Source organism: Syngnathus typhle, linkage group LG1 (assembly GCF_033458585.1).
Source record: "Syngnathus typhle isolate RoL2023-S1 ecotype Sweden linkage group LG1, RoL_Styp_1.0, whole genome shotgun sequence".
NCBI lineage: Eukaryota > Metazoa > Chordata > Actinopteri > Syngnathiformes > Syngnathidae > Syngnathus > Syngnathus typhle.
Window position 1 is genome coordinate 202,942 of NC_083738.1, and position 70,380 is coordinate 273,321.

At 42.4% G+C, this 70,380-nt stretch overlaps 3 protein-coding genes across 4 annotated transcripts; 2 read left to right on the plus strand and 1 right to left on the minus strand.

Moving 5' to 3' along the window:
- Nucleotides 1-22,454: 22,454 nt before the first annotated feature.
- Nucleotides 22,455-26,092, minus strand: LOC133153000 (RUN domain-containing protein 3B-like). The gene is made up of 11 exons (XM_061277015.1): nt 25,945-26,092; nt 25,281-25,396; nt 25,085-25,218; nt 24,544-24,629; nt 24,372-24,461; nt 24,216-24,293; nt 23,967-24,141; nt 23,671-23,828; nt 23,446-23,592; nt 23,268-23,371; nt 22,455-23,042 (listed from the first exon to the last, which is right to left on the minus strand). Exons 1-11 carry the CDS (start codon nt 26,037-26,039, stop codon nt 22,897-22,899), a joined length of 1,329 nt encoding a protein of 442 aa, XP_061132999.1. The 5' UTR covers nt 26,040-26,092; the 3' UTR covers nt 22,455-22,896.
- Nucleotides 26,093-26,793: 701 nt separating this feature from the next.
- Nucleotides 26,794-35,270, plus strand: LOC133152987 (ATP-dependent translocase ABCB1-like). 2 transcript variants are annotated; one of them, XM_061276995.1, is made up of 28 exons: nt 26,794-27,272; nt 27,356-27,414; nt 27,478-27,553; nt 27,626-27,788; nt 27,857-27,899; nt 27,972-28,163; nt 28,511-28,682; nt 28,760-28,884; nt 28,950-29,121; nt 29,193-29,306; nt 29,650-29,760; nt 29,829-29,954; nt 30,016-30,219; nt 30,283-30,453; nt 30,572-30,733; nt 30,817-30,990; nt 31,059-31,205; nt 31,274-31,378; nt 31,453-31,530; nt 31,681-31,764; nt 31,841-32,044; nt 32,532-32,632; nt 32,708-32,848; nt 33,125-33,281; nt 33,392-33,589; nt 33,893-34,099; nt 34,178-34,324; nt 34,388-35,270. In XM_061276995.1, the coding sequence occupies exons 2-28, from the start codon at nt 27,365-27,367 to the stop codon at nt 34,592-34,594; spliced, it is 3,831 nt and encodes a 1,276-aa protein (XP_061132979.1). In that variant the 5' UTR covers nt 26,794-27,272; nt 27,356-27,364; the 3' UTR covers nt 34,595-35,270. The 2 variants fall into 2 exon arrangements, with proteins under 2 accessions (XP_061132979.1, XP_061132987.1); XM_061277003.1 differs by lacking the exons at nt 32,532-32,632; nt 32,708-32,848; nt 33,125-33,281; ... (2 more) ...; nt 34,178-34,324; nt 34,388-35,270 and having other exon boundaries at nt 31,453-31,526; nt 31,841-32,037.
- A 26-nt stretch (nt 35,271-35,296) lies between these two features.
- Nucleotides 35,297-42,692, plus strand: LOC133152976 (ATP-dependent translocase ABCB1-like). The gene is given in 27 exon segments (XM_061276983.1): nt 35,297-35,426; nt 36,163-36,263; nt 36,356-36,431; nt 36,511-36,773; nt 36,843-37,034; nt 37,113-37,284; nt 37,344-37,468; nt 37,533-37,704; nt 37,784-37,897; nt 37,972-38,082; nt 38,158-38,283; nt 38,352-38,555; nt 38,619-38,789; nt 38,854-39,015; nt 39,078-39,266; nt 39,339-39,485; nt 39,609-39,713; nt 39,786-39,863; nt 39,992-40,075; nt 40,166-40,369; nt 40,428-40,528; nt 40,877-41,017; nt 41,125-41,281; nt 41,362-41,559; nt 41,686-41,892; nt 41,971-42,117; nt 42,181-42,692. Coding segments are annotated over 26 exon segments (3,915 nt in total). The 5' UTR covers nt 35,297-35,426; nt 36,163-36,201; the 3' UTR covers nt 42,388-42,692.
- The last annotated feature ends 27,688 nt before the right edge of the window (nt 42,693-70,380 follow it).

Consider the following 70,380-nt stretch of genomic DNA (forward strand, 5'->3'; position numbering starts at 1 on the left):
TATTGCTTAAATCGCATTTTCTCGGCGAGCTGAGCACTTTTTCTGAATTGTGCCGCTCCCGTCACTCTGGTTAGGTTGGCATGGAAAAAAACGCTCTCGGGTGCTTTAGAGTGCCGAGTTTATCACTGTGCATGAAGAAATGACCACCTCCAACGTTTGGTTTATGTTTTATAAGCATTTTTAATTTTATTGCTTATATCGCATTTTCTCGGCGAGCTGAGCACTTTTTCTGAATTGTGCCGCTCCCGTCACTCTGGTTAGGTTGGCATGGAAAAAAACGCTCTCGGGTGCTTTAGAGTGCCGAGTTTATTACTGCGTAATAAGAAATGACCATCTACAACGTTTGGTTTATGTTTTATAAGCATTTTTAATTTTATTGCTTAAATCGCATTTTCTCGGCGAGCTGAGCACTTTTTCTGAATTGTGCCGCTCCCGTCACTCTGTTTAGGTTGGCATGGAAAAAAACGCTCTCGGGTGCTTTAGAGTGCCGAGTTTATCACTGCGCATGAAGAAAAGACCACCTCCAACGTTTGGTTTATGTTTTATAAGCATTTTTAATTTTATTGCTTAAATCGCATTTTCTCGGCGAGCTGAGCACTTTTTCTGAATTGTGCCGCTCCTGTCACTCTGGTTAGGTTGGCATGGAAAAAAACGCTCTCGGGTGCTTTAGAGTGCCGAGTTTATCACTGCGCATGAAGAAATGACCACCTCCAACGTTTGGTTTATGTTTTATAAGCATTTTTAATTTTATTGCTTAAATCGCATTTTCTCGGCGAGCTGAGCACTTTTTCTGAATTGTGCCGCTCCCGTCACTCTGGTTAGGTTGGCATGGAAAAAAACGCTCTCGGGTGCTTTAGAGTGCCGAGTTTATCACTGTGCATGAAGAAATGACCACCTCCAACGTTTGGTTTATGTTTTATAAGCATTTTTAATTTTATTGCTTAAATCGCATTTTCTCGGCGAGCTGAGCACTTTTTCTGAATTGTGCCGCTCCCGTCACTCTGGTTAGGTTGGCATGGAAAAAAACGCTCTCGGGTTTTAGAGTGCCGAGTTTATTACTGCGTAATAAGAAATGACCATCTACAACGTTTGGTTTATGTTTTATAAGCATTTTTAATTTTATTGCTTAAATCGCATTTTCTCGGCGAGCTGAGCACTTTTTCTGAATTGTGCCGCTCCCGTCACTCTGTTTAGGTTGGCATGGAAAAAAACGCTCTCGGGTGCTTTAGAGTGCCGAGTTTATCACTGCGCATGAAGAAAAGACCACCTCCAACGTTTGGTTTATGTTTTATAAGCATTTTTAATTTTATTGCTTAAATCGCATTTTCTCGGCGAGCTGAGCACTTTTTCTGAATTGTGCCGCTCCTGTCACTCTGGTTAGGTTGGCATGGAAAAAAACGCTCTCGGGTGCTTTAGAGTGCCGAGTTTATCACTGCGCATGAAGAAATGACCACCTCCAACGTTTGGTTTATGTTTTATAAGCATTTTTAATTTTATTGCTTAAATCGCATTTTCTCGGCGAGCTGAGCACTTTTTCTGAATTGTGCCGCTCCCGTCACTCTGGTTAGGCATGGAAAAAAACGCTCTCGGGTGCTTTAGAGTGCCGAGTTTATCACTGCGCATGAAGAAATGGCCACCTCCAACGTTTGGTTTATGTTTTATAAGCATTTTTAATTTTATTGCTTAAATCGCATTTTCTTGGCGAGCTGAGCACTTTTTCTGAATTGTGCCGCTCCCGTCACTCTGGTTAGGTTGGCATCGAAAAAAACGCTCTCGGGTGCTTTAGAGTGCCGAGTTTATCACTGCGCATGAAGAAATGGCCACCTCCAACGTTTGGTTTATGTTTTATAAGCATTTTTAATTTTATTGCTTAAATCGCATTTTCTCGGCGAGCTGAGCACTTTTTCTGAATTGTGCCGCTCCCGTCACTCTGGTTAGGTTGGCATGGAAAAAAACGCTCTCGGGTGCTTTAGAGTGCCGAGTTTATCACTGCGCATGAAGAAATGACCACCTCCAACGTTTGGTTTATGTTTTATAAGCATTTTTAATTTTATTGCTTAAATCGCATTTTCTCGGCGAGCTGAGCACTTTTTCTGAATTGTGCCGCTCCCGTCACTCTGGTTAGGTTGGCATGGAAAAAAACGCTCTCGGGTGCTTTAGAGTGCCGAGTTTATCACTGCGCATGAAGAAATGGCCACCTCCAACGTTTGGTTTATGTTTTATAAGCATTTTTAATTTTATTGCTTAAATCGCATTTTCTCGGCGAGCTGAGCACTTTTTCTGAATTGTGCCGCTCCCGTCACTCTGGTTAGGTTGGCATCGAAAAAAACGCTCTCGGGTGCTTTAGAGTGCCGAGTTTATCACTGCGCATGAAGAAATGACCACCTCCAACGTTTGGTTTATGTTTTATAAGCATTTTTAATTTTATTGCTTAAATCGCATTTTCTCGGCGAGCTGAGCACTTTTTCTGAATTGTGCCGCTCCCGTCACTCTGGTTAGGTTGGCATGGAAAAAATCGCTCTCGGGTGCTTTAGAGTGCCGAGTTTATTACTGCGTAATAAGAAATGACCATCTACAACGTTTGGTTTATGTTTTATAAGCATTTTTAATTTTATTGCTTAAATCGCATTTTCTCGGCGAGCTGAGCACTTTTTCTGAATTGTGCCGCTCCCGTCACTCTGTTTAGGTTGGCATGGAAAAAAACGCTCTCGGGTGCTTTAGAGTGCCGAGTTTATCACTGCGCATGAAGAAATGACCACCTCCAACGTTTGGTTTATGTTTTATAAGCATTTTTAATTTTATTGCTTAAATCGCATTTTCTCGGCGAGCTGAGCGCTTTTTCTGAATTGTGCCGCTCCCGTCACTCTGGTTAGGTTGGCATCGAAAAAAACGCTCTCGGGTGCTTTAGAGTGCCGAGTTTATCACTGCGTAATAAGAAATGACCATCTACAACGTTTGGTTTATGTTTTATAAGCATTTTTAATTTTATTGCTTAAATCGCATTTTCTCGGCGAGCTGAGCACTTTTTCTGAATTGTGCCGCTCCCGTCACTCTGGTTAGGTTGGCATGGAAAAAAACGCTCTCGGGTGCTTTAGAGTGCCGAGTTTATCACTGCGCATGAAGAAATGACCACCTCCAACGTTTGGTTTATGTTTTATAAGCATTTTTAATTTTATTGCTTAAATCGCATTTTCTCGGCGAGCTGAGCGCTTTTTCTGTATTGTGCCGCTCCCGTCACTCTGGTTAGGTTGGCATCGAAAAAAACGCTCTCGGGTGCTTTAGAGTGCCGAGTTTATTACTGCGTAATAAGAAATGACCATTTACAACGTTTGGTTTATGTTTTGTAAGCATTTTTAATTTTATTGCTTAAATCGCATTTTCTCGGCGAGCTGAGCACTTTTTCTGAATTGTGCCGCTCCCGTCACTCTGGTTAGGTTGGCATCGAAAAAAACGCTCTCGGGTGCTTTAGAGTGCCGAGTTTATCACTGCGCATGAAGAAATGACCACCTCCAACGTTTGGTTTATGTTTTATAAGCATTTTTAATTTTATTGCTTAAATCGCATTTTCTCGGCGAGCTGAGCACTTTTTCTGAATTGTGCCGCTCCCGTCACTCTGGTTAGGTTGGCATCGAAAAAAACGCTCTCGGGTGCTTTAGAGTGCCGAGTTTATCACTGCGCATGAAGAAATGACCACCTCCAACGTTTGGTTTATGTTTTATAAGCATTTTTAATTTTATTGCTTAAATCGCATTTTCTCGGCGAGCTGAGCGCTTTTTCTGAATTGTGCCGCTCCCGTCACTCTGGTTAGCTTGGCATCGACAAAAAACGCTCTCGGGTGCTTTAGAGTGCCGAGTTTATCACTGCGCATGAAGAAATGACCACCTCCAACGTTTGGTTTATGTTTTATAAGCATTTTTAATTTTATTGCTTAAATCGCATTTTCTCGGCGAGCTGAGCGCTTTTTCTGAATTGTGCCGCTCCCGTCACTCTGGTTAGGTTGGCATCGAAAAAAACGCTCTCGGGTGCTTTAGAGTGCCGAGTTTATCACTGCGCATGAAGAAATGACCACCTCCAACGTTTGGTTTATGTTTTATAAGCATTTTTAATTTTATTGCTTAAATCGCATTTTCTCGGCGAGCTGAGCACTTTTTCTGAATTGTTTACGCTCCCGTCACTCTGGTTAGGTTGGCATCGAAAAAAACGCTCTCGGGTGCTTTAGAGTGCCGAGTTTATCACTGTGCATGAAGAAATGACCACCTCCAACGTTTGGTTTATGTTTTATAAGCATTTTTAATTTTATTGCTTAAATCGCATTTTCTCGGCGAGCTGAACGCTTTTTCTGAATTGTGCCGCTCCCGTCACTCTGGTTAGGTTGGCATCGAAAAAAACGCTCTCGGGTGCTTTAGAGTGCCGAGTTTATTACTGCGTAATAAGAAATGACCATCTACAACGTTTGGTTTATGTTTTATAAGCATTTTTAATTTTATTGCTTAAATCGCATTTTCTCGGCGAGCTGAGCACTTTTTCTGAATTGTGCCGCTCCCGTCACTCTGGTTAGGTTGGCATGGAAAAAAACGCTCTCGGGTGCTTTAGAGTGCCGAGTTTATCACTGCGCATGAAGAAATGACCACCTCCAACGTTTGGTTTATGTTTTATAAGCATTTTTAATTTTATTGCTTAAATCGCATTTTCTCGGCTAGCTGAGCACTTTTTCTGAATTGTGCCGCTCCCGTCACTCTGGTTAGGTTGGCATGGAAAAAAACGCTCTCGGGTGCTTTAGAGTGCCGAGTTTATCACTGCGCATGAAGAAATGGCCACCTCCAACGTTTGGTTTATGTTTTATAAGCATTTTTAATTTTATTGCTTAAATCGCATTTTCTCGGCGAGCTGAGCACTTTTTCTGAATTGTGCCGCTCCCGTCACTCTGGTTAGGTTGGCATGGAAAAAAACGCTCTCGGGTGCTTTAGAGTGCCGAGTTTATCACTGCGCATGAAGAAATGACCACCTCCAACGTTTGGTTTATGTTTTATAAGCATTTTTAATTTTATTTCCTAAATCGCATTTTCTCGGCGAGCTGAGCACTTTTTCTGAATTGTGCCGCTCCCGTCACTCTGGTTAGGTTGGCATGGAAAAAAACGCTCTCGGGTGCTTTAGAGTGCCGAGTTTATTACTGCGTAATAAGAAATGACCATCTACAACGTTTGGTTTATGTTTTATAAGCATTTTTAATTTTATTGCTTAAATCGCATTTTCTCGGCGAGCTGAGCGCTTTTTCTGAATTGTGCCGCTCCCGTCACTCTGGTTAGGTTGGCATCGAATAAAACGCTCTCGGGTGCTTTAGAGTGCCGAGTTTATCACTGCGCATGAAGAAATGACCACCTCCAACGTTTGGTTTATGTTTTATAAGCATTTTTAATTTTATTGCTTAAATCGCATTTTCTCGGCGAGCTGAGCACTTTTTTCTGAATTGTGCCGCTCCCGTCACTCTGGTTAGGTTGGCATGGAAAAAACGCTCTCGGGTGCTTTAGAGTGCCGAGTTTATTACTGCGTAATAAGAAATGACCATCTACAACGTTTGGTTTATGTTTTATAAGCATTTTTAATTTTATTGCTTAAATCGCATTTTCTCGGCGAGCTGAGCACTTTTTCTGAATTGTGCCGCTCCCGTCACTCTGGTTAGGTTGGCATGGAAAAAAACGCTCTCGGGTGCTTTAGAGTGCCGAGTTTATCACTGCGCATGAAGAAAAGACCACCTCCAACGTTTGGTTTATGTTTTATAAGCATTTTTAATTTTATTGCTTAAATCGCATTTTCTCGGCGAGCTGAGCACTTTTTCTGAATTGTGCCGCTCCCGTCACTCTGGTTAGGTTGGCATGGAAAAAAACGCTCTCGGGTGCTTTAGAGTGCCGAGTTTATCACTGCGCATGAAGAAATGACCACCTCCAACGTTTGGTTTATGTTTTATAAGCATTTTTAATTTTATTGCTTAAATCGCATTTTCTCGGCGAGCTGAGCACTTTTTCTGAATTGTGCCGCTCCCGTCACTCTGGTTAGGTTGGCATGGAAAAAAACGCTCTCGGGTGCTTTAGAGTGCCGAGTTTATCACTGCGCATGAAGAAATGACCATCTACAACGTTTGGTTTATGTTTTATAAGCATTTTTAATTTTATTGCTTAAATCGCATTTTCTCGGCGAGCTGAGCACTTTTTCTGAATTGTGCCGCTCCCGTCACTCTGGTTAGGTTGGCATGGAAAAAAACGCTCTCGGGTGCTTTAGAGTGCCGAGTTTATTACTGCGTAATAAGAAATGACCATCTACAACGTTTGGTTTATGTTTTATAAGCATTTTTAATTTTATTGCTTAAATCGCATTTTCTCGGCGAGCTGAGCACTTTTTCTGAATTGTGCCGCTCCCGTCGCTCTGTTTAGGTTGGCATGGAAAAAAACGCTCTCGGGTGCTTTAGAGTGCCGAGTTTATCACTGCGCATGAAGAAATGACCACCTCCAACGTTTGGTTTATGTTTTATAAGCATTTTTAATTTTATTGCTTAAATCGCATTTTCTCGGCGAGCTGAGCACTTTTTCTGAATTGTGCCGCTCCCGTCACTCTGGTTAGGTTGGCATGGAAAAAAACGCTCTCGGGTGCTTTAGAGTGCCGAGTTTATCACTGCGCATGAAGAAATGACCACCTCCAACGTTTGGTTTATGTTTTATAAGCATTTTTAATTTTATTGCTTGAATCGCATTTTCTCGGCGAGCTGAGCACTTTTTCTGAATTGTGCCGCTCCCGTCACTCTGGTTAGGTTGGCATGGAAAAAAACGCTCTCGGGTGCTTTAGAGTGCCGAGTTTATCACTGCGCATGAAGAAATGGCCACCTCCAACGTTTGGTTTATGTTTTATAAGCATTTTTAATTTTATTGCTTAAATCGCATTTTCTCGGCGAGCTGAGCACTTTTTCTGAATTGTGCCGCTCCCGTCACTCTGGTTAGGTTGGCATGGAAAAAAACGCTCTCGGGTGCTTTAGAGTGCCGAGTTTATCACTGCGCATGAAGAAATGGCCACCTCCAACGTTTGGTTTATGTTTTATAAGCATTTTTAATTTTATTGCTTAAATCGCATTTTCTCGGCGAGCTGAGCACTTTTTCTGAATTGTGCCGCTCCCGTCACTCTGGTTAGGTTGGCATGGAAAAAAACGCTCTCGGGTGCTTTAGAGTGCCGAGTTTATCACTGCGCATGAAGAAATGACCACCTCCAACGTTTGGTTTATGTTTTATAAGCATTTTTAATTTTATTGCTTAAATCGCATTTTCTCGGCGAGCTGAGCACTTTTTCTGAATTGTGCCGCTCCCGTCACTCTGGTTAGGTTGGCATCGAAAAAAACGCTCTCGGGTGCTTTAGAGTGCCGAGTTTATCACTGCGCATGAAGAAATGACCACCTCCAACGTTTGGTTTATGTTTTATAAGCATTTTTAATTTTATTGCTTAAATCGCATTTTCTCGGCGAGCTGAGCACTTTTTCTGAATTGTGCCGCTCCCGTCACTCTGGTTAGGTTGGCATGAAAAAAAACGCTCTCGGGTGCTTTAGAGTGCCGAGTTTATCACTGTGCATGAAGAAATGACCACCTCCAACGTTTGGTTTATGTTTTATAAGCATTTTTAATTTTATTGCTTAAATCGCATTTTCTCGGCGAGCTGAGCGCTTTTTCTGAATTGTGCCGCTCCCGTCACTCTGGTTAGGTTGGCATCGAAAAAAACGCTCTCGGGTGCTTTAGAGTGCCGAGTTTATTACTGCGTAATAAGAAATGACAATTTACAACGTTTGGTTTATGTTTTATAAGCATTTTTAATTTTATTGATTAAATCGCATTTTCTCGGCGAGCTGAGCACTTTTTCTGAATTGTGCCGCTCCCGTCACTCTGGTTAGGTTGGCATCGAAAAAAACGCTCTCGGGTGCTTTAGAGTGCCGAGTTTATTACTGCGTAATAAGAAATGACCATCTACAACGTTTGGTTTATGTTTTATAAGCATTTTTAATTTTATTGCTTAAATCGCATTTTCTCGGCGAGCTGAGCACTTTTTCTGAATTGTGCCGCTCCCGTCACTCTGGTTAGGTTGGCATCGAAAAAAACGCTCTCGGGTGCTTTAGAGTGCCGAGTTTATCACTGTGCATGAAGAAATGACCACCTCCAACGTTTGGTTTATGTTTTATAAGCATTTTTAATTTTATTGCTTAAATCGCATTTTCTCGGCGAGCTGAGCGCTTTTTCTGAATTGTGCCGCTCCCGTCACTCTGGTTAGGTTGGCATCGAAAAAAACGCTCTTGGGTTCTTTAGAGTGCCGAGTTTATCACTGCGCATGAAGAAATGACCACCTCCAACGTTTGGTTTATGTTTTATAAGCATTTTTAATTTTATTGCTTAAATCGCATTTTCTCGGCGAGCTGAGCACTTTTTCTGAATTGTGCCGCTCCCGTCACTCTGGTTAGGTTGGCATCGAAAAAAACGCTCTCGGGTGCTTTAGAGTGCCGAGTTTATCACTGCGCATGAAGAAATGACCAACTCCAACGTTTGGTTTATGTTTTATAAGCATTTTTAATTTTATTGCTTAAATCGCATTTTCTCGGCGAGCTGAGCACTTTTTCTGAATTGTGCCGCTCCCGTCACTCTGGTTAGGTTGGCATCGAAAAAAACGCTCTCGGGTGCTTTAGAGTGCCGAGTTTATCACTGCGCATGAAGAAATGACCACCTCCAACGTTTGGTTTATGTTTTATAAGCATTTTTAATTTTATTGCTTAAATCGCATTTTCTCGGCGAGCTGAGCACTTTTTCTGAATTGTGCCGCTCCCGTCACTCTGGTTAGGTTGGCATCGAAAAAAACGCTCTCGGGTGCTTTAGAGTGCCGAATTTATCACTGCGCATGAAGAAATGACCACCTCCAACGTTTGGTTTATGTTTTATAAGCATTTTTAATTTTATTGCTTAAATCGCATTTTCTCGGCGAGCTGAGCGCTTTTTCTGAATTGTGCCGCTCCCGTCACTCTGGTTAGGTTGGCATCGAAAAAAACGCTCTCGGGTGCTTTAGAGTGCCGAGTTTATCACTGCGCATGAAGAAATGACCACCTCCAACGTTTGGTTTATGTTTTATAAGCATTTTTAATTTTATTGCTTAAATCGCATTTTCTCGGCGAGCTGAGCGCTTTTTCTGAATTGTGCCGCTCCCGTCACTCTGGTTAGGTTGGCATGGAAAAAAACGCTCTCGGGTGCTTTAGAGTGCCGAGTTTATTACTGCGTAATAAGAAATGACCATCTACAACGTTTGGTTTATGTTTTATAAGCATTTTTAATTTTATTGCTTAAATCGCATTTTCTCGGCGAGCTGAGCACTTTTTCTGAATTGTGCCGCTCCCGTCACTCTGTTTAGGTTGGCATGGAAAAAAACGCTCTCGGGTGCTTTAGAGTGCCGAGTTTATCACTGCGCATGAAGAAAAGACCACCTCCAACGTTTGGTTTATGTTTTATAAGCATTTTTAATTTTATTGCTTAAATCGCATTTTCTCGGCGAGCTGAGCACTTTTTCTGAATTGTGCCGCTCCTGTCACTCTGGTTAGGTTGGCATGGAAAAAAACGCTCTCGGGTGCTTTAGAGTGCCGAGTTTATCACTGCGCATGAAGAAATGACCACCTCCAACGTTTGGTTTATGTTTTATAAGCATTTTTAATTTTATTGCTTAAATCGCATTTTCTCGGCGAGCTGAGCACTTTTTCTGAATTGTGCCGCTCCCGTCACTCTGGTTAGGCATGGAAAAAAACGCTCTCGGGTGCTTTAGAGTGCCGAGTTTATCACTGCGCATGAAGAAATGGCCACCTCCAACGTTTGGTTTATGTTTTATAAGCATTTTTAATTTTATTGCTTAAATCGCATTTTCTCGGCGAGCTGAGCTTTTTTTCTGAATTGTGCCGCTCCCGTCACTCTGGTTAGGTTGGCATCGAAAAAAACGCTCTCGGGTGCTTTAGAGTGCCGAGTTTATCACTGTGCATGAAGAAATGACCACCTCCAACGTTTGGTTTATGTTTTATAAGCATTTTTAATTTTATTGCTTAAATCGCATTTTCTCGGCGAGCTGAGCGCTTTTTCTGAATTGTGCCGCTCCCGTCACTCTGGTTAGGTTGGCATCGAAAAAAACGCTCTCGGGTGCTTTAGAGTGCCGAGTTTATTACTGCGTAATAAGAAATGACCATCTACAACGTTTGGTTTATGTTTTATAAGCATTTTTAATTTTATTGCTTAAATCGCATTTTCTCGGCGAGCTGAGCACTTTTTCTGAATTGTGCCGCTCCCGTCACTCTGGTTAGGTTGGCATCGAAAAAAACGCTCTCGGGTGCTTTAGAGTGCCGAGTTTATCACTGTGCATGAAGAAATGACCACCTCCAACGTTTGGTTTATGTTTTATAAGCATTTTTAATTTTATTGCTTAAATCGCATTTTCTCGGCGAGCTGAGCGCTTTTTCTGAATTGTGCCGCTCCCGTCACTCTGGTTAGGTTGGCATCGAAAAAAACGCTCTTGGGTGCTTTAGAGTGCCGAGTTTATCACTGCGCATGAAGAAATGACCACCTCCAACGTTTGGTTTATGTTTTATAAGCATTTTTAATTTTATTGCTTAAATCGCATTTTCTCGGCGAGCTGAGCACTTTTTCTGAATTGTGCCGCTCCCGTCACTCTGGTTAGGTTGGCATCGAAAAAAACGCTCTCGGGTGCTTTAGAGTGCCGAGTTTATCACTGCGCATGAAGAAATGACCAACTCCAACGTTTGGTTTATGTTTTATAAGCATTTTTAATTTTATTGCTTAAATCGCATTTTCTCGGCGAGCTAGCACTTTTTCTGAATTGTGCCGCTCCCGTCACTCTGGTTAGGTTGGCATCGAAAAAAACGCTCTCGGGTGCTTTAGAGTGCCGAGTTTATCACTGCGCATGAAGAAATGACCACCTCCAACGTTTGGTTTATGTTTTATAAGCATTTTTAATTTTATTGCTTAAATCGCATTTTCTCGGCGAGCTGAGCACTTTTTCTGAATTGTGCCGCTCCCGTCACTCTGGTTAGGTTGGCATCGAATAAAACGCTCTCGGGTGCTTTAGAGTGCCGAGTTTATCACTGCGCATGAAGAAATGACCACCTCCAACGTTTGGTTTATGTTTTATAAGCATTTTTAATTTTATTGCTTAAATCGCATTTTCTCGGCGAGCTGAGCACTTTTTCTGAATTGTGCCGCTCCCGTCACTCTGGTTAGGTTGGCATCCAAAAAAACGCTCTCGGGTGCTTTAGAGTGCCGAGTTTATCACTGCGCATGAAGAAATGACCACCTCCAACGTTTGGTTTAGGTTTTATAAGCATTTTTAATTTTATTGCTTAAATCGCATTTTCTCGGCGAGCTGAGCACTTTTTCTGAATTTCGCCGCTCCCGTCACTCTGGTTAGGTTGGCATCGAAAAAAACGCTCTCGGGTGCTTTAGAGTGCCGAGTTTATCACTGTGCATGAAGAAATGACCACCTCCAACGTTTGGTTTATGTTTTATAAGCATTTTTAATTTTATTGCTTAAATCGCATTTTCTCGGCGAGCTGAGCACTTTTTCTGAATTGTGCCGCTCCCGTCACTCTGGTTAGGTTGGCATGGAAAAAAACGCTCTCGGGTGCTTTAGAGTGCCGAGTTTATCACTGCGCATGAAGAAATGACCACCTCCAACGTTTGGTTTATGTTTTATAAGCATTTTTAATTTTATTGCTTAAATCGCATTTTCTCGGCGAGCTGAGCACTTTTTCTGAATTGTGCCGCTCCCGTCACTCTGGTTAGGTTGGCATGGAAAAAAACGCTCTCGGGTGCTTTAGAGTGCCGAGTTTATCACTGTGCATGAAGAAATGACCACCTCCAACGTTTGGTTTATGTTTTATAAGCATTTTTAATTTTATTGCTTAAATCGCATTTTCTCGGCGAGCTGAGCACTTTTTCTGAATTGTGCCGCTCCCGTCACTCTGGTTAGGTTGGCATCGAAAAAAACGCTCTCGGGTGCTTTAGAGTGCCGAGTTTATCACTGCGCATGAAGAAATGACCACCTCCAACGTTTGGTTTATGTTTTATAAGCATTTTTAATTTTATTGCTTAAATCGCATTTTCTCGGCGAGCTGAGCACTTTTTCTGAATTGTGCCGCTCCCGTCACTCTGGTTAGGTTGGCATGGAAAAAAACGCTCTCGGGTGCTTTAGAGTGCCGAGTTTATTACTGCGTAATAAGAAATGACCATCTACAACGTTTGGTTTATGTTTTATAAGCATTTTTAATTTTATTGCTTAAATCGCATTTTCTCGGCGAGCTGAGCACTTTTTCTGAATTGTGCCGCTCCCGTCACTCTGTTTAGGTTGGCATGGAAAAAAACGCTCTCGGGTGCTTTAGAGTGCCGAGTTTATCACTGCACATGAAGAAAAGACCACCTCCAACGTTTGGTTTATGTTTTATAAGCATTTTTAATTTTATTGCTTAAATCGCATTTTCTCGGCGAGCTGAGCGCTTTTTCTGAATTGTGCCGCTCCCGTCACTCTGGTTAGGTTGGCATCGAAAAAAACGCTCTCGGGTGCTTGAGAGTGCCGAGTTTATTACTGCGTAATAAGAAATGACCATTTACAACGTTTGGTTTATGTTTTATAAGCATTTTTAATTTTATTGCTTAAATCGCATTTTCTCGGCGAGCTGAGCACTTTTTCTGAATTGTGCCGCTCCCGTCACTCTGGTTAGGTTGGCATCGAAAAAAACGCTCTCGGGTGCTTTAGAGTGCCGAGTTTATCACTGCGCATGAAGAAATGACCACCTCCAACGTTTGGTTTATGTTTTATAAGCATTTTTAATTTTATTGCTTAAATCGCATTTTCTCGGCGAGCTGAGCACTTTTTCTGAATTGTGCCGCTCCCGTCACTCTGGTTAGGTTGGCATCGAAAAAAACGCTCTCGGGTGCTTTAGAGTGCCGAGTTTATCACTGCGCATGAAGAAATGACCACCTCCAACGTTTGGTTTATGTTTTATAAGCATTTTTAATTTTATTGCTTAAATCGCATTTTCTCGGCGAGCTGAGCGCTTTTTCTGAATTGTGCCGCTCCCGTCACTCTGGTTAGGTTGGCATCGAAAAAAACGCTCTCGGGTGCTTTAGAGTGCCGAGTTTATCACTGCGCATGAAGAAATGACCACCTCCAACGTTTGGTTTATGTTTTATAAGCATTTTTAATTTTATTGCTTAAATCGCATTTTCTCGGCGAGCTGAGCACTTTTTCTGAATTGTGCCGCTCCCGTCACTCTGGTTAGGTTGGCATGGAAAAAAACGCTCTCGGGTGCTTTAGAGTGCCGAGTTTATTACTGCGTAATAAGAAATGACCATCTACAACGTTTGGTTTATGTTTTATAAGCATTTTTAATTTTATTGCTTAAATCGCATTTTCTCGGCGAGCTGAGCACTTTTTCTGAATTGTGCCGCTCCCGTCACTCTGTTTAGGTTGGCATGGAAAAAAACGCTCTCGGGTGCTTTAGAGTGCCGAGTTTATCACTGCACATGAAGAAAAGACCACCTCCAACGTTTGGTTTATGTTTTATAAGCATTTTTAATTTTATTGCTTAAATCGCATTTTCTCGGCGAGCTGAGCGCTTTTTCTGAATTGTGCCGCTCCCGTCACTCTGGTTAGGTTGGCATCGAAAAAAACGCTCTCGGGTGCTTTATAGTGCCGAGTTTATTACTGCGTAATAAGAAATGACCATTTACAACGTTTGGTTTATGTTTTATAAGCATTTTTAATTTTATTGCTTAAATCGCATTTTCTCGGCGAGCTGAGCACTTTTTCTGAATTGTGCCGCTCCCGTCACTCTGGTTAGGTTGGCATCGAAAAAAACGCTCTCGGGTGCTTTAGAGTGCCGAGTTTATCACTGTGCATGAAGAAATGACCACCTCCAACGTTTGGTTTATGTTTTATAAGCATTTTTAATTTTATTGCTTAAATCGCATTTTCTCGGCGAGCTGAGCGCTTTTTCTGAATTGTGCCGCTCCCGTCACTCTGGTTAGGTTGGCATCGAAAAAAACGCTCTCGGGTGCTTTAGAGTGCCGAGTTTATCACTGCGCATGAAGAAATGACCACCTCCAACGTTTGGTTTATGTTTTATAAGCATTTTTAATTTTATTGCTTAAATTGCATTTTCTCGGCGAGCTGAGCGCTTTTTCTGAATTGTGCCGCTCCCGTCACTCTGGTTAGGTTGGCATCGAAAAAAACGCTCTCGGGTGCTTTAGAGTGCCGAGTTTATCACTGCGCATGAAGAAATGACCACCTCCAACGTTTGGTTTATGTTTTATAAGCATTTTTAATTTTATTGCTTAAATCGCATTTTCTCGGCGAGCTGAGCACTTTTTCTGAATTGTGCCGCTCCCGTCACTCTGGTTAGGTTGGCATCGAATAAAACGCTCTCGGGTGCTTTAGAGTCCCGAGTTTATCACTGCGCATGAAGAAATGACCACCTCCAACGTTTGGTTTATGTTTTATAAGCATTTTTAATTTTATTGCTTAAATCGCATTTTCTCGGCGAGCTGAGCACTTTTTCTGAATTGTGCCGCTCCCGTCACTCTGGTTAGGTTAGCATCGAAAAAAACGCTCTCGGGTGCTTTAGAGTGCCGAGTTTATCACTGCGCATGAAGAAATGACCACCTCCAACGTTTGGTTTATGTTTTATAAGCATTTTTAATTTTATTGCTTAAATCGCATTTTCTCGGCGAGCTGAGCACTTTTTCTGAATTGTGCCGCTCCCGTCACTCTGGTTAGGTTGGCATCGAAAAAAACGCTCTCGGGTGCTTTAGAGTGCCGAGTTTATCACTGTGCATGAAGAAATGACCACCTCCAACGTTTGGTTTATGTTTTATAAGCATTTTTAATTTTATTGCTTAAATCGCATTTTCTCGGCGAGCTGAGCGCTTTTTCTGAATTGTGCCGCTCCCGTCACTCTGGTTAGGTTGGCATGGAAAAAAACGCTCTCGGGTGCTTTAGAGTGCCGAGTTTATCACTGCGCATGAAGAAATGACCACCTCCAACGTTTGGTTTATGTTTTATAAGCATTTTTAATTTTATTGCTTAAATCGCATTTTCTCGGCGAGCTGAGCGCTTTTTCTGAATTGTGCCGCTCCCGTCACTCTGGTTAGGTTGGCATCGAAAAAAACGCTCTCGGGTGCTTTAGAGTGCCGAGTTTATCACTGCGCATGAAGAAATGACCACCTCCAACGTTTGGTTTATGTTTTATAAGCATTTTTAATTTTATTGCTTAAATCGCATTTTCTCGGCGAGCTGAGCACTTTTTCTGAATTGTGCCGCTCCCGTCACTCTGGTTAGGTTGGCATCGAATAAAACGCTCTCGGGTGCTTTAGAGTCCCGAGTTTATCACTGCGCATGAAGAAATGACCACCTCCAACGTTTGGTTTATGTTTTATAAGCATTTTTAATTTTATTGCTTAAATCGCATTTTCTCGGCGAGCTGAGCACTTTTTCTGAATTGTGCCGCTCCCGTCACTCTGGTTAGGTTGGCATCGAAAAAAACGCTCTCGGGTGCTTTAGAGTGCCGAGTTTATCACTGCGCATGAAGAAATGACCACCTCCAACGTTTGGTTTATGTTTTATAAGCATTTTTAATTTTATTGCTTAAATCGCATTTTCTCGGCGAGCTGAGCACTTTTTCTGAATTGTGCCGCTCCCGTCACTCTGGTTAGGTTGGCATCGAAAAAAACGCTCTCGGGTGCTTTAGAGTGCCGAGTTTATCACTGTGCATGAAGAAATGACCACCTCCAACGTTTGGTTTATGTTTTATAAGCATTTTTAATTTTATTGCTTAAATCGCATTTTCTCGGCGAGCTGAGCGCTTTTTCTGAATTGTGCCGCTCCCGTCACTCTGGTTAGGTTGGCATGGAAAAAAACGCTCTCGGGTGCTTTAGAGTGCCGAGTTTATCACTGCGCATGAAGAAATGACCACCTCCAACGTTTGGTTTATGTTTTATAAGCATTTTTAATTTTATTGCTTAAATCGCATTTTCTCGGCGAGCTGAGCGCTTTTTCTGAATTGTGCCGCTCCCGTCACTCTGGTTAGGTTGGCATCGAAAAAAACGCTCTCGGGTGCTTTAGAGTGCCGAGTTTATCACTGCGCATGAAGAAATGACCACCTCCAACGTTTGGTTTATGTTTTATAAGCATTTTTAATTTTATTGCTTAAATCGCATTTACTCGGCGAGCTGAGCACTTTTTCTGAATTGTGCCGCTCCCGTCACTCTGGTTAGGTTGGCATCGAAAAAAACGCTCTCGGGTGCTTTAGAGTGCCGAGTTTATCACTGCGCATGAAGAAATGACCACCTCCAACGTTTGGTTTATGTTTTATAAGCATTTTTAATTTTATTGCTTAAATCGCATTTTCTCGGCGAGCTGAGCACTTTTTCTGAATTGTGCCGCTCCCGTCACTCTGGTTAGGTTGGCATGGAAAAAAACGCTCTCGGGTGCTTTAGAGTGCCGAGTTTATCACCGCGCATGAAGAAATGACCACCTCCAACGTTTGGTTTATGTTTTATAAGCATTTTTAATTTTATTGCTTAAATCGCATTTTCTCGGCGAGCTGAGCGCTTTTTCTGAATTGTGCCGCTCCCGTCACTCTGGTTAGGTTGGCATCGAATAAAACGCTCTCGGGTGCTTTAGAGTGCCGAGTTTATCACTGCGCATGAAGAAATGACCACCTCCAACGTTTGGTTTATGTTTTATAAGCATTTTTAATTTTATTGCTTAAATCGCATTTTCTCGGCGAGCTGAGCACTTTTTCTGAATTGTGCCGCTCCCGTCACTCTGGTTAGGTTGGCATCAAATAAAACGCTCTCGGGTGCTTTAGAGTGCCGAGTTTATCACTGCGCATGAAGAAATGACCACCTCCAACGTTTGGTTTATGTTTTATAAGCATTTTTAATTTTATTGCTTAAATCGCATTTTCTCGGCGAGCTGAGCACTTTTTCTGAATTGTGCCGCTCCCGTCACTCTGGTTAGGTTGGCATGGAAAAAAACGCTCTCGGGTGCTTTAGAGTGCCGAGTTTATCACTGCGCATGAAGAAATGACCACCTCCAACGTTTGGTTTATGTTTTATAAGCATTTTTAATTTTATTGCTTAAATCGCATTTTCTCGGCGAGCTGAGCACTTTTTCTGAATTGTGCCGCTCCCGTCACTCTGGTTAGGTTGGCATGGAAAAAAACGCTCTCGGGTGCTTTAGAGTGCCGAGTTTATTACTGCGTAATAAGAAATGACCATCTACAACGTTTGGTTTATGTTTTATAAGCATTTTAAATTTTATTGCTTAAATTGCATTTTCTCGGCGAGCTGAGCACTTTTTCTGAATTGTGCCGCTCCCGTCACTCTGGTTAGGTTGGCATCGAAAAAAACGCTCTCGGGTGCTTTAGAGTGCCGAGTTTATCACTGCGCATGAAGAAATGACCACCTCCAACGTTTGGTTTATGTTTTATAAGCATTTTTAATTTTATTGCTTAAATCGCATTTTCTCGGCGAGCTGAGCACTTTTTCTGAATTGTGCCGCTCCCGTCACTCTGGTTAGGTTGGTATCGAAAAAAACGCTCTCGGGTGCTTTAGAGTGCCGAGTTTATTACTGCGCATTAAGAAATGACCACCTCCAACGTTTGGTTTATGTTTTATAAGCATTTTTAATTTTATTGCTTAAATCGCATTTTCTCGGCGAGCTGAGCACTTTTTCTGAATTGTGCCGCTCCCGTCACTCTGGTTAGGTTGGCATGGAAAAAAACGCTCTCGGGTTCTTTAGAGTGCCGAGTTTATCACCGCGCATGAAGAAATGACCACCTCCAACGTTTGGTTTATGTTTTATAAGCATTTTTAATTTTATTGCTTAAATCGCATTTTCTCGGCGAGCTGAGCGCTTTTTCTGAATTGTGCCGCTCCCGTCACTCTGGTTAGGTTGGCATCGAATAAAACGCTCTCGGGTGCTTTAGAGTGCCGAGTTTATCACTGCGCATGAAGAAATGACCACCTCCAACGTTTGGTTTATGTTTTATAAGCATTTTTAATTTTATTGCTTAAATCGCATTTTCTCGGTGAGCTGAGCACTTTTTCTGAATTGTGCCGCTCCCGTCACTCTGGTTAGGTTGGCATGGAAAAAAACGCTCTCGGGTGCTTTAGAGTGCCGAGTTTATTACTGCGTAATAAGAAATGACCATCTACAACGTTTGGTTTATGTTTTATAAGCATTTTTAATTTTATTGCTTAAATCGCATTTTCTCGGCGAGCTGAGCACTTTTTCTGAATTGTGCCGCTCCCGTCACTCTGGTTAGGTTGGCATGGAAAAAAACGCTCTCGGGTGCTTTAGAGTGCCGAGTTTATCACTGCGCATGAAGAAATGACCACCTCCAACGTTTGGTTTATGTTTTATAAGCATTTTTAATTTTATTGCTTAAATCGCATTTTCTCGGCGAGCTGAGCACTTTTTCTGAATTGTGCCGCTCCCGTCACTCTGGTTAGGTTGGCATCGAATAAAACGCTCTCGGGTGCTTTAGAGTGCCGAGTTTATCACTGCGCATGAAGAAATGACCACCTCCAACGTTTGGTTTATGTTTTATAAGCATTTTTAATTTTATTGCTTAAATCGCATTTTCTCGGCGAGCTGAGCACTTTTTCTGAATTGTTTCGCTCCCGTCACTCTGGTTAGGTTGGCATGGAAAAAAACGCTCTCGGGTGCTTTAGAGTGCCGAGTTTATTACTGCGTAATAAGAAATGACCATCTACAACGTTTGGTTTATGTTTTATAAGCATTTTTAATTTTATTGCTTAAATCGCATTTTCTCGGCGAGCTGAGCACTTTTTCTGAATTGTGCCGCTCCCGTCACTCTGGTTAGGTTGGCATGGAAAAAAACGCTCTCGGGTGCTTTAGAGTGCCGAGTTTATCACTGCGCATGAAGAAATGACCACCTCCAACGTTTGGTTTATGTTTTATAAGCATTTTTAATTTTATTGCTTAAATCGCATTTTCTCGGCGAGCTGAGCACTTTTTCTGAATTGTGCCGCTCCCGTCACTCTGGTTAGGTTGGCATGGAAAAAAACGCTCTCGGGTGCTTTAGAGTGCCGAGTTTATCACTGCGCATGAAGAAATGACCACCTCCAACGTTTGGTTTATGTTTTATAAGCATTTTTAATTTTATTGCTTAAATCGCATTTTCTCGGCGAGCTGAGCACTTTTTCTGAATTGTGCCGCTCCCGTCACTCTGGTTAGGTTGGCATCGAAAAAAACGCTCTCGGGTGCTTTAGAGTGCCGAGTTTATCACTGCGCATGAAGAAATGACCACCTCCAACGTTTGGTTTATGTTTTATAAGCATTTTTAATTTTATTGCTTAAATCGCATTTTCTCGGCGAGCTGAGCACTTTTTCTGAATTGTGCCGCTCCCGTCACTCTGGTTAGGTTGGCATGGAAAAAAACGCTCTCGGGTGCTTTAGAGTGCCGAGTTTATCACTGTGCATGAAGAAATGACCACCTCCAACGTTTGGTTTATGTTTTATAAGCATTTTTAATTTTATTGCTTAAATCGCATTTTCTCGGCGAGCTGAGCACTTTTTCTGAATTGTGCCGCTCCCGTCACTCTGGTTAGGTTGGCATGGAAAAAAACGCTCTCGGGTGCTTTAGAGTGCCGAGTTTATTACTGCGTAATAAGAAATGACCATCTACAACGTTTGGTTTATGTTTTATAAGCATTTTTAATTTTATTGCTTAAATCGCATTTTCTCGGCGAGCTGAGCACTTTTTCTGAATTGTGCCGCTCCCGTCACTCTGTTTAGGTTGGCATGGAAAAAAACGCTCTCGGGTGCTTTAGAGTGCCGAGTTTATCACTGCGCATGAAGAAAAGACCACCTCCAACGTTTGGTTTATGTTTTATAAGCATTTTTAATTTTATTGCTTAAATCGCATTTTCTCGGCGAGCTGAGCACTTTTTCTGAATTGTGCCGCTCCTGTCACTCTGGTTAGGTTGGCATGGAAAAAAACGCTCTCGGGTGCTTTAGAGTGCCGAGTTTATCACTGCGCATGAAGAAATGACCACCTCCAACGTTTGGTTTATGTTTTATAAGCATTTTTAATTTTATTGCTTAAATCGCATTTTCTCGGCGAGCTGAGCACTTTTTCTGAATTGTGCCGCTCCCGTCACTCTGTTTAGGTTGGCATGGAAAAAAACGCTCTCGGGTGCTTTAGAGTGCCGAGTTTATCACTGCGCATGAAGAAATGACCACCTCCAACGTTTGGTTTATGTTTTATAAGCATTTTTAATTTTATTGCTTAAATCGCATTTTCTCGGCGAGCTGAGCGCTTTTTCTGAATTGTGCCGCTCCCGTCACTCTGGTTAGGTTGGCATCGAAAAAAACGCTCTCGGGTGCTTTAGAGTGCCGAGTTTATCACTGCGCATGAAGAAATGACCACCTCCAACGTTTGGTTTATGTTTTATAAGCATTTTTAATTTTATTGCTTAAATCGCATTTTCTCGGCGAGCTGAGCACTTTTTCTGAATTGTGCCGCTCCCGTCACTCTGGTTAGGTTGGCATCGAAAAAAACGCTCTCGGGTGCTTTAGAGTGCCGAGTTTATCACTGCGCATGAAGAAATGACCACCTCCAACGTTTGGTTTATGTTTTATAAGCATTTTTAATTTTATTGCTTAAATCGCATTTTCTCGGCGAGCTGAGCACTTTTTCTGAATTGTGCCGCTCCCGTCACTCTGGTTAGGTTGGCATCGAAAAAAACGCTCTCGGGTGCTTTAGAGTGCCGAGTTTATCACCGCGCATGAAGAAATGACCACCTCCAACGTTTGGTTTATGTTTTATAAGCATTTTTAATTTTATTGCTTAAATCGCATTTTCTCGGCGAGCTGAGCGCTTTTTCTGAATTGTGCCGCTCCCGTCACTCTGGTTAGGTTGGCATCGAAAAAAAACGCTCTTGGGTGCTTTAGAGTGCCGAGTTTATCACTGCGCATGAAGAAATGACCACCTCCAACGTTTGGTTTATGTTTTATAAGCATTTTTAATTTTATTGCTTAAATCGCATTTTCTCGGCGAGCTGAGCACTTTTTCTGAATTGTGCCGCTCCCGTCACTCTGGTTAGGTTGGCATGGAAAAAAACGCTCTCGGGTGCTTTAGAGTGCCGAGTTTATTACTGGGTAATAAGAAATGACCATCTACAACGTTTGGTTTATGTTTTATAAGCATTTTTAATTTTATTGCTTAAATCGCATTTTCTCGGCGAGCTGAGCACTTTTTCTGAATTGTGCCGCTCCCGTCACTCTGGTTAGGTTGGCATCGAAAAAAACGCTCTCGGGTGCTTTAGAGTGCCGAGTTTATCACTGCGCATGAAGAAATGACCACCTCCAACGTTTGGTTTATGTTTTATAAGCATTTTTAATTTTATTGCTTAAATCGCATTTTCTCGGCGAGCTGAGCGCTTTTTCTGAATTGTGCCGCTCCCGTCACTCTGGTTAGGTTGGCATCGAAAAAAACGCTCTCGGGTGCTTTAGAGTGCCGAGTTTATCACTGCGCATGAAGAAATGACCACCTCCAACGTTTGGTTTATGTTTTATAAGCATTTTTAATTTTATTGCTTAAATCGCATTTTCTCGGCGAGCTGAGCACTTTTTCTGAATTGTGCCGCTCCCGTCACTCTGGTTAGGTTGGCATCGAAAAAAACGCTCTCGGGTGCTTTAGAGTGCCGAGTTTATCACTGCGCATGAAGAAATGACCACCTCCAACGTTTGGTTTATGTTTTATAAGCATTTTTAATTTTATTGCTTAAATCGCATTTTCTCGGCGAGCTGAGCGCTTTTTCTGAATTGTGCCGCTCCCGTCACTCTGGTTAGGTTGGCATCGAAAAAAACGCTCTCGGGTGCTTTAGAGTGCCGAGTTTATCACTGCGCATGAAGAAATGACCACCTCCAACGTTTGGTTTATGTTTTATAAGCATTTTTAATTTTATTGCTTAAATCGCATTTTCTCGGCGAGCTGAGCGCTTTTTCTGAATTGTGCCGCTCCCGTCACTCTGGTTAGGTTGGCATCGAAAAAAACGCTCTCGGGTGCTTTAGAGTGCCGAGTTTATCACTGCGCATGAAGAAATGACCACCTCCAACGTTTGGTTTATGTTTTATAAGCATTTTTAATTTTATTGCTTAAATCGCATTTTCTCGGCGAGCTGAGCACTTTTTCTGAATTGTGCCGCTCCCGTCACTCTGGTTAGGTTGGCATCGAATAAAACGCTCTCGGGTGCTTTAGAGTCCCGAGTTTATCACTGCGCATGAAGAAATGACCACCTCCAACGTTTGGTTTATGTTTTATAAGCATTTTTAATTTTATTGCTTAAATCGCATTTTCTCGGCGAGCTGAGCACTTTTTCTGAATTGTGCCGCTCCCGTCACTCTGGTTAGGTTGGCATCGAAAAAAACGCTCTCGGGTGCTTTAGAGTGCCGAGTTTATCACTGCGCATTGGAGGTGACCTGAGAACAAAAAAAACAGCATTGAAAACAAAGGCACAAAAATTAATTTGGTAATAAATGAGAAAAGTGCACATATGATCCTCCAGAAACAACGACAATGAAGAGTCCAACTCTTTTTTTTTTTCTATGTTGGCACATGAAATAGGTCTTCCAATGTAAATTGAAAGTTCTATAACGTCCGAGAATGTTTCACCTGAGTGAGCTCGTTCCAACAGCATGCTAAAACATGTCGGTGCAAGCACACGAAAAATGTACATCTCAACAAAAAGCAACGTAATAGCACGCTGAGAAAAATGGCTGGTTGAGTAAGTGGCGTGGGCTTTATGTGGGGGTAAAGCCCGGGCTGTTAACCTCGGCGGCGGGACTGGCCAGACACTCGTTGGACCTTAGACTGGCCAGAGACCTGAAACTGTTGACGGAGGTGAGAGAGCCGCACAGTCCTCGGAGGGATGGCGTCTGCTCTTTTCCTGCATGGCAAAACGATTAAAAACTACTTAAAATATTTATTAAAAAATAATAAAAATATTTATAAAAAAAAAAAAAATACAAAAGCACAATTTAACCACATCATTGAGGCAGATTAGATTGACATGGCAACAGAAAAATGCTTAAACCTTATTGGACAAAAAACAAAAAAAATCCCGGTACTTCTGGTAATGTTAGATCTTTCTAGCGAGGGTCGCGATGTGTACCTTGGCGAGGCCAGTGTGGTTTGGCATCCAGCGTCAGCGTGTGCGACGGTTCGAGAGACATCTGTGATAGGCTCATGTCCGTCGGCAGATTGCAGAGACTCTTGCTGCACAACAAACAAACGCCAAACTCAGCCGTGGCGCTATTATAATGTAGTCATATAAAATCCCTTTTACATACTCCTCCCACTGTCCGGGGCTTTTCCTGTAGAGCAGCGTGTCCAAGGCAACGGCGTTGGCATCCAAAGCGTCGGGAGAAGGCCACTGATTGGTCAGATGGGCTGTCAGCTCCTGTCGCGAGCGCAAGTCATTGTTCTTCAACACTGTCCTGCACACGAGACACAAATCATTTGTGTTCTCCTCACTTGCGATTTCAAGTCACTGTGTACAAAAGAATACAACTCACAGTTGGTCCTGCAGTTCCAAAATGATAAACTCCAGCTGCTCCTTCTCCAGCGTGTGCGACAAGTGGATGTCCACCAGGCTCTGCTCGAGAGCTTTGTGGTGCGACGACGCCTCGGCGAGCTGCGCCTCGCGCAGACGCACCAGCTCCTCCAGGTAAGCCTGCCATGAAAATGAGAATTAGGATTGACTTGTCTAGTAACTTGAGGATTTGCATTTAGACAAAACGAGTGCTTTGCCGCCAATTCCTTTCCATTTTGAGGGGGAAAAACAGACTGCATACATCTTATCTGTGCTCACCTTCTGCTCCAGCGCCATGCGATACTTCTGCTCAAAGCGTTTGCACTTGCTGACCAAGTTGCTCTGCTCGGTGAAGATGGAGGCGGCCGTGGCCATCTTGTCCGGGGTGCTGTGCTCGCTACCGCTGCTGCCGAGGGTCCGCATCTCCTCCTCGTCGCTGCTGATGCTGTCGCCGCTGCAATGAGTGGGGGGGGGGGGATAACCGCCGCTAGGTTAGCACGCGTCTGACAACACAATCTGCTGACGTACCTTTGCGTGAACTTCAAGTATGGCGTGTAGTCGATGATGGAGGGGCCTGTGTCTAGACCTTCACCTTTCAGACAGAAGCTAGGTAGGTGAGACAGGATGGAATGGATTAGGGCAGTGTAGCATGAGTAAAGAAACAAAGCGGAAAAGCATCAGTACCTGAAATCGATGGTGTTGAGACCAATTAGCGTGTCCGCCAGAAGCCCCGCCTCCTCTCCCAGCATGATTGCCCCGTCCTCATAAAACCTCCTGCAGTCAGCAGGCATGTTTGCGAACATCATTTCGGCTCATTTCTTACAATACAAACTGATCTAAAGTTCATCAATCAAACCTGATAGTTCGAAGGTCCCTCAGAGCGGATGAGATGTATTCCGACAGTCTCTTCTCCATCAGAACTACTCGGATCCAAGCCCGGCCCTAAAAAACAAATGACAGAAGATGATGGCTTCATTCTAGGTCATTGTTTCTGAACATTTGCTTAGCTAATTATTATTATTAATTAATATGAATCACATAATATTAATCATATTATTATTACTGAACAAAGCTAACTTTTGATCAGTATTATTTTATCAGTATTTATATAAGACAATTAAAAAAATACTTTTCATAGGAAGAAATGAGACAATTTCATCTACAGGTAGACCTGCAAATATAATTAATGAATTTTATTAAGTATTATTTCAAATTAGGATGCGTTACAGCAAAGCTAGCACATATCTGACCAAAAAGGTTTAAAATGAGCGAGAGCAAGCAGTGTTGCGGCTATTGTTTGTTTTATCGAGTGGAACAGGGTCGTGTTCTTAGCTGAGAATTTCTGGCTGATAATTTCTAGGTGGATAATGCAAAGTAGGTTCAAAATGGAGTCTCACCTTAGCTTTGGATGACCGTACATTCTCCATACTCTCAATACTTTGAATGCAGTTATGAGGGACTTTACTGCTAGCGGCTTTGACAAAATCCCAGAAACTCCGAGAACTCTCGTAGCCAAACCACGTTGTTTGACCTGAGAGAAGAAGACACGCATGTATTACCGTCTCGTCATGTCCGTGTTGTTGCGGTTTCTACCTTTTAGTCTATGATTGAGGATATGCTCCAAGATAGACACAAAGTTGACCAACTCTGCAGAGGTGTCGTCCATGCTTTCGAAACACGAGTGGTCCAAGAGAGTCTTGACTGAAAACCTGAAGAAAATTGAGAAGAGAAAATATGACATTTTATTTAGTCATGCAAAACTTTCTTGTGAATGAGATTTGGAAAATAGATGAAATGTGCTGATGTCTGTCTTTGCCAGTTGCAATAAACCCACTCTGTCTAATCAGATTGCACCTAATGAAGCAGGAAGAGATTTAATGGACCCGTCTGCATTGTGCGTGTGTGTGTAAAAGTTTATTTGTCGACCTTTTACATCAACCAAATGAACTGATTCTCTTTCTCTTGCGTTGCCTAGCAGCAGTGTTTGCAGGGCACACATCCACAAATGTCATCTCATTTCCACCCAGACAACCATCTACGTAAGTAAAAATTTGAAGGACAGGACTGGTCACTAGTCAGTCTCCATTCCAGACAATCATTTACATCTCTAGACAAATTAGTTTTCAGTGAGACTAAGGCAGTTATGCTAACATTACACCACAAGTTGATGAGTGTATAGAAAACCAAGTCGTGACGTCACAATAGGTGTAATAGGCTGTCAAGCTAACGAGATGTTTTGATGATAATGGCTACCTACCGGCACACGGTTAGCAGGTTCCTCCTCTCTACCGCCCCGTTTCTGCCCGCTGCCCATTTGCGGTTGACGTGCAGCCCCGAGCCGAGGGACGCCATCTCCGGAACCAGGCCAGCCTGGCTGCAGCAGGCGGTGCGTACAACACGCCGCGGTCAGCCACTCTCCCGAGGAGAATCGATGCGATTGCCTACGTCATTATTCATGTATTGTAAGGAAGTAGAATCAAGTTACACTTCAGAGGGAACGACGCCATTTCCGGTTAGGACTTTCAATATCAACGCTCAGTGTGCTCATCCCCCTAGGTGTTATTTTTATTATGTTCGATTGCGAACTAATTTCTTAGTTATATGAAGAGATATGAGTTATTCTATTTTTTTCACTCGGAAGTAAGTCGTTAAAACTCCGTCTCCGTTGTACTCTTTTTGTCGGAAGAGTCGAGGTGCGTTCAATGACCATTTACAAAGTAAGGATGCAGAAATATCGTCATTGAATGCATCAAACAGCAATGACTCATACTTGAGAATATTGCATAAGGTACCGGAGTTGCTCTGAGAAACGAGGCGGGTGTTTCGTTTGCAGCAGGGGCGGTACGGGGTGGCTTCTCACATTATGACGTCACAGAGTGGGGACCCGGTGTTGTTTTCTTGTTCTGAATGGGACTAAGGAGAAATAAGCAGTAATGCTTCAAGATAACTGAGGAAAATACTACTCTAGGAGTGTTTTTGGTGAGCAATTAGCATTTTAACAAGACTCCAAAAAGTTTATTTCGTTTGATATGCCTCCATTATATGATAAACTATTCATCTTCTACTCTTGTCATCAAGCTACGCTGTCCTGGAGCCTATGGTAATAGAATGTGTGATATTATTAACTTGATTCAATTTTAACAATGCTGTATCAAATTTCAAAGATATTTATACACTTGTAGATATAGTCGTGTAAAAATATCACACTAATGAGTTTGCCATTTATCAGTTACACCCTCGCCTGCAGCTGACTGAATAATGAATTAGCTTTTTATCATAATGCTGAATTAAAAAAAATTGACGGAAATGCCATAATGATTTTTTATTTTTTTTTAATAGGGAAGTGAAATCACATGATCAATGTGGTTATTCCTGTGCACGCCCAGTATAGGTCACGTGAGTTGAAGGGAAGAGGGAGGAAAAGGGGGCGTGGAAGGGGTGGACATCAAAATGCGTGTGAGATCACCGGCTCTGTGAAACATTAGATCACTTCACAAGGGTGTGTGGGGAGGACAACAGCGCAGGAGTATCCGTGTGTGATCACCGAGCCTGTCAAACATCGGAGGCCCGTGCGGAAGGACAACGGTGAGTTGTGACGTTTACACTTTTGACTGAATCACAGTTCTATTTCTAGAATGAATAAACAGGCTATACACTTCTTCTGACAGGAACCAGACATGGCTGAAACAGATAAGCTGGAGAGGAACGTTAAAGATATTTATTTAAGGTAATATTTTGTGACTATCTGGAGATGGTTTGCTACATTTCACACATTTTATATGTGATCCAGTGATCACAAAGATGAAGCCGGTAAAACGAAGAAAGAAAAAAAGGAAAAGTTACCCATGGTTGGTGCCATGGAACTGGTAAGTTATCTCTCCAAGTATCGTGCTCCTCATGTGTCTTGTCATTTTGTATCCAATTTGATCTGTGGGCAGTTCCGGTTTGCAGATACCAAAGACCTCGCGCTGTTGTTTTTCGGGACCCTGATGTCGATGGTCCACGGTGTTGTCTTGCCTCTCATGTTGGTTGTGTTTGGAGATATGACGGACAGCCTTATATCCGATGCTACAATTCATTACTTGAACAACAGCAACCCCAGTGAGTTGATAGAAACAAGTCAAAGTCATCTAAACTGGAATGACAAACACTTAACTTCATGTTTTCAGATATGACTTTTCCAAATAGCACCTTACAAGAAGACATGACCGAGTAAGAGCAAGATGACATCTGGTGAATTCGTCATTTCCAAAAAGATTTCTGATCTATCCATTTCAATTCCAGCTTTGCCATCTACTACTCCATCTTAGGGGCCATTGTACTGGTGGCCGCCTACATGCAGGTTGCGTTTTTTACCTTGTCGGCTGGACGACAAACCAAACGCATCCGCAAGAATTTTTTCCACAGTATCATGCGACAGGACATCGGCTGGTTTGATGTCAACGAGACGGGAGAGCTCAACACTCGCCTTACAGAGTTAGTCACGCTTCCTTCGATATTAGCTAAACTAGCACAATAGAAAAAATGACACCCAGTATTTTTATATGTCAACTAAAACTGGCTGTAGACATGGTGCTGCTGTTTTGGTTAGCTCTATACCGAAAGTGTCAAGTTGAATAGTAATTGATTTTTTTAGTAATGTCTCTTATTTTTTTTAAAAAGTGAAGGCAATTTGTAATTTTAGTAATGACACAAAGTTGTTGCAAAATTTGCCTCGCCGTCCACATAAAATGATGTGAGGGTCCGTATCTCGCCCCCGGGCCTTAAGTTTGACACCAATACGCTACTCTGAAGCTCTCAATATTGCTATCTTCCCCGGACAGCGATGTCTATAAGATCCAAGAGGGTATCGGAGACAAGGTGGCCATGTTGATCCAATCGTGTTCCACCTTCATCACATCTGTCGTCATCGGTTTCAGCAAAGGATGGAAGCTGACTCTCGTCATACTGGCCGTCAGCCCCTTGTTAGGCATCATGGCGGCAATTTTCAGTAAGGTAAGCTGGTCTTTTTTTTTATCCAGACTTGATCTTGAAGGCAGGTTTCTTCTTGCTAATCTCACACTTGTCGCTAGGTGCTAGCATCGTTCACATCTAGAGAACAGAGTGCCTATGCCAAAGCGGGCGCTGTTGCAGAAGAGGTGCTTTCTTCTATCAGGACTGTTTTTGCCTTCAGTGGGCAACGCAGAGAGATTGAGAGGTTTGTTCAAGTGTCAATCATAATTTTTTTTTTTGGTCCATAACAAAAAAATATGTGTCGGACAGGTATCATAAAAATTTGGAGGATGCCAAGAACGTGGGAATCAAAAAGGCAATAAGTTCAAACATCGCTATGGGCGTCACCTTCTTATTGATCTACCTGTCTTACTCTTTGGCCTTCTGGTACGGAAGCACCCTCATTTTGAGTGGAGAGTACACCATCGGCGTTGTACTTACAGTGAGTCAAATATTCCGAAGACCCACGAAAAAAAATAAAAAATTCTGACGCTAACTGAGTATTTATGTAAGGTTTTATTTGCTGTGCTCATCGGAGCGTTCGCCTTGGGGCAGACGTCGCCTAACGTTCAGTCCTTTTCCAGCGCCAGAGGAGCCGCGCACAAAGTTTACAGCATTATTGACAATGTAAGGAAATCCATTACTTCTTCCTTCCTTATCAGATTCTATAAGTGTATTCTAGCACTCCAGGTTGAAACTTTCATGAGAGCTGGAATTGGAAATTTGCAGTTACCAATTAACTAGGCGAATCATAGGTATGTTTTCTTTAATCCATGCTTGGAAAAATCAAAACAACCCCAAGATAACAATGAGCCTGTTTATGTTGACGTACCCCGAGCAAAAAGGGCGAGCCGTATAAATAAATATGAACTTTGTTCAAAAGTGGCTATCCAAACCTTCGGTGTTCCTCACATTGTCTTTTCACATTCCTGACTAAACCCGACGCTAAATAAAACAATGTTCTCAACAGGTACCAAATATCGACAGCTTTTCAGAGAGCGGCTTCAAACCTGATTTCATCAAAGGGAATATAACGTTCAAGAATATCCACTTTAACTACCCTTCAAGGCCTGAAGTCAAAGTAAGCTCCTCATTGACACGGTTGAACGTCATACAACGGATGAAAACCAACAATTCCATTACTTGCAGGTATTGAACAACATGTCCTTGAGTGTGACGAGTGGACAGACCATGGCCTTAGTTGGAAGCAGCGGCTGCGGGAAGAGCACCACCATCCAGCTCTTACAAAGATTCTACGATCCTCAAGAGGGATCTGTACGTACACAAGTCCAAACTCAAAACACACAAGTTGAGAATCCATTTTCCCTCTTTGTAGGTATATATCGACGGCCATGACATCCGTTCCCTCAATATCCGCTACTTGCGGGAGATGATTGGCGTGGTGAGTCAAGAGCCCGTCCTTTTCGCCACCACCATAGCCGAGAACATCAGATACGGCCGAACCGACGTGACGCAGCAGGAGATCGAGCGAGCCGCCAAGGAGGCCAACGCTTACGACTTCATCATGAACTTTCCCGATGTAGGAGCGGAGTCTCACGGGAAAAAAATGACAGGCTATTGATGAGATTGTTTTGCCGAGCAGAAGTTTGACACGCTGGTTGGAGACCGAGGGACTCAGATGAGTGGAGGACAGAAGCAGAGGATCGCGATTGCCCGGGCGCTAGTCCGTAACCCCAAAATCCTTCTGCTGGACGAAGCCACGTCTGCTCTTGACGCGGAGAGTGAGACGATTGTGCAGGCTGCTCTTGACAAGGTAAAAAGTCACATTGCTACCACTTTGCAACAACGGAATAATTTTTTTATAATTGATGCTATTTCCGTCAATGGCAGTGAACAAAAGGAAGCCATGTGTTTTTCTTTCATTTGCGTAGGTTCGACTGGGTCGTACCACCTTAATCGTGGCCCATCGCCTTTCGACGATCAGAAACGCCGACGTCATCGCCGGCTTCAAAAACGGAGCCGTCGTCGAGCTGGGGACTCACAGCCAACTGATGGAAAAACACGGCGTCTACCAAACGCTCGTCACTATGCAGGTAACGCTAGCACGAAAAAAAAGAAATCTCGTGTCAGCCCAAAATGTTCAGACTTGTGATTTCCTCTCATTTCCATCTTGTAGACTTTTCAGAAAGCTAAGGACGAGGAGGATGAAGAAGACGTTGAAAACAAAAGTCTCCCGAACTCCCCGTTAATGAGGAGGAGGAGATCTACAAAAACGTCTTCATTTGCTGGTTCAGAAGGGAAAAAAGAAGAGAAAGAAAATTTGGTGGATGGCAAAGATACAACACAGGAAGTAAGTTGGATCTTAGCGAAGAATAATGGGGAGGCCTGATGCAGATTCTTTTTTCTTGTTTACCCCAGGACGAAAATGTCCCGCCAGTGTCGTTCCTCAAAGTGATGCGTTTCAACCTCCCGGAGTGGCCTTACATTTTCGTCGGAACCATCTGCGCTTCAATTAATGGCGCAATGCAACCACTGTTTGCTCTTATCTTCTCCAAAATCATCACTGTAGGATTTTTTTTAAAGGTTTTTGGAAGTTTTGATGGAATTTAACTTGTTGTTTTTCCAACTTTCAGGTGTTTGCTGAGCCCGATGTAAACGTTGTACAGCAGAAATCTGAATTCTTCTCCGTTATGTTTGCTGTTATTGGTGGAATTTCTTTTTTCACCATGTTTTTACAGGTATGAGACCAAAATGTTATTCTAGTAAGAAAATTCAATTAGGGTCAATTCATGTTTTTGTGTTACTTTTCCAGGGTTTCTGTTTTGGTAAATCTGGAGAGCTTCTGACTATGAAACTGAGACTAGCAGCTTTCAAAGCCATGATGAGGCAGGTAAGTAGAAAAATTCAAATTCGGACAATGTTATCTCAAACTGACTTATAAGTAAACATGCTTTCGTGTTCAAACCGGATCAGTTTACTATGTAAAACATTTTTTAAAGATGTTAAATGTAAACAAACTTTTTTTTTTTTTTTTAAATAGGACCTCGGCTGGTTTGATAACCACAAAAATAGTGTCGGCGCCCTCACAACAAGACTTGCCACAGATGCTGCTCAAGTTCAAGGGGTCAGACATTGTCTCACTCTAGCATGGCGGCCATCTTTGTTTCCATATTGATTATCACCTTTCCACTTTTGCTCAGGCTACGGGACTACGTCTTGCCACCCTGGTTCAGAATCTGGCCAATATGGGCACGGCTCTGATTCTTTCTTTTGTGTACGGCTGGGAGCTGACCCTGCTCATATTGTCGGTGGTTCCCGTCATGGCGGTGGCTGGAACCGTGCAAATGCAATTGCTAGCCGGGCAAGCTGCTCAGGACAAGAAGGAGCTGGAGAAGGCCGGAAAGGTGGGCGGACTTCAAGAATGTGAATGGGAGTGGAATCTTTCGCTTAGCAACGATTAAGGAAGACTTTGGGCCATGATCTCAGGGGTGTCAAACTTATTTTTATTTATTTTTGTCATAGTTTCTTTCGTAGGGCCATTATGATTCTCAACCCAAATAAATATATGAACGTCTCACAGTATAGGCTACAGTGATAAATAACTAGTTTTGAAATCAGAGATGAGTAAGAACTGTTTTTTAAAAAGATGAATGGTAATAAAAATTGCTAGAAACATCTCTATTTTTTAAAAGTGAAGACAATTTGCAATTTTAGTATTAACACAATTTGTCTTCGCGGGCCACATATAATTACACCACGGGCCAAATTTGGCCCGCAGGCCACAGTTTGACACCGATGTCTTATGGTGAGGCTGAATGACTTGGGTGGGCTTAGAGCCTTCTGCGCTAACCTTTGAACCCGTCTTTCATTCCGAGTTGTCTGTCTCTTCAGATTGCGACAGAGGCCATCGAGAATATTCGGACGGTGGCATCTCTGACCAGAGAACCCAAGTTTGAGTCTCTGTATCATGAAAACCTCATCGTTCCTTACAAGTACGAGAGATCTTTCATTTCACGAAACGTTCGATTGGTAATAACGACATCTCGTTAACGTTTATCTCTTTGCAGTAACTCCCAGAAAAAGGCCCACGTGTACGGTTTCACCTTTGCATTTTCCCAAGCTATGATCTATTTTGCTTACGCGGGATGTTTCCGCTTTGGAGCTTGGCTCATCGATCAAAAACGAATGGATGTTGAGGGAGTATTCCTGTGAGTAACGTTTTTTTTTTTTTTTCTTGGGCTGTAGTCCAACATTTGTGTCTATTGTACTTTGACAGAAGATAAAGAAAAGCAATCTAGTGGAGAATTATGAACGGTCAAATCTTTTATTACCTCACGTGGATGGTTGGAAAGATGGAAGTTCAATGCACGTGTAGGGCAAATGTGACTGTTTAGGTTGCTTAACGGTCACAGGAGCACGTGAGGGGGCGGAGCATATCTTTTCATATTACAACTTTGACACAAAGTCCTTTTTGTCTCTCCTAGAGTTATTTCAGCTGTCCTGTATGGCGCCATGGCTGTCGGAGAAGCTAATTCCTTCACTCCGAACTACGCAAAAGCCAAAATGTCCGCTGCGCACCTGATGATGCTTTTGAACACGGAGCCTGCTATTGATAATCTCTCAGAAGATGGAGAGTCGCTGGTATAAAACCTGACATGAAAACTATTTTCATTCATTATTTTTTTATTATTATTGTTATTGTTAGCAATATTATTATTATTATTTTCAAATCCCCTTCCTTAAATCTCCAGGACCAATTTGATGGCAGTGTGCGCTTTGAGGACGTGAAGTTTAACTACCCCTCACGCCCGGATGTCCCCATTCTCCGAGGGCTGAATCTGAAAGTGAGCAAGGGAGAGACACTGGCCCTGGTGGGAAGCAGCGGCTGTGGCAAAAGCACCACCATCCAGCTCTTGGAGAGGTTCTATGACACCACGCAAGGCAAAGTGGTGAGAAGACACATGATTGCCTTCTGCCTCTTGACCTACTTTCACTGAGCTAATGGTTAGCGTTTTTATAGCTGCTGACTACACTCATGAATTATAAAATTTACAATGCAGACTGACTCGCCCAAATATTGTCAGTCTCGCTTGAATGTTATTGCCGTTTGAACTAGAGGATTGACGTGAGAGTTTCTATTTATCAGATCACATAAACGTCCCCAATAAAATCTCGAGTAAGGTCCAAAGTACTTCAGGCTTACCTGGGTCTTGGGTGTCTTGCGCCAAAGCTGGATTTTTTTTTCATTCCAGGTGATTGATTCCAAGAATGTAAAAGATCTGAACATCCACTGGCTGAGATCCCAGGTCGGCATCGTGTCCCAGGAGCCCGTGCTGTTTGACTGCAGCTTGGCCGAAAACATCGCCTATGGAGACAACAGTCGTACGGTTCCTATGGAGGAGATTAAAGCAGCTGCTGAGAAAGCTAACATTCACAGCTTCATAGAAAAACTGCCAAAAGTAAAAAGTTCTTTTGAAAACACCCTCGGTAATGATTTGGTCACATTCCACTGACTTTGACTTTGTTTACCCGAGCAGAAATATGACACTCAGGCAGGTGATAAGGGGACCCAACTGTCAGGTGGTCAGAAACAGCGAATAGCCATCGCCCGAGCCATTCTCCGTAACCCCAAACTTTTGCTTCTAGATGAAGCCACGTCTGCCCTTGACACCGAGAGTGAGAAGGTGCGTCTTTTTGGTTCTCATTTGTGACGTGTATCCCAATTGACTTCTCTTAATTTGTGCAAGGTGGTGCAAGAAGCCTTGGACAAAGCCAGCCAGGGTCGGACGTGTATCGTCGTCGCCCATCGTCTGTCCACCATCCAAAACGCGGATCGCATTGCTGTCTTTCAGGGAGGCGTGGTGGTTGAACAAGGGACACATCAGCAGCTGCTGGCCAAAAAGGGAGTCTACCACATGCTGGTTACTACTCAAATGGGCCATGGGAGGGAATGACCATTTGATTGTGGACAAGATTACACAAGTGGCCTATAAGTTCCCCTTCACCTTAGTCATAATATATAAATATGAAATTTAATTTGATAGCTTTAAATAAATTTGCACTTCTGAACGGTGAGGTGGATGTGATCCACCGTGCCACCCTCCTATCTTTTATCATTTTGAAAATATTGTACTGCCAATCTTGTTGGTATTTTTGTTTGTGTTGCGAGCACCAAGTACTTGAGTTAACTAATACACTACATTACATCTGTCACTGGACATGTACTACTGAAAAACTAAAGTTGAAGAATCAATTACAGCACAGTCAATCCATTCTTAGATTGTAATCTTTAAAGCCATTTTTTTTTCCTCATTGGCTTTACACCTCATGTTGTATTGTGTTATATTTTCTACTTGAGTATTTTTCTGTATAGCACTTTCTTCCAGTTCCGTTTTTAAATGATTTATAAAGTTGATCTAAACTGAGATTAACCACATTTGCATTCTCATTAATGGACTACTGAGTACAGTGGTAGTACACAGTAGAATAAAAGCATATCGATTAAAAAAAAAAAAAGTCTTGGAGAACATTAAATGTTTTGATATATAAAAAAAAGTGACGTTTTACATGGTTAGGAGTGGATAGTACATATTTTTGTCTTTCGGAGAAATAAATATTTAAGAAAAAGTACGTATAAATGAAAGTGTTATTATTATTGTTGTTATTATGTCACAATAAGTGTAGTACCGCCCCTAAAAACTCTGGACCTAGTCTAGTAACAGGGTGTATCATAGCGGATGGCAGCTGGATCAGTGGATCAAGTATTGCCATAGCTGAGGCGTCAAGGTATGGCAAAATGACTTTTTGATCGTTATAAAACATTTATTTGCGGTGATTATTTGCCGAGACAGTGGAATAGTGCAGCAGGTTCCGACGTCTTGCATGGGAGAACTGACAAAAGTGACCTTCGCTCGCGAATTCATTTAGATGACGTTTAACATATGTTTCAAATAATCAAGAAGTCAAAACTGTTGTTGTTGTTTCTAGGCTACCTGAGCGGGTCTTTTTTTTTTTTTTTTTTTAACTAAAATGATTGTAAACTTTGTACAGTAGTTTGTTTTGATACTGGGTAGGCGAAGTGCCAAGCAGGAAGGCATGGCAGCAAAAGCTTTGTGTTTTTCCAGGAAGTATTTCTTCTCCGTTTACTCGATTGCTAGTTTAGGGTTACTTACTATTTACTACAGTAATACGGAGAAACTTATATATCGCGCGGGCGTTTTAAACCACAAACAGGCTATTTCTTTGTGTACAAAAGGATGGCAGATATGATCCGTCTGGAGTTTTACGCATGCGCAGAAAGAAGAGCTCTACATCATGTCTTACACTGCCGTCTACTGGCCAAATTGAAAATGACAATTTTTATAATTGACGATGGACTTCTCGTGATTAATTTCTTCATAATTATAAATAACACAATTTTCAATGGTGACCCACATATAAACATTTTTGCCTTCGGTGGTCTTTAAATCCATACTCAAGGATTCAATTTCAGAAATATTTTTTTTAAAATCTTTTGAACTAGACTAATTGACCCTCCGTCAGCCTCTGACAGACCTCAGACATGAATGAACCAGACAAGCTGCGAATGGACATCCCCGTTCAGAAAACAGATATTCATCAAAGGTAACATTTTGGAGCTATTTAACACATTTTCAGTTCGTTTTTAAAGCAGATATTACTCAAAAATATTTTTAACATGTCTATTTCTGTTCAAGTCAGCACAGTGAAGCACAATGCCAAAGAAAAAAAGAAAATGAGGGGAAAATTGACACAGTTGGCCCCATTGAACTGGTATGTTGTCAATCTCTGCCTTCCCTTTTTTTTTTCTTATACTAATAATCTCAATTCCCCTTTGGTTACACGAGCACAGTTCAGATTTGCAGATGGCGTAGACGTTCTACTGATCATATTTGGGACGGTGATGTCGGTGGCCCATGGACTGGTGTTCCCCCTCATGTGTGTTGTATTTGGGCACATGTCTGACAGATTTATACACTTTTCAGCAATGTCTAAAAACAATACCCGCTACCTCGGTGAGTTCACAGACACGGCAACAAATAGTAACATGACAAAGTAATTATCGTTTGTAATTTCAGTTTCCACCAACAACACCTTACAGGAAGACATGGGCAGGTAAGATCTAGAATTCAATTGACACTCAAAATGGGATCCATTTGACAGTTTGATTTTTTTTTTTTCCAGCTTTTCTGTGTACTTCATGATCACAGGATTCTTGGTGCTGGTGGCCGCCTACATGCAGGTTGCCTTTTTTACTTTGGCGGCTGTGCGACAGGTCAAACGCATCCGCAAGTGTTTTTTCCACAGCATCATGCGACAGGACATCGGCTGGTTTGACGTCAATGAGACGGCATCGCTCAACACTCGTCTTGTTGAGTGAGTCAATTCCGCATTTTGCTGACATATTGAAATGAAATTTTTTTGGACATTACGATCATCCGTTTATCCGGACAGTGACATCTATAAGATCCAAGAAGGTATCGGAGACAGAATAGGAATGTTGATCCAGTCGCTTTCCACCTTCATTGCCTCTCTGATCGTTGGCTTAAGCATAGGATGGAAGCTCGCTATGGTCATCCTAGGCATCTGCCCCTTGCTGGGCCTGGCAGCTGCCATTTTCAGCAAGGTAAGGCGACCCTAACCCTTAATATAAACATCTTGCTAAATTGATACATCTCCTCTTAGGTGGTGACATCATTCACCGCTAAAGAACAGGCTGCTTACGCTAAAGCGGGTGCGGTGGCCGAGGAGGTGCTCTCTGCCATCCGAACCGTTTTTGCCTTCAGTGGTCAGCAGCGAGAGATCCAAAGGTTCGCAGCAACATGTCACGGCACATACGGCGCACGTCATTAACGATAATTCCTCGCTGATCAGGTATCGTCGAAACTTGGAGGAAGCTAAGAACATGGGGATTAAGAAGGCAATAAGTTCCAACACGGCGATGGGTTTCACTTTTATGATGATCTTCTTATCTTATGCGCTGGCTTTCTGGTACGGGAGTATGCTTGTGAGGAATAAGGAGTACACGACAGGAACCATACTCACAGTGAGCGCACGTTAAAAAAAAATAAAAATTAACACGTGTATTAATATAATTTGAATGCTAACAATATTTCTCCATTCAGGTTTTATTTGCTTTGATTCTTGGAGCAATTGCTTTGGGGCAGACCTCACCAAACCTCCAGTCCTTCTCCAGCGCCCGAGGAGCTGCACACCATGTTTACAGCATCATTGACAATGTAAGCAGATTATCAATAAATGTTTCTCGGCCCCGTGTGTGGCAGGTAATAGAAAATTATATCCTACCCGACAGAAACCGAATATCGATAGCTACTCGGAGAGCGGCTTCAAGCCTGATTCAATCCAAGGAAATATCGAATTTAAGAACATCCATTTTAACTACCCTTCAAGGCCAGAAGTCAAAGTAAGCTCATCCTGTCATCCAGAGATAAACTGTACTACTCCAAAGTTTCCATGATTGGCACGTTATGATTTGCAGGTATTGAACAACATGTCCTTGAGTGTGACGAGTGGACAAACCATGGCCTTAGTGGGAAGCAGCGGCTGCGGGAAGAGCACCACCGTCCAGCTCTTACAAAGATTCTACGATCCTCAAGAGGGATCTGTACGTACACAAGTCCAAACTCTCAACTCAAAACACACAATTTGAGAATCCATTTTCCCTTTTTGTAGGTATATATCGACGGCCATGACATCCGTTCCCTCAATATCCGCTACTTGCGGGAGATGATTGGCGTGGTGAGTCAAGAGCCCGTCCTTTTCGCCACCACCATAGCCGAGAACATCCGATACGGCCGAACCGACGTGACGCAGCAGGAGATCGAGCGAGCCGCCAAGGAGGCCAACGCTTACGACTTCATCATGAACTTTCCCGATGTAGGAGCGGAATCTCACGGGAAAAAAATGACAGGCTATTGATGAGATTGTTTTGCTGAGCAGAAGTTTGACACGCTGGTTGGAGACCGAGGGACTCAGATGAGTGGAGGACAGAAGCAGAGGATCGCAATTGCCCGGGCGCTAGTCCGTAACCCCAAAATCCTTCTGCTGGACGAAGCCACGTCTGCTCTTGATGTTGAAAGTGAGACCATTGTACAGGCTGCTCTCGACAAGGTACAATCATTTGGAATCCAAAATGGAGACTGACACTCTTAGATTGATATTATGTTTTGCGCAGGCCAGGTTGGGTCGCACCACCATAATTGTGGCCCATCGCCTCTCAACCATCAGAAACGCTGACATCATCGCCGGTTTCCAAAATGGCGCCGTTGTAGAGTTGGGGACTCATAGCCAACTGATGGAAAAACATGGCGTCTACCAAACGCTTGTCACTATGCAGGTGAACACAAAAAAAAAAATCACTCGGACACGACATTCATCTGATACCAGAACAATTTCTAGACCTTCCAGAAAGCCAAAGTGGATGAGCAGTGGAATAATGAGCAGAATGAAAAGAGTCCGATAACCAAAACGATTACTGACTCTTCCCCGAAAAGCAAAAAAGCGCCAAAAGGGTTTTCCTCTTCTGATTTGGAGGGAATGAAAGAAGAGAAAGAAACTTTGCTGGATGCTCAAAACAAGAGCGAGGAGGTGAGATTGGTTTTTGTAAAGAATTAAAGCGAGACATGATTCAGGGATTTTTTTTCCCCTGCTTTTTTGCAGGATGGAAATGTTCCCTCGGTGTCGTTATTCCAAATTCTTCGTTTCAACCTTCCGGAGTGGCCTTACATTTTGATGGGGCTCATCTTTGCTGCCATCAATGGATTATTACATCCCTTGTTTGCTGTCATCCTCTCAAAGTTTATCGCTGTAGGTTTCAATTTGTGGCAAATGACTCGTTGAGTGCCATTGACGGATATAGACGTCAAAGTAACTTGGTTAGCAGCGAGTGGGGTTAAATATGATCACCAGATTTCTTTTTCAAATGATCAGGTGATGGCTGAGGAAGATCAAGAGATCATCAGAGAAAAAACGGAATTTCTTTGCCTTATGTTTGCAACGATTGGAATTGTTGTTTTTTTCACCATGTTTCTTCAGGTATGTACGGGACACAATCACAATCGTTTGTTCGAGACGAGAATTTTTTTTTTTATCCGTCACTAATTACAGGGTTACTGTTTTGGAAAATCCGGAGAGATCCTAACGTTGAAATTGAGACTTGCAGCTTTTAAGGCTTTGATGAGGCAGGTAAGTTAAAAACAAAATATTGGAAGGCTGTCTTTTTGGTATGTAGATTACTGATTATTATTATTTGTCTGTCAAGAAAAAAAATTCTATATTCCTTTGGTTTAATGGGACTTGGAATTGCATTCCAGGACCTCGGCTGGTTTGACGACCACAAAAATAGTGTTGGAACGCTCACAACCAGGCTGGCCTCAGACGCTGCTCAAGTACAAGGGGTGATTTTTCATTTCCACTCTCTTGCCACTACACACACACACACACACACACGAAGTTCTGTTTCTACAAAACATTTGACCTTTACTCAGGTTACGGGATTACGCCTGGCCACATTGGTGCAGAATATTGCCAATTTAGGCACCGGTGTTATTCTTGCCTTTGTGTACGGCTGGGAGCTGACCCTGCTGGTATTGGTGTTGGTGCCAATCTTGGCAGTGGCCGGGACGGTGGAGATGGAGCTGCTAGCCGGACAAGCTGCTAAAGATAAGAAGGAGCTAGAAAAAGCCGGACAGGTGCGTACTTGCCGTGCGATTTTTTGTTTTGCCCTCTTTTTATGGTGGATTTCTTCAGATTGTTACAGAAGCCATCGAAAATATTCGGACAGTCGCATCTCTCACCAGGGAACCCAAGTTTGAGTCTTTGTTTGACACTAACCTGCAAGTTCCATTTAGGTATGCGAGTGCTTCCATCACCTGTTCATATATGGTTAAAAAATATATATATATAAATTATATAAAAAAATATACCGTAATTTTCGGACTGTAAGTCGCGTTTTTTTTCATAGTTTGGGGGGGGGCGACTTATACTCAGGAGCGACTTATATACATATATATGGTTTTTTTCACTTTTTTGGGCATTTTATGGCTGGTGTGATTTATACTCCGGTGTGACTTATAGTCCGAAAATTACGGTATATATATATATATATATATATATATATATATATATTTTAAAATATATATATTTTTAAATATATAATATATTTTTTTTTTTCGACGATTCTGTGTGTGTTTTTGTAGAAATGCCCAGAAAAAGGCGCACGTGCAGGGTTTTGCCTTCTCTTTCTCGCAAGCCATGATCTACTTTACTTATGCCATATGTTTCTGGTTTGGAGCTTGGCTTGTTCAGCAAGGACGAATGGACGTTGAGGGAGTATTTCTGTGAGTAATATTTCCTCTTAAAAATATTTTAAGACACATTTGTGACATTAGCAAAATAACCTGTACAACTTATTTAATAAGTTAACTATATGCACATTTTTTTGCAGAGTGATTATGGCAATTCTGTACGGTTCTATGGCTGTCGGAGAAGCCAATTCCTTCACTCCAAATTACGCAAATGCCAAAATGTCAGCTGCTCACATCATGATGCTTCTGAACAGAAAGCCTGCTATTGATAATCTATCACAAGAGGGACAGTCGTTGGTAAGTGGCGAGAACTCATCCAACAATGTGAGCTTTTTTTTTTTTTTTTTACAGTTCTGTTTCCTCCCTTCACACTCCAGGACCCATTTGATGGTAACGTGTACTTTGAGGGTGTTTGGTTTCACTACCCGTCACGCCCCAACGTACCTGTCCTCCGAGGGCTGAATCTGAAGGTGAGCAAGGGAGAGACACTGGCTCTGGTGGGAAGCAGCGGCTGTGGGAAAAGCACCACCATCCAGCTCCTGGAGAGGTTCTATGACACCAAGCAAGGCAATGTGGTGAGAAGACTATTGCATCTTTCTTCATTTAGATATGATTTTTTTTTAATTCCGACCTACCTGGGTTTTCCTTTTCTTGACATCTGACTTTAGTGATGTCACGAGTTATTATTTTTCATCTTCCAGATGTTTGATTCCAAGAGTGTGAAAGATCTGAACATCCACTGGCTGAGGTCTCAGGTCGGCATCGTGTCCCAGGAGCCCGTGCTGTTTGACTGCAGCTTGGCCGAAAACATCGCCTACGGAGACAACAGTCGTACGGTTCCTATGGAGGAGATTAAAGCAGCTGCTGAGAAAGCTAACATTCACAGCTTCATAGAAAAATTGCCAAAAGTAAAAAGTTCTTTTGAAAACATCCTAGGTAATGATTTGGTCACATTCCACTGACTTTGACTTTGTTTACCCGAGCAGAAATATGACACTCAGGCAGGTGATAAGGGGACCCAACTGTCAGGTGGTCAGAAACAGCGAATAGCCATCGCCCGAGCCATTCTCCGTAACCCCAAACTTTTGCTTCTAGATGAAGCCACGTCTGCCCTTGACACCGAGAGTGAGAAGGTGCGTCTTTTTGGTTCTCATTTGTGATGGGTATCCCAATTGACTTCTCTTAATTTGTGCAAGGTGGTGCAAGAAGCCTTGGACAAAGCCAGCCAGGGTCGGACGTGTATCGTCGTCGCCCACCGTCTGTCCACCATTCAAAACGCGGACCGCATTGCTGTTTTTCAGGGAGGCGTGGTGGTTGAACAAGGGACACATCAGCAGTTGCTGGCCAAAAAGGGAGTTTACCACATGCTGGTTACCACTCAGATGGGCCATGGGAGGGATTGAGTTGACTGACATGCCCTTTATAGTTTATTTTTTTATAGGTCTTCAATTTCAATTGGTAGTGACTGTTTGAATGTGCGCTACTGTTTGTGTGTCTACTAAATGACAGTCGCAAGTAGGAAAAACTGAACTCACTTTTGCTCATTACATACCGTATTTTCCGGCCTATAAGGCGCACCGGACTATAAGGCGCACCTCCAATGAATGGCCCATTTTAAAACTTTATCCTTATATAAGGCGCACCGGACTATAAGGCGCACCATTAATGCATCATGTCAGATTTTTAATCCAAATCAAATCATTCTCCATTTTATTTGGAAAAATTGCTTAAATCGCATTTTCTCGGCGAGCTGAGCACTTTTTCTGAATTGTGCCGCTCCCGTCACTCTGGTTAGGTTGGCATCGAAAAAAACGCTCTCGGGTGCTTTAGAGTGCCGAGTTTATCACTGTGCATGAAGAAATGACCACCTCCAACGTTTGGTTTATGTTTTATAAGCATTTTTAATTTTAATGCTTAAATCGCATTTTCTCGGCGAGCTGAGCGCTTTTTCTGAATTGTGCCGCTCCCGTCACTCTGGTTAGGTTGGCATCGAAAAAAACGCTCTCGGGTGCTTTAGAGTGCCGAGTTTATCACTGCGCATGAAGAAATGACCACCTCCAACGTTTGGTTTATGTTTTATAAGCATTTTTAATTTTATTGCTTAAATCGCATTTTCTCGGCGAGCTGAGCACTTTTTCTGAATTGTGCCGCTCCCGTCACTCTGGTTAGGTTGGCATCGAAAAAAACGCTCTCGGGTGCTTTAGAGTGCCGAGTTTATCACTGCGCATGAAGAAATGACCACCTCCAACGTTTGGTTTATGTTTTATAAGCATTTTTAATTTTATTGCTTAAATCGCATTTTCTCGGCGAGCTCAGCGCTTTTTCTGAATTGTGCCGCTCCCGTCACTCTGGTTAGGTTGGCATCGAAAAAAACGCTCTCGGGTGCTTTAGAGTGCCGAGTTTATCACTGCGCATGAAGAAATGACCACCTCCAACGTTTGGTTTATGTTTTATAAGCATTTTTAATTTTATTGCTTAAATCGCATTTTCTCGGCGAGCTGAGCGCTTTTTCTGAATTGTGCCGCTCCCGTCACTCTGGTTAGGTTGGCATCGAAAAAAACGCTCTCGGGTGCTTTAGAGTGCCGAGTTTATCACTGCGCATGAAGAAATGACCACCTCCAACGTTTGGTTTATGTTTTATAACCATTTTTAATTTTATTGCTTAAATCGCATTTTCTCGGCGAGCTGAGCACTTTTTCTGAATTGTGCCGCTCCCGTCACTCTGGTTAGGTTGGCATGGAAAAAAACGCTCTCGGGTGCTTTAGAGTGCCGAGTTTATTACTGCGTAATAAGAAATGACCACCTCCAACGTTTGGTTTATGTTTTATAAGCATTTTTAATTTTATTGCTTAAATCGCATTTTCTCGGCGAGCTGAGCACTTTTTCTGAATTGTGCCGCTCCCGTCACTCTGGTTAGGTTGGCATCGAAAAAAACGCTCTCGGGTGCTTTAGAGTGCCGAGTTTATCACTGCGCATGAAGAAATTACCACCTCCAACGTTTGGTTTATGTTTTATAAGCATTTTTAATTTTATTGCTTAAATCGCATTTTCTCGGCGAGCTGAGCACTTTTTCTGAATTGTGCCGCTCCCGTCACTCTGGTTAGGTTGGCATGGAAAAAAACGCTCTCGGGTGCTTTAGAGTGCCGAGTTTATTACTGCGTAATAAGAAATGACCACCTCCAACGTTTGGTTTATGTTTTATAAGCATTTTTAATTTTATTGCTTAAATCGCATTTTCTCGGCGAGCTGAGCACTTTTTCTGAATTGTGCCGCTCCCGTCACTCTGGTTAGGTTGGCATCGAAAAAAACGCTCTCGGGTGCTTTAGAGTGCCGAGTTTATCACTGTGCATGAAGAAATTACCACCTCCAACGTTTGGTTTATGTTTTATAAGCATTTTTAATTTTATTGCTTAAATCGCATTTTCTCGGCGAGCTGAGCGCTTTTTCTGAATTGTGCCGCTCGCGTCACTCTGGTTAGGTTGGCATGGAAAAAAACGCTCTCGGGTGCTTTAGAGTGCCGAGTTTATCACTGCGCATGAAGAAATGACCACCTCCAACGTTTGGTTTATGTTTTATAAGCATTTTTAATTTTATTGCTTAAATCGCATTTTCTCGGCGAGCTGAGCACTTTTTCTGAATTGTGCCGCTCCCGTCACTCTGGTTAGGTTGGCATGGAAAAAAACGCTCTCGGGTGCTTTAGAGTGCCGAGTTTATCACTGCGCATGAAGAAATGACCACCTCCAACGTTTGGTTTATGTTTTATAAGCATTTTTAATTTTATTGCTTAAATCGCATTTTCTCGGCGAGCTGAGCACTTTTTCTGAATTGTGCCGCTCCCGTCACTCTGGTTAGGTTGGCATGGAAAAAAACGCTCTCGGGTGCTTTAGAGTGCCGAGTTTATTACTGCGTAATAAGAAATGACCATCTACAACGTTTGGTTTATGTTTTATAAGCATTTTTAATTTTATTGCTTAAATCGCATTTTCTCGGCGAGCTGAGCACTTTTTCTGAATTGTGCCGCTCCCGTCACTCTGGTTAGGTTGGCATCGAAAAAAACGCTCTCGGGTGCTTTAGAGTGCCGAGTTTATCACTGCGCATGAAGAAATGACCACCTCCAACGTTTGGTTTATGTTTTATAAGCATTTTTAATTTTATTGCTTAAATCGCATTTTCTCGGCGAGCTGAGCACTTTTTCTGAATTGTGCCGCTCCCGTCACTCTGGTTAGGTTGGCATCGAAAAAAACGCTCTCGGGTGCTTTAGAGTGCCGAGTTTATCACTGTGCATGAAGAAATGACCACCTCCAACGTTTGGTTTATGTTTTATAAGCATTTTTAATTTTATTGCTTAAATCGCATTTTCTCGGCGAGCTGAGCGCTTTTTCTGAATTGTGCCGCTCGCGTCACTCTGGTTAGGTTGGCATCGAAAAAAACGCTCTCGGGTGCTTTAGAGTGCCGAGTTTATCACTGCGCATGAAGAAATGACCACCTCCAACGTTTGGTTTATGTTTTATAAGCATTTTTAATTTTATTGCTTAAATCGCATTTTCTCGGCGAGCTGAGCACTTTTTCTGAATTGTGCCGCTCCCGTCACTCTGGTTAGGTTGGCATCGAAAAAAACGCTCTCGGGTGCTTTAGAGTGCCGAGTTTATCACTGCGCATGAAGAAATGACCACCTCCATCGTTTGGTTTATGTTTTATAAGCATTTTTAATTTTATTGCTTAAATCGCATTTTCTCGGTGAGCTGAGCACTTTTTCTGAATTGTGCCGCTCCCGTCACTCTGGTTAGGTTGGCATCGAAAAAAACGCTCTCGGGTGCTTTAGAGTGCCGAGTTTATCACTGCGCATGAATAAATGACCACCTCCAACGTTTGGTTTATGTTTTATAAGCATTTTTAATTTTATTGCTTAAATCGCATTTTCTCGGCGAGCTGAGCACTTTTTCTGAATTGTGCCGCTCCCGTCACTCTGGTTAGGTTGGCATGGAAAAAAAACGCTCTCGGGTGCTTTAGAGTGCCGAGTTTATTAATGCGTAATAAGAAATGACCACCTCCAACGTTTGGTTTATGTTTTATAAGCATTTTTAATTTTATTGCTTAAATCGCATTTTCTCGGCGAGCTGAGCACTTTTTCTGAATTGTGCCGCTCCCGTCACTCTGGTTAGGTTGGCATCGAAAAAAACGCTCTCGGGTGCTTTAGAGTGCCGAGTTTATCACTGTGCATGAAGAAATTACCACCTCCAACGTTTGGTTTATGTTTTATAAGCATTTTTAATTTTATTGCTTAAATCGCATTTTCTCGGCGAGCTGAGCGCTTTTTCTGAATTGTGCCGCTCGCGTCACTCTGGTTAGGTTGGCATCGAAAAAAAACGCTCTCGGGTGCTTTAGAGTGCCGAGTTTATCACTGCGCATGAAGAAATGACCACCTCCAACGTTTGGTTTATGTTTTATAAGCATTTTTAATTTTATTGCTTAAATCGCATTTTCTCGGCGAGCTGAGCGCTTTTTCTGAATTGTGCCGCTCCCGTCACTCTGGTTAGGTTGGCATCGAAAAAAACGCTCTCGGGTGCTTTAGAGTGCCGAGTTTATCACTGCGCATGAAGAAATGACCACCTCCAACGTTTGGTTTATGTTTTATAAGCATTTTTAATTTTATTGCTTAAATCGCATTTTCTCGGCGAGCTGAGCACTTTTTCTGAATTGTGCCGCTCCCGTCACTCTGGTTAGGTTGGCATGGAAAAAAAACGCTCTCGGGTGCTTTAGAGTGCCGAGTTTATCACTGCGCATGAAGAAATGACCACCTCCAACGTTTGGTTTATGTTTTATAAGCATTTTTAATTTTATTGCTTAAATCGCATTTTCTCGGCGAGCTGAGCACTTTTTCTGAATTGTGCCGCTCCCGTCACTCTGGTTAGGTTGGCATCGCAAAAAACGCTCTCGGGTGCTTTAGAGTGCCGAGTTTATCACTGCGCATGAAGAAATGACCACCTCCAACGTTTGGTTTATGTTTTATAAGCATTTTTAATTTTATTGCTTAAATCGCATTTTCTCGGCGAGCTGAGCACTTTTTCTGAATTGTGCCGCTCCCGTCACTCTTGTTAGGTTGGCATGGAAAAAAACGCTCTCGGGTGCTTTAGAGTGCCGAGTTTATTACTGCGTAATAAGAAATGACCATCTACAACGTTTGGTTTATGTTTTATAAGCATTTTTAATTTTATTGCTTAAATCGCATTTTCTCGGCGAGCTGAGCACTTTTTCTGAATTGTGCCGCTCCCGTCACTCTGGTTAGGTTGGCATGGAAAAAAACGCTCTCGGTCGCTTTAGAGTGCCGAGTTTATCACTGCGCATGAAGTAATGGCCACCTCCAACGTTTGGTTTATGTTTTATAAGCATTTTTAATTTTATTGCTTAAATCGCATTTTCTCGGCGAGCTGAGCACTTTTTCTGAATTGTGCCGCTCCCGTCACTCTGGTTAGGTTGGCATGGAAAAAAACGCTCTCGGGTGCTTTAGAGTGCCGAGTTTATCACTGCGCATGAAGAAATGACCACCTCCAACGTTTGGTTTATGTTTTATAAGCATTTTTAATTTTATTGCTTAAATCGCATTTTCTCGGCGAGCTGAGCACTTTTTCTGAATTGTGCCGCTCCCGTCACTCTGGTTAGGTTGGCATGGAAAAAAACGCTCTCGGGTGCTTTAGAGTGCCGAGTTTATTACTGCGTAATAAGAAATGACCATCTACAACGTTTGGTTTATGTTTTATAAGCATTTTAAATTTTATTGCTTAAATCGCATTTTCTCGGCGAGCTGAGCACTTTTTCTGAATTGTGCCGCTCCCGTCACTCTGGTTAGGTTGGCATCGAAAAAAACGCTCTCGGGTGCTTTATAGTGCCGAGTTTATCACTGCGCATGAAGAAATGACCACCTCCAACGTTTGGTTTATGTTTTATAAGCATTTTTAATTTTATTGCTTAAATCGCATTTTCTCGGCGAGCTGAGCACTTTTTCTGAATTGTGCCGCTCCCGTCACTCTGGTTAGGTTGGCATCGAAAAAAACGCTCTCGGGTGCTTTAGAGTGCCGAGTTTATCACTGTGCATGAAGAAATGACCACCTCCAACGTTTGGTTTATGTTTTATAAGCATTTTTAATTTTATTGCTTAAATCGCATTTTCTCGGCGAGCTGAGCGCTTTTTCTGAATTGTGCCGCTCCCGTCACTCTGGTTAGGTTGGCATCGAAAAAAACGCTCTCGGGTGCTTTAGAGTGCCGAGTTTATCAATGCGCATGAAGAAATGACCACCTCCAACGTTTGGTTTATGTTTTATAAGCATTTTTAATTTTATTGCTTAAATCGCATTTTCTCGGCGAGCTGAGCACTTTTTCTGAATTGTGCCGCTCCCGTCACTCTGGTTAGGTTGGCATCGAAAAAAACGCTCTCGGGTGCTTTAGAGTGCCGAGTTTATCACTGCGCATGAAGAAATGACCACCTCCCAACGTTTGGTTTATGTTTTATAAGCATTTTTAATTTTATTGCTTAAATCGCATTTTCTCGGCGAGCTGAGCGCTTTTTCTGAATTGTGCCGCTCGTCACTCTGGTTAGGTTGGCATCGAAAAAAACGCTCTCGGGTGCTTTAGAGTGCCGAGTTTATCACTGCGCATGAAGAAATGACCACCTCCAACGTTTGGTTTATGTTTTATAAGCATTTTTAATTTTATTGCTTAAATCGCATTTTCTCGGCGAGCTGAGCACTTTTTCTGAATTGTGCCGCTCCCGTCACTCTGGTTAGGTTGGCATGGAAAAAAACGCTCTCGGGTGCTTTAGAGTGCCGAGTTTATCACTGCGCATGAAGAAATGACCACCTCCAACGTTTGGTTTATGTTTTATAAGCATTTTTAATTTTATTGCTTAAATCGCATTTTCTCGGCGAGCTGAGCACTTTTTCTGAATTGTGCCGCTCCCGTCACTCTGGTTAGGTTGGCATCGAAAAAAACGCTCTCGGGTGCTTTAGAGTGCCGAGTTTATCACTGCGCATGAAGAAATGACCACCTCCAACGTTTGGTTTATGTTTTATAAGCATTTTTAATTTTATTGCTTAAATCGCATTTTCTCGGCGAGTTGAGCACTTTTTCTGAATTGTGCCGCTCCCGTCACTCTGGTTAGGTTGGCATGGAAAAAAACGCTCTCGGGTGCTTTAGAGTGCCGAGTTTATCACCGCGCATGAAGAAATGACCACCTCCAACGTTTGGTTTATGTTTTATAAGCATTTTTAATTTTATTGCTTAAATCGCATTTTCTCGGCGAGCTGAGCGCTTTTTCTGAATTGTGCCGCTCCCGTCACTCTGGTTAGGTTGGCATCGAATAAAACGCTCTCGGGTGCTTTAGAGTGCCGAGTTTATCACTGCGCATGAAGAAATGACCACCTCCAACGTTTGGTTTATGTTTTATAAGCATTTTTAATTTTATTGCTTAAATCGCATTTTCTCGGCGAGCTGAGCACTTTTTCTGAATTGTGCCGCTCCCGTCACTCTGCTTAGGTTGGCATGGAAAAAAACGCTCTCGGGTGCTTTAGAGTGCCGAGTTTATTACTGCGTAATAAGAAATGACCATCTACAACGTTTGGTTTATGTTTTATAAGCATTTTTAATTTTATTGCTTAAATCGCATTTTCTCGGCGAGCTGAGCACTTTTTCTGAATTGTGCCGCTCCCGTCACTCTGGTTAGGTTGGCATGGAAAAAAACGCTCTCGGGTGCTTTAGAGTGCCGAGTTTATCACTGCGCATGAAGAAATGACCACCTCCAACGTTTGGTTTATGTTTTATAAGCATTTTTAATTTTATTGCTTAAATCGCATTTTCTCGGCGAGCTGAGCACTTTTTCTGAATTGTGCCGCTCCCGTCACTCTGGTTAGGTTGGCATGGAAAAAAACGCTCTCGGGTGCTTTAGAGTGCCGAGTTTATCACTGCGCATGAAGAAATGACCACCTCCAACGTTTGGTTTATGTTTTATAAGCATTTTTAATTTTATTGCTTAAATCGCATTTTCTCGGCGAGCTGAGCACTTTTTCTGAATTGTGCCGCTCCCGTCACTCTGGTTAGGTTGGCATCGAAAAAAACGCTCTCGGGTGCTTTAGAGTGCCGAGTTTATCACTGCGCATGAAGAAATGACCACCTCCAACGTTTGGTTTATGTTTTATAAGCATTTTTAATTTTATTGCTTAAATCGCATTTTCTCGGCGAGCTGAGCACTTTTTCTGAATTGTGCAACTCCCGTCACTCTGGTTAGGTTGGCATGGAAAAAAACGCTCTCGGGTGCTTTAGAGTGCCGAGTTTATCACTGTGCATGAAGAAATGACCACCTCCAACGTTTGGTTTATGTTTTATAAGCATTTTTAATTTTATTGCTTAAATCGCATTTTCTCGGCGAGCTGAGCACTTTTTCTGAATTGTGCCGCTCCCGTCACTCTGGTTAGGTTGGCATGGAAAAAAACGCTCTCGGGTGCTTTAGAGTGCCGAGTTTATTACTGCGTAATAAGAAATAACCATCTACAACGTTTGGTTTATGTTTTATAAGCATTTTTAATTTTATTGCTTAAATCGCATTTTCTCGGCGAGCTGAGCACTTTTTCTGAATTGTGCCGCTCCCGTCACTCTGTTTTTTGGATGCCAACCTAACCAGAGTGACGGGAGCGGCACAATTCAGAAAAAGTGCTCAGCTCGCCGAGAAAATGCGATTTAAGCAATAAAATTAAAAATGCTTATAAAACATAAACCAAACGTTGGAGGTGGTCATTTCTTCATGCGCAGTGATAAACTCGGCACTCTAAAGCACCCGAGAGCGTTTTATTCGATGCCAACCTAACCAGAGTGACGGGAGCGGCACAATTCAGAAAAAGTGCTCAGCTCGCCGAGAAAATGCGATTTAAGCAATAAAATTAAAAATGCTTATAAAACATAAACCAAACGTTGGAGGTGGTCATTTCTTCATGCGCAGTGATAAACTCGGCACTCTAAAGCACCCGAGAGCGTTTTTTTCGATGCCAACCTAACCAGAGTGACGGGAGCGGCACAATTCAGAAAAAGTGCTCAGCTCGCCGAGAAAATGCGATTTAAGCAATAAAATTAAAAATGCTTATAAAACATAAACCAAACGTTGGAGTTGGTCATTTCTTCATGCGCAGTGATAAACTCGGCACTCTAAAGCACCCGAGAGCGTTTTTTTCGATGCCAACCTAACCAGAGTGACGGGAGCGGCACAATTCAGAAAAAGTGCTCAGCTCGCCGAGAAAATGCGATTTAAGCAATAAAATTAAAAATGCTTATAAAACATAAACCAAACGTTGGAGGTGGTCATTTCTTCATGCGCAGTGATAAACTCGGCACTCTAAAGCACCCAAGAGCGTTTTTTTCGATGCCAACCTAACCAGAGTGACGGGAGCGGCACAATTCAGAAAAAGCGCTCAGCTCGCCGAGAAAATGCGATTTAAGCAATAAAATTAAAAATGCTTATAAAACATAAACCAAACGTTGGAGGTGGTCATTTCTTCATGCACAGTGATAAACTCGGCACTCTAAAGCACCCGAGAGCGTTTTTTTCGATGCCAACCTAACCAGAGTGACGGGAGCGGCACAATTCAGAAAAAGTGCTCAGCTCGCCGAGAAAATGCGATTTAAGCAATAAAATTAAAAATGCTTATAAAACATAAACCAAACGTTGTAGATGGTCATTTCTTATTACGCAGTAATAAACTCGGCACTCTAAAGCACCCGAGAGCGTTTTTTTCGATGCCAACCTAACCAGAGTGACGGGAGCGGCACAATTCAGAAAAAGCGCTCAGCTCGCCGAGAAAATGCGATTTAAGCAATAAAATTAAAAATGCTTATAAAACATAAACCAAACGTTGGAGGTGGTCATTTCTTCATGCACAGTGATAAACTCGGCACTCTAAAGCACCCGAGAGCGTTTTTTTCGATGCCAACCTAACCAGAGTGACGGGAGCGGCACAATTCAGAAAAAGTGCTCAGCTCGCCTAGAAAATGCGATTTAAGCAATAAAATTAAAAATGCTTATAAAACATAAACCAAACGTTGTAAATGGTCATTTCTTATTACGCAGTAATAAACTCGGCACTCTAAAGCACCCGAGAGCGTTTTTTTCGATGCCAACCTAACCAGAGTGACGGGAGCGGCACAATTCAGAAAAAGCGCTCAGCTCGCCGAGAAAATGCGATTTAAGCAATAAAATTAAAAATGCTTATAAAACATAAACCAAACGTTGGAGGTGGTCTTTTCTTCATGTGCAGTGATAAACTCGGCACTCTAAAGCACCCGAGAGCGTTTTTTTCCATGCCAACCTAAACAGAGTGACGGGAGCGGCACAATTCAGAAAAAGTGCTCAGCTCGCCGAGAAAATGCGATTTAAGCAATAAAATTAAAAATGCTTATAAAACATAAACCAAACGTTGTAGATGGTCATTTCTTATTACGCAGTAATAAACTCGGCACTCTAAAGCACCCGAGAGCGTTTTTTTCCATGCCAACCTAACCAGAGTGACGGGAGCGGCACAATTCAGAAAAAGTGCTCAGCTCGCCGAGAAAATGCGATTTAAGCAATAAAATTAAAAATGCTTATAAAACATAAACCAAACGTTGGAGGTGGTCATTTCTTCATGCGCAGTGATAAACTCGGCACTCTAAAGCACCCGAGAGCGTTTTTTTCGATGCCAACCTAACCAGAGTGACGGGAGCGGCACAATTCAGAAAAAGTGCTCAGCTCGCCGAGAAAATGCGATTTAAGCAATAAAATTAAAAATGCTTATAAAACATAAACCAAACGTTGGAGGTGGTCATTTCTTCATGCGCAGTGATAAACTCGGCACTCTAAAGCACCCGAGAGCGTTTTTTTCGATGCCAACCTAACCAGAGTGACGGGAGCGGCACAATTCAGAAAAAGTGCTCAGCTCGCCGAGAAAATGCGATTTAAGCAATAAAATTAAAAATGCTTATAAAACATAAACCAAACGTTGGAGGTGGTCATTTCTTCATGCGCAGTGATAAACTCGGCACTCTAAAGCACCCGAGAGCGTTTTTTTCGATGCCAACCTAACCAGAGTGACGGGAGCGGCACAATTCAGAAAAAGTGCTCAGCTCGCCGAGAAAATGCGATTTAAGCAATAAAATTAAAAATGCTTATAAAACATAAACCAAACGTTGTAAATGGTCATTTCTTATTACGCAGTAATAAACTCGGCACTCTAAAGCACCCGAGAGCGTTTTTTTCGATGCCAACCTAACCAGAGTGACGGGAGCGGCACAATTCAGAAAAAGCGCTCAGCTCGCCGAGAAAATGCGATTTAAGCAATAAAATTAAAAATGCTTATAAAACATAAACCAAACGTTGGAGGTGGTCTTTTCTTCATGTGCAGTGATAAACTCGGCACTCTAAAGCACCCGAGAGCGTTTTTTTCCATGCCAACCTAAACAGAGTGACGGGAGCGGCACAATTCAGAAAAAGTGCTCAGCTCGCCGAGAAAATGCGATTTAAGCAATAAAATTAAAAATGCTTATAAAACATAAACCAAACGTTGTAGATGGTCATTTCTTATTACGCAGTAATAAACTCGGCACTCTAAAGCACCCGAGAGCGTTTTTTTCCATGCCAACCTAACCAGAGTGACGGGAGCGGCACAATTCAGAAAAAGTGCTCAGCTCGCCGAGAAAATGCGATTTAAGCAATAAAATTAAAAATGCTTATAAAACATAAACCAAACGTTGGAGGTGGTCATTTCTTCATGCGCAGTGATAAACTCGGCACTCTAAAGCACCCGAGAGCGTTTTTTTCGATGCCAACCTAACCAGAGTGACGGGAGCGGCACAATTCAGAAAAAGTGCTCAGCTCGCCGAGAAAATGCGATTTAAGCAATAAAATTAAAAATGCTTATAAAACATAAACCAAACGTTGTAGATGGTCATTTCTTATTACGCAGTAATAAACTCGGCACTCTAAAGCACCCGAGAGCCTTTTTTTCCATGCCAACCTAACCAGAGTGACGGGAGCGGCACAATTCAGAAAAAGTGCTCAGCTCGCCGAGAAAATGCGATTTAAGCAATAAAATTAAAAATGCTTATAAAACATAAACCAAACGTTGGAGGTGGTCATTTCTTCATGCGCAGTGATAAACTCGGCACTCTAAAGCACCCGAGAGCGTTTTTTTCGATGCCAACCTAACCAGAGTGACGGGAGCGGCACAATTCAGAAAAAGTGCTCAGCTCGCCGAGAAAATGCGATTTAAGCAATAAAATTAAAAATGCTTATAAAACATAAACCAAACGTTGGAGGTGGTCATTTCTTCATGCGCAGTGATAAACTCGGGACTCTAAAGCACCCGAGAGCGTTTTATTCGATGCCAACCTAACCAGAGTGACGGGAGCGGCACAATTCAGAAAAAGTGCTCAGCTCGCCGAGAAAATGCGATTTAAGCAATAAAATTAAAAATGCTTATAAAACATAAACCAAACGTTGGAGGTGGTCATTTCTTCATGCGCAGTGATAAACTCGGCACTCTAAAGCACCCGAGAGCGTTTTTTTTCGATGCCAACCTAACCAGAGTGACGGGAGCGGCACAATTCAGAAAAAGCGCTCAGCTCGCCGAGAAAATGCGATTTAAGCAATAAAATTAAAAATGCTTATAAAACATAAACCAAACGTTGGAGGTGGTCATTTCTTCATGCGCAGTGATAAACTCGGCACTCTAAAGCACCCGAGAGCGTTTTTTTCGATGCCAACCTAACCAGAGTGACGGGAGCGGCACAATTCAGAAAAAGCGCTCAGCTCGCCGAGAAAATGCGATTTAAGCAATAAAATTAAAAATGCTTATAAAACATAAACCAAACGTTGGAGGTGGTCATTTCTTCATGCGCAGTGATAAACTCGGCACTCTAAAGCACCCGAGAGCGTTTTTTTCGATGCCAACCTAACCAGAGTGACGGGAGCGGCACAATTCAGAAAAAGTGCTCAGCTCGCCGAGAAAATGCGATTTAAGCAATAAAATTAAAAATGCTTATAAAACATAAACCAAACGTTGGAGGTGGTCATTTCTTCATGCGCAGTGATAAACTCGGCACTCTAAAGCACCCGAGAGCGTTTTTTTCGATGCCAACCTAACCAGAGTGACGGGAGCGGCACAATTCAGAAAAAGCGCTCAGCTCGCCGAGAAAATGCGATTTAAGCAATAAAATTAAAAATGCTTATAAAACATAAACCAAACGTTGGAGGTGGTCATTTCTTCATGCACAGTGATAAACTCGGCACTCTAAAGCACCCGAGAGCGTTTTTTTCGATGCCAACCTAACCAGAGTGACGGGAGCGGCACAATTCAGAAAAAGTGCTCAGCTCGCCGAGAAAATGCGATTTAAGCAATAAAATTAAAAATGCTTATAAAACATAAACCAAACGTTGGAGGTGGTCATTTCTTCATGCGCAGTGATAAACTCGGCACTCTAAAGCACCCGAGAGCGTTTTTTTCGATGCCAACCTAACCAGAGTGACGGGAGCGGCACAATTCAGAAAAAGCGCTCAGCTCGCCGAGAAAATGCGATTTAAGCAATAAAATTAAAAATGCTTATAAAACATAAACCAAACGTTGGAGGTGGTCATTTCTTCATGCGCAGTGATAAACTCGGCACTCTAAAGCACCCGAGAGCGTTTTTTTCCATGCCAACCTAACCAGAGTGACGGGAGCGGCACAATTCAGAAAAAGCGCTCAGCTCGCCGAGAAAATGCGATTTAAGCAATAAAATTAAAAATGCTTATAAAACATAAACCAAACGTTGGAGGTGGTCATTTCTTCATGCACAGTGATAAACTCGGCACTCTAAAGCACCCGAGAGCGTTTTTTTCGATGCCAACCTAACCAGAGTGACGGGAGCGGCACAATTCAGAAAAAGTGCTCAGCTCGCCGAGAAAATGCGATTTAGCAATAAAATTAAAAATGCTTATAAAACATAAACCAAACGTTGGAGGTGGTCATTTCTTCATGCGCAGTGATAAACTCGGCACTCTAAAGCACCCGAGAGCGTTTTTTTCGATGCCAACCTAACCAGAGTGACGGGAGCGGCACAATTCAGAAAAAGTGCTCAGCTCGCCGAGAAAATGCGATTTAAGCAATAAAATTAAAAATGCTTATAAAACATAAACCAAACGTTGGAGGTGGTCATTTCTTCATGCGCAGTGATAAACTCGGCACTCTAAAGCACCCGAGAGCGTTTTTTTCGATGCCAACCTAACCAGAGTGACGGGAGCGGCACAATTCAGAAAAAGCGCTCAGCTCGCCGAGAAAATGCGATTTAAGCAATAAAATTAAAAATGCTTATAAAACATAAACCAAACGTTGGAGGTGGTCATTTCTTCATGCGCAGTGATAAACTCGGCACTCTAAAGCACCCGAGAGCGTTTTTTTCGATGCCAACCTAACCAGAGTGACGGGAGCGGCACAATTCAGAAAAAGCGCTCAGCTCGCCGAGAAAATGCGATTTAAGCAATAAAATTAAAAATGCTTATAAAACATAAACCAAACGTTGGAGGTGGTCATTTCTTCATGCGCAGTGATAAACTCGGCACTCTAAAGCACCCGAGAGCGTTTTTTTCGATGCCAACCTAACCAGAGTGACGGGAGCGGCACAATTCAGAAAAAGTGCTCAGCTCGCCGAGAAAATGCGATTTAAGCAATAAAATTAAAAATGCTTATAAAACATAAACCAAACGTTGGAGGTGGTCATTTCTTCATGCGCAGTGATAAACTCGGCACTCTAAAGCACCCGAGAGCGTTTTTTTCGATGCCAACCTAACCAGAGTGACGGGAGCGGCACAATTCAGAAAAAGCGCTCAGCTCGCCGAGAAAATGCGATTTAAGCAATAAAATTAAAAATGCTTATAAAACATAAACCAAACGTTGGAGGTGGTCATTTCTTCATGCACAGTGATAAACTCGGCACTCTAAAGCACCCGAGAGCGTTTTTTTCGATGCCAACCTAACCAGAGTGACGGGAGCGGCACAATTCAGAAAAAGTGCTCAGCTCGCCGAGAAAATGCGATTTAAGCAATAAAATTAAAAATGCTTATAAAACATAAACCAAACGTTGGAGGTGGTCATTTCTTCATGCGCAGTGATAAACTCGGCACTCTAAAGCACCCGAGAGCGTTTTTTTTCGATGCCAACCTAACCAGAGTGACGGGAGCGGCACAATTCAGAAAAAGCGCTCAGCTCGCCGAGAAAATGCGATTTAAGCAATAAAATTAAAAATGCTTATAAAACATAAACCAAACGTTGGAGGTGGTCATTTCTTCATGCGCAGTGATAAACTCGGCACTCTAAAGCACCCGAGAGCGTTTTTTTCCATGCCAACCTAACCAGAGTGACGGGAGCGGCACAATTCAGAAAAAGCGCTCAGCTCGCCGAGAAAATGCGATTTAAGCAATAAAATTAAAAATGCTTATAAAACATAAACCAAACGTTGGAGGTGGTCATTTCTTCATGCACAGTGATAAACTCGGCACTCTAAAGCACCCGAGAGCGTTTTTTTCGATGCCAACCTAACCAGAGTGACGGGAGCGGCACAATTCAGAAAAAGTGCTCAGCTCGCCGAGAAAATGCGATTTAAGCAATAAAATTAAAAATGCTTATAAAACATAAACCAAACGTTGGAGGTGGTCATTTCTTCATGCGCAGTGATAAACTCGGCACTCTAAAGCACCCGAGAGCGTTTTTTTCGATGCCAACCTAACCAGAGTGACGGGAGCGGCACAATTCAGAAAAAGTGCTCAGCTCGCCGAGAAAATGCGATTTAAGCAATAAAATTAAAAATGCTTATAAAACATAAACCAAACGTTGGAGGTGGTCATTTCTTCATGCGCAGTGATAAACTCGGGACTCTAAAGCACCCGAGAGCGTTTTATTCGATGCCAACCTAACCAGAGTGACGGGAGCGGCACAATTCAGAAAAAGTGCTCAGCTCGCCGAGAAAATGCGATTTAAGCAATAAAATTAAAAATGCTTATAAAACATAAACCAAACGTTGGAGGTGGTCATTTCTTCATGCGCAGTGATAAACTCGGCACTCTAAAGCACCCGAGAGCGTTTTTTTCGATGCCAACCTAACCAGAGTGACGGGAGCGGCACAATTCAGAAAAAGCGCTCAGCTCGCCGAGAAAATGCGATTTAAGCAATAAAATTAAAAATGCTTATAAAACATAAACCAAACGTTGGAGGTGGTCATTTCTTCATGCGCAGTGATAAACTCGGCACTCTAAAGCACCCGAGAGCGTTTTTTTCGATGCCAACCTAACCAGAGTGACGGGAGCGGCACAATTCAGAAAAAGCGCTCAGCTCGCCGAGAAAATGCGATTTAAGCAATAAAATTAAAAATGCTTATAAAACATAAACCAAACGTTGGAGGTGGTCATTTCTTCATGCGCGGTGATAAACTCGGCACTCTAAAGCACCCGAGAGCGTTTTTTTCCATGCCAACCTAACCAGAGTGACGGGAGCGGCACAATTCAGAAAAAGTGCTCAGCTCGCCGAGAAAATGCGATTTAAGCAATAAAATTAAAAATGCTTATAAAACATAAACCAAACGTTGGAGGTGGTCATTTCTTCATGCGCAGTGATAAACTCGGCACTCTAAAGCACCCAAGAGCGTTTTTTTCGATGCCAACCTAACCAGAGTGACGGGAGCGGCACAATTCAGAAAAAGTGCTCAGCTCGCCGAGTAAATGCGATTTAAGCAATAAAATTAAAAATGCTTATAAAACATAAACCAAACGTTGGAGGTGGTCATTTCTTCATGCGCAGTGATAAACTCGGCACTCTAAAGCACCCGAGAGCGTTTTTTTCGATGCCAACCTAACCAGAGTGACGGGAGCGGCACAATTCAGAAAAAGCGCTCAGCTCGCCGAGAAAATGCGATTTAAGCAATAAAATTAAAAATGCTTATAAAACATAAACCAAACGTTGGAGGTGGTCATTTCTTCATGCGCAGTGATAAACTCGGCACTCTAAAGCACCCGAGAGCGTTTTTTTCCATGCCAACCTAACCAGAGTGACGGGAGCGGCACAATTCAGAAAAAGCGCTCAGCTCGCCGAGAAAATGCGATTTAAGCAATAAAATTAAAAATGCTTATAAAACATAAACCAAACGTTGGAGGTGGTCATTTCTTCATGCACAGTGATAAACTCGGCACTCTAAAGCACCCGAGAGCGTTTTTTTCGATGCCAACCTAACCAGAGTGACGGGAGCGGCACAATTCAGAAAAAGTGCTCAGCTCGCCGAGAAAATGCGATTTAAGCAATAAAATTAAAAATGCTTATAAAACATAAACCAAACGTTGGAGGTGGTCATTTCTTCATGCGCAGTGATAAACTCGGCACTCTAAAGCACCCGAGAGCGTTTTTTTCGATGCCAACCTAACCAGAGTGACGGGAGCGGCACAATTCAGAAAAAGTGCTCAGCTCGCCGAGAAAATGCGATTTAAGCAATAAAATTAAAAATGCTTATAAAACATAAACCAAACGTTGGAGGTGGTCATTTCTTCATGCGCAGTGATAAACTCGGGACTCTAAAGCACCCGAGAGCGTTTTATTCGATGCCAACCTAACCAGAGTGACGGGAGCGGCACAATTCAGAAAAAGTGCTCAGCTCGCCGAGAAAATGCGATTTAAGCAATAAAATTAAAAATGCTTATAAAACATAAACCAAACGTTGGAGGTGGTCATTTCTTCATGCGCAGTGATAAACTCGGCACTCTAAAGCACCCGAGAGCGTTTTTTTCGATGCCAACCTAACCAGAGTGACGGGAGCGGCACAATTCAGAAAAAGCGCTCAGCTCGCCGAGAAAATGCGATTTAAGCAATAAAATTAAAAATGCTTATAAAACATAAACCAAACGTTGGAGGTGGTCATTTCTTCATGCGCAGTGATAAACTCGGCACTCTAAAGCACCCGAGAGCGTTTTTTTCGATGCCAACCTAACCAGAGTGACGGGAGCGGCACAATTCAGAAAAAGCGCTCAGCTCGCCGAGAAAATGCGATTTAAGCAATAAAATTAAAAATGCTTATAAAACATAAACCAAACGTTGGAGGTGGTCATTTCTTCATGCGCAGTGATAAACTCGGCACTCTTAAGCACCCGAGAGCGTTTTTTTCGATGCCAACCTAACCAGAGTGACGGGAGCGGCACAATTCAGAAAAAGTGCTCAGCTCGCCGAGAAAATGCGATTTAAGCAATAAAATTAAAAATGCTTATAAAACATAAACCAAACGTTGGAGGTGGTCATTTCTTCATGCGCAGTGATAAACTCGGCACTCTAAAGCACCCGAGAGCGTTTTTTTCGATGCCAACCTAACCAGAGTGACGGGAGCGGCACAATTCAGAAAAAGCGCTCAGCTCGCCGAGAAAATGCGATTTAAGCAATAAAATTAAAAATGCTTATAAAACATAAACCAAACGTTGGAGGTGGTCATTTCTTCATGCACAGTGATAAACTCGGCACTCTAAAGCACCCGAGAGCGTTTTTTTCGATGCCAACCTAACCAGAGTGACGGGAGCGGCACAATTCAGAAAAAGTGCTCAGCTCGCCGAGAAAATGCGATTTAAGCAATAAAATTAAAAATGCTTATAAAACATAAACCAAACGTTGGAGGTGGTCATTTCTTCATGCGCAGTGATAAACTCGGCACTCTAAAGCACCCGAGAGCGTTTTTTTCGATGCCAACCTAACCAGAGTGACGGGAGCGGCACAATTCAGAAAAAGCGCTCAGCTCGCCGAGAAAATGCGATTTAAGCAATAAAATTAAAAATGCTTATAAAACATAAACCAAACGTTGGAGGTGGTCATTTCTTCATGCGCAGTGATAAACTCGGCACTCTAAAGCACCCGAGAGCGTTTTTTTCGATGCCAACCTAACCAGAGTGACGGGAGCGGCACAATTCAGAAAAAGCGCTCAGCTCGCCGAGAAAATGCGATTTAAGCAATAAAATTAAAAATGCTTATAAAACATAAACCAAACGTTGGAGGTGGTCATTTCTTCATGCGCAGTGATAAACTCGGCACTCTAAAGCACCCGAGAGCGTTTTTTTTCGATGCCAACCTAACCAGAGTGACGGGAGCGGCACAATTCAGAAAAAGTGCTCAGCTCGCCGAGAAAATGCGATTTAAGCAATAAAATTAAAAATGCTTATAAAACATAAACCAAACGTTGGAGGTGGTCATTTCTTCATGCGCAGTGATAAACTCGGCACTCTAAAGCACCCGAGAGCGTTTTTTTCGATGACAACCTAACCAGAGTGACGGGAGCGGCACAATTCAGAAAAAGTGCTCAGCTCGCCGAGAAAATGCGATTTAAGCAATAAAATTTAAAATGCTTATAAAACATAAACCAAACGTTGTAGATGGTCATTTCTTATTACCCAGTAATAAACTCGGCACTCTAAAGCACCCGAGAGCGTTTTTTTCCATGCCAACCTAACCAGAGTGACGGGAGCGGCACAATTCACAAAAAGTGCTCAGCTCGCCGAGAAAATGCGATTTAAGCAATAAAATTAAAAATGCTTATAAAACATAAACCAAACGTTGGAGGTGGTCATTTCTTCATGCGCAGTGATAAACTCGGCACTCTAAAGCACCCAAGAGCGTTTTTTTTCGATGCCAACCTAACCAGAGTGACGGGAGCGGCACAATTCAGAAAAAGCGCTCAGCTCGCCGAGAAAATGCGATTTAAGCAATAAAATTAAAAATGCTTATAAAACATAAACCAAACGTTGGAGGTGGTCATTTCTTCATGCGCGGTGATAAACTCGGCACTCTAAAGCACCCGAGAGCGTTTTTTTCGATGCCAACCTAACCAGAGTGACGGGAGCGGCACAATTCAGAAAAAGTGCTCAGCTCGCCGAGAAAATGCGATTTAAGCAATAAAATTAAAAATGCTTATAAAACATAAACCAAACGTTGGAGGTGGTCATTTCTTCATGCGCAGTGATAAACTCGGCACTCTAAAGCACCCGAGAGCGTTTTTTTCGATGCCAACCTAACCAGAGTGACGGGAGCGGCACAATTCAGAAAAAGTGCTCAGCTCGCCGAGAAAATGCGATTTAAGCAATAAAATTAAAAATGCTTATGAAACATAAACCAAACGTTGGAGGTGGTCATTTCTTCATGCGCAGTGATAAACTCGGCACTCTAAAGCACCCGAGAGCGTTTTTTTCGATGCCAACCTAACCAGAGTGAAGGGAGCGGCACAATTCAGAAAAAGCGCTCAGCTCGCCGAGAAAATGCGATTTAAGCAATAAAATTAAAAATGCTTATAAAACATAAACCAAACGTTGGAGGTGGTCATTTCTTCATGCGCAGTGATAAACTCGGCACTCTAAAGCACCCGAGAGCGTTTTTTTCCATGCCAACCTAAACAGAGTGACGGGAGCGGCACAATTCAGAAAAAGTGCTCAGCTCGCCGAGAAAATGCGATTTAAGCAATAAAATTAAAAATGCTTATAAAACATAAACCAAACGTTGTAGATGGTCATTTCTTATTACGCAGTAATAAACTCGGCACTCTAAAGCACCCGAGAGCGATTTTTTCCATGCCAACCTAACCAGAGTGACGGGAGCGGCACAATTCAGAAAAAGTGCTCAGCTCGCCGAGAAAATGCAATTTAAGCAATAAAATTAAAAATGCTTATAAAACATAAACCAAACGTTGGAGGTGGTCATTTCTTCATGCGCAGTGATAAACTCGGCACTCTAAAGCACCCGAGAGCGTTTTTTTCGATGCCAACCTAACCAGAGTGACGGGAGCGGCACAATTCAGAAAAAGTGCTCAGCTCGCCGAGAAAATGCGATTTAAGCAATAAAATTAAAAATGCTTATAAAACATAAACCAAACGTTGGAGGTGGCCATTTCTTCATGCGCAGTGATAAACTCGGCACTCTAAAGCACCCGAGAGCGTTTTTTTCCATGCCAACCTAACCAGAGTGACGGGAGCGGCACAATTCAGAAAAAGTGCTCAGCTCGCCGAGAAAATGCGATTTAAGCAATAAAATTAAAAATGCTTATAAAACATAAACCAAACGTTGGAGGTGGTCATTTCTTCATGCGCAGTGATAAACTCGGCACTCTAAAGCACCCGAGAGCGTTTTTTTCCATGCCAACCTAACCAGAGTGACGGGAGCGGCACAATTCAGAAAAAGTGCTCAGCTCGCCGAGAAAATGCGATTTAAGCAATAAAATTAGAAATGCTTATAAAACATAAACCAAACGTTGGAGGTGGCCATTTCTTCATGCGCAGTGATAAACTCGGCACTCTAAAGCACCCGAGAGCGTTTTTTTCCATGCCAACCTAACCAGAGTGACGGGAGCGGCACAATTCAGAAAAAGTGCTCAGCTCGCCGAGAAAATGCGATTTAAGCAATAAAATTAAAAATGCTTATAAAACATAAACCAAACGTTGGAGGTGGCCATTTCTTCATGCGCAGTGATAAACTCGGCACTCTAAAGCACCCGAGAGCGTTTTTTTCCATGCCTAACCAGAGTGACGGGAGCGGCACAATTCAGAAAAAGTGCTCAGCTCGCCGAGAAAATGCGATTTAAGCAATAAAATTAAAAATGCTTATAAAACATAAACCAAACGTTGGAGGTGGTCATTTCTTCATGCGCAGTGATAAACTCGGCACTCTAAAGCACCCGAGAGCGTTTTTTTCCATGCCAACCTAACCAGAGTGACAGGAGCGGCACAATTCAGAAAAAGTGCTCAGCTCGCCGAGAAAATGCGATTTAAGCAATAAAATTAAAAATGCTTATAAAACATAAACCAAACGTTGGAGGTGGTCTTTTCTTCATGCGCAGTGATAAACTCGGCACTCTAAAGCACCCGAGAGCGTTTTTTTCCATGCCAACCTAAACAGAGTGACGGGAGCGGCACAATTCAGAAAAAGTGCTCAGCTCGCCGAGAAAATGCGATTTAAGCAATAAAATTAAAAATGCTTATAAAACATAAACCAAACGTTGTAGATGGTCATTTCTTATTACGCAGTAATAAACTCGGCACTCTAAAGCACCCGAGAGCGTTTTTTTCCATGCCAACCTAACCAGAGTGACGGGAGCGGCACAATTCAGAAAAAGCGCTCAGATCGCCGAGAAAATGCGATTTAAGCAATAAAATTAAAAATGCTTATAAAACATAAACCAAACGTTGGAGGTGGTCATTTCTTCATGCACAGTGATAAACTCGGCACTCTAAAGCACCCGAGAGCGTTTTTTTCGATGCCAACCTAACCAGAGTGACGGGAGCGGCACAATTCAGAAAAAGTGCTCAGCTCGCCGAGAAAATGCGATTTAAGCAATAAAATTAAAAATGCTTATAAAACATAAACCAAACGTTGGAGGTGGTCATTTCTTCATGCGCAGTGATAAACTCGGCACTCTAAAGCACCCGAGAGCGTTTTTTTCGATGCCAACCTAACCAGAGTGACGGGAGCGGCACAATTCAGAAAAAGTGCTCAGCTCGCCGAGAAAATGCGATTTAAGCAATAAAATTAAAAATGCTTATAAAACATAAACCAAACGTTGGAGGTGGTCATTTCTTCATGCGCAGTGATAAACTCGGGACTCTAAAGCACCCGAGAGCGTTTTATTCGATGCCAACCTAACCAGAGTGACGGGAGCGGCACAATTCAGAAAAAGTGCTCAGCTCGCCGAGAAAATGCGATTTAAGAAATAAAATTAAAAATGCTTATAAAACATAAACCAAACGTTGGAGGTGGTCATTTCTTCATGCGCAGTGATAAACTCGGCACTCTAAAGCACCCGAGAGCGTTTTTTTCGATGCCAACCTAACCAGAGTGACGGGAGCGGCACAATTCAGAAAAAGCGCTCAGCTCGCCGAGAAAATGCGATTTAAGCAATAAAATTAAAAATGCTTATAAAACATAAACCAAACGTTGGAGGTGGTCATTTCTTCATGCGCAGTGATAAACTCGGCACTCTAAAGCACCCGAGAGCGTTTTTTTCGATGCCAACCTAACCAGAGTGACGGGAGCGGCACAATTCAGAAAAAGCGCTCAGCTCGCCGAGAAAATGCGATTTAAGCAATAAAATTAAAAATGCTTATAAAACATAAACCAAACGTTGGAGGTGGTCATTTCTTCATGCGCAGTGATAAACTCGGCACTCTAAAGCACCCGAGAGCGTTTTTTTCGATGCCAACCTAACCAGAGTGACGGGAGCGGCACAATTCAGAAAAAGTGCTCAGCTCGCCGAGAAAATGCGATTTAAGCAATAAAATTAAAAATGCTTATAAAACATAAACCAAACGTTGGAGGTGGTCATTTCTTCATGCGCAGTGATAAACTCGGCACTCTAAAGCACCCGAGAGCGTTTTTTTCGATGCCAACCTAACCAGAGTGACGGGAGCGGCACAATTCAGAAAAAGTGCTCAGCTCGCCGAGAAAATGCGATTTAGCAATAAAATTAAAAATGCTTATAAAACATAAACCAAACGTTGGAGGTGGTCATTTCTTCATGCGCAGTGATAAACTCGGCACTCTAAAGCACCCAAGAGCGTTTTTTTCGATGCCAACCTAACCAGAGTGACGGGAGCGGCACAATTCAGAAAAAGCGCTCAGCTCGCCGAGAAAATGCGATTTAAGCAATAAAATTAAAAATGCTTATAAAACATAAACCAAACGTTGGAGGTGGTCATTTCTTCATGCACAGTGATAAACTCGGCACTCTAAAGCACCCGAGAGCGTTTTTTTCGATGCCAACCTAACCAGAGTGACGGGAGCGGCACAATTCAGAAAAAGTGCTCAGCTAGCCGAGAAAATGCGATTTAAGCAATAAAATTAAAAATGCTTATAAAACATAAACCAAACGTTGTAGATGGTCATTTCTTATTACGCAGTAATAAACTCGGCACTCTAAAGCACCCGAGAGCGTTTTTTTCGATGCCAACCTAACCAGAGTGACGGGAGCGGCACAATTCAGAAAAAGCGCTCAGCTCGCCGAGAAAATGCGATTTAAGCAATAAAATTAAAAATGCTTATAAAACATAAACCAAACGTTGGAGGTGGTCATTTCTTCATGCACAGTGATAAACTCGGCACTCTAAAGCACCCGAGAGCGTTTTTTTCGATGCCAACCTAACCAGAGTGACGGGAGCGGCACAATTCAGAAAAAGTGCTCAGCTCGCCGAGAAAATGCGATTTAAGCAATAAAATTAAAAATGCTTATAAAACATAAACCAAACGTTGTAAATGGTCATTTCTTATTACGCAGTAATAAACTCGGCACTCTAAAGCACCCGAGAGCGTTTTTTTCGATGCCAACCTAACCAGAGTGACGGGAGCGGCACAATTCAGAAAAAGCGCTCAGCTCGCCGAGAAAATGCGATTTAAGCAATAAAATTAAAAATGCTTATAAAACATAAACCAAACGTTGGAGGTGGTCTTTTCTTCATGTGCAGTGATAAACTCGGCACTCTAAAGCACCTGAGAGCGTTTTTTTCCATGCCAACCTAAACAGAGTGACGGGAGCGGCACAATTCAGAAAAAGTGCTCAGCTCGCCGAGAAAATGCGATTTAAGCAATAAAATTAAAAATGCTTATAAAACATAAACCAAACGTTGTAGATGGTCATTTCTTATTACGCAGTAATAAACTCGGCACTCTAAAGCACCCGAGAGCGTTTTTTTCCATGCCAACCTAACCAGAGTGACGGGAGCGGCACAATTCAGAAAAAGTGCTCAGCTCGCCGAGAAAATGCGATTTAAGCAATAAAATTAAAAATGCTTATAAAACATAAACCAAACGTTGGAGGTGGTCATTTCTTCATGCGCAGTGATAAACTCGGCACTCTAAAGCACCCGAGAGCGTTTTTTTCGATGCCAACCTAACCAGAGTGACGGGAGCGGCACAATTCAGAAAAAGTGCTCAGCTCGCCGAGAAAATGCGATTTAAGCAATAAAATTAAAAATGCTTATAAAACATAAACCAAACGTTGGAGGTGGTCATTTCTTCATGCGCAGTGATAAACTCGGCACTCTAAAGCACCCGAGAGCGTTTTTTTCGATGCCAACCTAACCAGAGTGACGGGAGCGGCACAATTCAGAAAAAGTGCTCAGCTCGCCGAGAAAATGCGATTTAAGCAATAAAATTAAAAATGCTTATAAAACATAAACCAAACGTTGGAGGTGGTCATTTCTTCATGCGCAGTGATAAACTCGGCACTCTAAAGCACCCGAGAGCGTTTTTTTCGATGCCAACCTAACCAGAGTGACGGGAGCGGCACAATTCAGAAAAAGTGCTCAGCTCGCCGAGAAAATGCGATTTAAGCAATAAAATTAAAAATGCTTATAAAACATAAACCAAACGTTGTAAATGGTCATTTCTTATTACGCAGTAATAAACTCGGCACTCTAAAGCACCCGAGAGCGTTTTTTTCGATGCCAACCTAACCAGAGTGACGGGAGCGGCACAATTCAGAAAAAGCGCTCAGCTCGCCGAGAAAATGCGATTTAAGCAATAAAATTAAAAATGCTTATAAAACATAAACCAAACGTTGGAGGTGGTCTTTTCTTCATGTGCAGTGATAAACTCGGCACTCTAAAGCACCCGAGAGCGTTTTTTTCCATGCCAACCTAAACAGAGTGACGGGAGCGGCACAATTCAGAAAAAGTGCTCAGCTCGCCGAGAAAATGCGATTTAAGCAATAAAATTAAAAATGCTTATAAAACATAAACCAAACGTTGTAGATGGTCATTTCTTATTACGCAGTAATAAACTCGGCACTCTAAAGCACCCGAGAGCGTTTTTTTCCATGCCAACCTAACCAGAGTGACGGGAGCGGCACAATTCAGAAAAAGTGCTCAGCTCGCCGAGAAAATGCGATTTAAGCAATAAAATTAAAAATGCTTATAAAACATAAACCAAACGTTGGAGGTGGTCATTTCTTCATGCGCAGTGATAAACTCAGCACTCTAAAGCACCCGAGAGCGTTTTTTTCGATGCCAACCTAACCAGAGTGACGGGAGCGGCACAATTCAGAAAAAGTGCTCAGCTCGCCGAGAAAATGCGATTTAAGCAATAAAATTAAAAATGCTTATAAAACATAAACCAAACGTTGTAGATGGTCATTTCTTATTACGCAGTAATAAACTCGGCACTCTAAAGCACCCGAGAGCGTTTTTTTCCATGCCAACCTAACCAGAGTGACGGGAGCGGCACAATTCAGAAAAAGTGCTCAGCTCGCCGAGAAAATGCGATTTAAGCAATAAAATTAAAAATGCTTATAAAACATAAACCAAACGTTGGAGGTGGTCATTTCTTCATGCACAGTGATAAACTCGGCACTCTAAAGCACCCGAGAGCGTTTTTTTCGATGCCAACCTAACCAGAGTGACGGGAGCGGCACAATTCAGAAAAAGTGCTCAGCTCGCCGAGAAAATGCGATTTAAGCAATAAAATTAAAAATGCTTATAAAACATAAACCAAACGTTGGAGGTGGTCATTTCTTCATGCGCAGTGATAAACTCGGCACTCTAAAGCACCCGAGAGCGTTTTTTTCGATGCCAACCTAACCAGAGTGACGGGAGCGGCACAATTCAGAAAAAGTGCTCAGCTCGCCGAGAAAATGCGATTTAAGCAATAAAATTAAAAATGCTTATAAAACATAAACCAAACGTTGGAGGTGGTCATTTCTTCATGCGCAGTGATAAACTCGGGACTCTAAAGCACCCGAGAGCGTTTTATTCGATGCCAACCTAACCAGAGTGACGGGAGCGGCACAATTCAGAAAAAGTGCTCAGCTCGCCGAGAAAATGCGATTTAAGCAATAAAATTAAAAATGCTTATAAAACATAAACCAAACGTTGGAGGTGGTCATTTCTTCATGCGCAGTGATAAACTCGGCACTCTAAAGCACCCGAGAGCGTTTTTTTCCATGCCAACCTAACCAGAGTGACGGGAGCGGCACAATTCAGAAAAAGTGCTCAGCTCGCCGAGAAAATGCGATTTAAGCAATAAAATTAAAAATGCTTATAAAACATAAACCAAACGTTGGAGGTGGTCATTTCTTCATGCGCAGTGATAAACTCGGCACTCTAAAGCACCCGAGAGCGTTTTTTTCCATGCCAACCTAACCAGAGTGACGGGAGCGGCACAATTCAGAAAAAGTGCTCAGCTCGCCGAGAAAATGCGATTTAAGCAATAAAATTAAAAATGCTTATAAAACATAAACCAAACGTTGGAGGTGGTCATTTCTTCATGCGCAGTGATAAACTCGGCACTCTAAAGCACCCGAGAGCGTTTTATTTGATGCCAACCTAACCAGAGTGACGGGAGCGGCACAATTCAGAAAAAGTGCTCAGCTCGCCGAGAAAATGCGATTTAAGCAATAAAATTAAAAATGCTTATAAAACATAAACCAAACGTTGGAGGTGGTCATTTCTTCATGCGCAGTGATAAACTCGGCACTCTAAAGCACCCGAGAGCGTTTTTTTCGATGCCAACCTAACCAGAGTGACGGGAGCGGCACAATTCAGAAAAAGCGCTCAGCTCGCCGAGAAAATGCGATTTAAGCAATAAAATTAAAAATGCTTATAAAACATAAACCAAACGTTGGAGGTGGTCATTTCTTCATGCACAGTGATAAACTCGGCACTCTAAAGCACCCGAGAGCGTTTTTTTCGATGCCAACCTAACCAGAGTGACGGGAGCGGCACAATTCAGAAAAAGTGCTCAGCTCGCCGAGAAAATGCGATTTAAGCAATAAAATTAAAAATGCTTATAAAACATAAACCAAACGTTGTAAATGGTCATTTCTTATTACGCAGTAATAAACTCGGCACTCTAAAGCACCCGAGAGCGTTTTTTCGATGCCAACCTAACCAGAGTGACGGGAGCGGCACAATACAGAAAAAGCGCTCAGCTCGCCGAGAAAATGCGATTTAAGCAATAAAATTAAAAATGCTTATAAAACATAAACCAAACGTTGGAGGTGGTCTTTTCTTCATGCGCAGTGATAAACTCGGCACTCTAAAGCACCCGAGAGCGTTTTTTTCCATGCCAACCTAAACAGAGTGACGGGAGCGGCACAATTCAGAAAAAGTGCTCAGCTCGCCGAGAAAATGCGATTTAAGCAATAAAATTAAAAATGCTTATAAAATATAAACCAAACGTTGTAGATGGTCATTTCTTATTACGCAGTAATAAACTCGGCACTCTAAAGCACCCGAGAGCGTTTTTTTCCATGCCAACCTAACCAGAGTGACGGGAGCGGCACAATTCAGAAAAAGTGCTCAGCTCGCCGAGAAAATGCGATTTAAGCAATAAAATTAAAAATGCTTATAAAACATAAAC

Bases quoted from the DNA above. Each gene is read 5' to 3' on its own strand.
- LOC133153000 (XM_061277015.1), bottom strand. From the start codon at position 26,039: ATGGCGTCCCTCGGCTCGGGGCTGCACGTCAACCGCAAATGGGCAGCG. The intron at 25,397-25,944 runs GTAGGTAGCCAT...AATTTTCTTCAG, and splicing joins AACCTGCTAACCGTGTGCCG to GTTTTCAGTCAAGACTCTCT. The intron at 24,630-25,084 runs GTGAGACTCCAT...TTTGTTTTTTAG, and splicing joins TACGGTCATCCAAAGCTAAG to GGCCGGGCTTGGATCCGAGT.
- LOC133152987 (XM_061276995.1), top strand. From the start codon at position 27,365: ATGGCTGAAACAGATAAGCTGGAGAGGAACGTTAAAGATATTTATTTA. The intron at 32,633-32,707 runs GTACGAGAGATC...ATCTCTTTGCAG, and splicing joins AACCTCATCGTTCCTTACAA to TAACTCCCAGAAAAAGGCCC. The intron at 33,282-33,391 runs GTATAAAACCTG...TTAAATCTCCAG, and splicing joins CAGAAGATGGAGAGTCGCTG to GACCAATTTGATGGCAGTGT.